We start from the raw sequence: 61,008 nt of genomic DNA on the forward strand, positions 1-61,008 counted from the left end.
AATGTTTTCCCGGGACGTTATCTATCACATGGGCACTGCAAATAATGTAAAAAATTACCCGTCTCGTTTAGATCTTTATAATTTTTATCCGTTTTTAATATATTTAGACTTATATCTCTAAACTTAAATCTTATTTAAATCTTTATTATTATTTTGAGTAAATATCGAAATTATTAGAATGGGATATTAAATCGTAAACTTATGTAAATTGCACATTGCGCATAGATAGGTGTGTGCTATCGGAATATGATACATTACTATTATTTTATTGCGTCAACTTTTCTCAACATTTCAGTTTACAGCACGACTTACAATCTGTAAATACATTTGTGTACGTATGTAAAAATACGCTAGAGTAGCACTACAGGAACGTACATTTTTCCTTCTATAAAATTATAAAAAATCGACGTCCCACGGAAGCCTTTTCTATTAAACTTTTCCTCCGTAAATAGTTTACAGACGTTTACTTATACGTGTGTGTGGATCTTTCATCACAAAATTACATGCCTTACTCGATCGACATTTGCGTTTTTCAGCGCTGAAGATACTATTTGTGAGGGAAACTAGAAAAAAGGAATAGGATACCTGGATATATCCTACTTAATAAATCTACGCTTCCCATATGCATAGGAAGTGTAATAGATTTATTAAATATCAGCTCTATGCAATCTTTCACAGGATAAAAGTCCTCGCATCGTTCTATAAGTATACAAAGTAATATGATAATGTGATACAGCAGTTGCAATTTACTTCATATTCGTATTTGGTCGCATAAATCGTAACAAACTGGACTGGCGTAAATATTTCGCTTGGCGGACGACAGTGTAATATAATTAGTTATTACAAAACGGTTTTACGTATATATATATATACATATATATAACTGTTAGCGAGTAAACCAGCGTGATATGTGAATTATACACGAAGTATGTGACTCGAAGTAACGGTGCTTTCACCTTTTTTGCTCGACATTCATTAAGGTAGAACGAGATATGCGAGAATTTACACACATATATATTGAAATATATATATTGATTACAAAATATCATACGTTATCACACACCAATTTTATTTCTACTAATTTATAAAATATATAAAAATCTTTAACAGTTTTCAAATGTCGGATACATGGACGTATAACGAATATTATAAATTAGAAAAAGTCAAAGAAAGTAATTAATCTGAGAAGTACAAGAAATCACACAATAACATTTTATTTCCATATTCTTCGCTAGTGAACGTCTTTCAGGCGTATTTCATGATATAAAATTCAACTGTTCAAGGTATAAAATGTTCAGTTGTAAAAAAACGTGAACGCGCATTGAGCTTTACATCTCATTTATTTAAATTTCACGTTTAACCGAGAATTTTTATTTGATTCAGAATCATTTAAAAGCTTTTTAATCAATTAATTAAAATTCTACAAATTATCGTTAATTGAAACCAATTAGCCCCTCTCTTCTCAACTCTCGTACCACGTATTTATAAATATCCCTAACTTATCCTCTTCAGCGACGGCAATCTTTTTTCCCAGAGAGACGCAAGTAAACGTCGTAAACTACCGTATCGAGAAGCGATAGGAAATAACAGAAACACAACTTTATATATATGTATTGTAGGTATATATTACAGTAATATTTTTATCTTAACGCGATGCACACTCGGTGTGGCACCGAAGTTACTCTACTACAGCCACGTAAATAAAGGTCGTTCCTCCTCTGTCCGAGATCCACCCAGATACCGTCGATCGTCGACGTGTCACGCGAGCGGATCAACCGCCTTTTAGGCGGTCAGCGTCTCCACGTTTTTCGATATCTCGTTGTTTAAGTCCTCGACCGTCTCGCGGCTCTCCGACGGCTCCGGCTTCACCGTTGACTCCGGTCCCGCGTTGCCTCCGTCGCGCGTCAGCTCGGTGTCGTTCTGCGGCTTCACGTCGATTATGCGAATGCGGAACGCAGTGCCGCTGAGAGCGTCGCCGGTCATGTAAGTCGTCTCGTTGACCGTCACCACGTGGCCGTTAATGATCTGCAATAAAACCATTTGCGGGAATCAGAGATTAGCTGCGTGTAATCAACGCGGTGCCGTCTTCGGTCTCTCTTATCGAGATACGAAGCCGCGCGTGAATTCAGTTTAAAAAAAAAGGCAATCCTCGCTACTGGAAATTGGTTTAACAATTTTCGAGCTCCCGTTCAATCTCCAAATGTTATCTGATTCGTTACAGCAATTTCTTCGGGAAGATATAGCGTAATGTGTACATACACGTGCCCCCCGAAGGAACCAGAACTGGTTCAGACAAGAGACGCAAGCGGGTTTATCGAACAGTTTGCAGCTCTACAATTGACAAACGCATCATCAAAATTAATTAAGCTTCATTATTGAAGAATCTGCAACGCCGCGTTTAGTACATGACAGTGCGATGTCTGCGATTTGCTCCGCTAACGAGAAGATACAGTGCTTCGGGATGAATTATTAGAAGCGGTCTATTTAATTAAACTTTCTACACCTTTCTACGCGTGAAAGCGCAATGAGGAAAGTCCCGTACAATACTTGTACAGTTTTTTTAACAAAATGCTAAGTCACGTCTCATTTTCACATGTCATCCTTTTTAATGCATCCTTCTTATATTTCACATTCACGTTTTAATTCCTCGACGTCTGAACGGCAGAGAAGTATTATTCGTAAACGAGCTTGATGCAAACCTCGATACTTTTTAATAAGAAGAACTGTCGATTTTAAATATCTCGATTTTGCAGATAATAATCGTTAATGAGAAAAGTGATCTAAAAAAGGGAAGAGATCTATCTCAGCTCCGTGGCGTCTCAGAAGAGACCTTTCCCCTTTTCTTCTTTTCTCTTTTTTTTCTGCCCGCGACTGTCGCGCGCGCGAATATCCGAGTTTCGGTGCCGGTGTCCGAGGAATGGAATTCGCGAGAGCGACGGGCGAACTTTTCGGCGGACGCAGTTATCCGCTTCCGGTAGTCGCGCTTTGTGCGGCAAGTCCGCATTACGCGTTAAGCGACTTACGTATCGGGGGGAGATCTGGCGGCGCGCAGATTCCGAGCGTGTAACAATACGCGACGGGAAATGCGGTAATCCGATCACCCCTCCCTCCCCCTCAACGCCGCACAGTCGGCACTCTCGTGCCATTGTTAAGGGGTTCCTCTCCCTTCTACCCGTCTTCCCGCCCGTGTAACTCCGTCGTCATCTCGTTGCTGCAGTTTACACGTGTACGTAAATTGCTGGCGATGCATTATCTCTCCGCGAAGCGTCCGGTCCGGGCCGGGCCGGGCCAGCGCGACGCGACGCGACGCGGAGCTTCCTCTCCGCGTGGGATTATTTTACTCCGCTCTCTTAGCGAACGCATCGGCACCGTTGTTGATTCGCCTCTCTCGACGATCGGTTTCCGAAGCCGAAATTTGATTTCCCGAGAACACGCGGCGCGCCGAACAGGATTTTAGAAAGAGCCCCGGCGATAATCATAGATCTTTGGCGAACGGCGACGAAATAATTAATTGTGGATTATTGATTTCTAATTTGTAAATTGGGTCCTGTCGAGTATTTACCTTAGTTGTGGAGGTCGTGTTCGCTCCTTCAGGAATCTTGACGTCCGTGATATCGGGCATGTTCCAGAAGTAGTTTAAGAGATTTTGCCTAAGTCTGTGGAGAGTATCTGAAAAAATAAGAAACATAAGCGAATATTGGAAAGAGAGTCCTTGTAAATATATACAGTAATCTATGTAAATCCGTGTGATGCTTTTTAAATTGTCAATTTTTAAATTGGCTGCTTGATTTCATTTGCAAATGTCAGTAACAACGACATCCGGTAAACTGTCCTCGATAATGGACGAAATTTAAACGAATTTAAAGCAGGCGTAAGCACCGGTGACTGTTTAAAAAATATTTGTCAAGCATCTGGGGATGACGCGCTTATTAGAATCGCGTGCAATCGTCGGACAACAAAATTGCGCTTCCGTGATTTTTGATTTAGGAAATGAAGCATGGAGTGACGGACCCATTGATCCGAACGATAATCAATTTACAAAAAAAGTAGGAGAAAATCCCTATAAATATTTAATTTATAGTAAAGCTCTCGTTAATCGACGCACACATAATTTTCATCTAATATTTACCATTTTTAATAAATATCTATCATATCATATATCTTTTTTACCGCTTTATTTTTAATCTGTAATATTATATTTTTAAATTATTGTCGAATGTTCGCCGCTTAATTTTTAAGTTTATCCGACAAGTACTGCCTACCTAATTAAAAATCGCGTTGTAGACAGCCACACTCAAGATCGGTACGCATTGGCGTAGCAATTTTTGTCGAGATTCTTGCAGAGCCATTTAACGACTGCGTTCCGCCGTTGTCTCCGCCTGGCTACCGTTCCGTTTCATTTTAACGATTCAATAGTGCTTTATTGCGATCGGGCGTGAATCAGGTCGCGGTTCGTGTGCACGCTAGCACGGCAAGTCAAGAGCCGAATGGCGCATCACAAACAATAAATGAGACACGTAACATGTCCGTGTCTCCTTTCGGATCTCGAAAAGAACCGTGTGCACATCCAAGAGTCAGGCGTCTCGAAAACGAACGTGATAATCGAGTCTATTTAACGGCGCGCGTTTACGTTCTCTCTTTCTCTCCGCTATAATGTAAAATTATTTCTCCAAACGATCAGTAATTACTACAGTAATTATTACCGTAATTTAAATAGCGATGCAGTCGAACGGAATTTAATTTAAGTTATTAGAGATTATTAACAAATTCTTCGTACTTTTTAAAATTTTTAATATCGACCCTGTCTATTCTTTTCTCCCTCTTGCTGTCTCTCTCTCTCTCTCTCTCTCGCCATCATCTCAGTTCTTCTACATAATTTGAATCTCCTTGAATAAATATTTATATGCGAGAATATTTACATGTCTACGGACTCGCATGTCATTATGCAATTCCCGCGCAAGTTACGCGATAAGACGTTGCCGTTACGTGTTATAAATAAAATGGTGGTTGAGATCCCGCGACCCAGTATTTTGTAAAATGTAATAATAATTTATGCCGTGATCGAATAGCATGTATACGCGAGAAAACGGAGAAGACGTCGACCGTGCTGATAAATTTTGCATACTTTATTGCGCTTACAATGCGATTGCCGGAATAAAATAGTCGACTGTATCGGCTGATTATTGCTGTGTGGAATCTCAATGAGGACGCGCGCCGGGCCAGCATATTATTCGACACTGGCTTCGTTTGCATACAGAAAAATTTGCAATATGAGGGTGAGAGGGGAAACGGCATCGGATATGCCGCTGAAATCGGCGCGTTACCGGCTCTTTGCACGCGATAATTTTAATTAGCTGGCAAAACGGCCTGTTATTGTTAAAAATGGCCCGTCCGTAATTTTCATTTATTTCGAAATTCGACGCGAGCCGAATACGAAGCGGCGCGATTTATCAAAAACGCTAAATCAGCGAAAGGAAATACCGCAATCGATTCGGCAAGTTTAGCGAGCAACAAGTAACAATTTTGTCATACGAGTCGCGCGGATCGTTAAGTAATTTGTAGTAAAAATATTTAAAAATGCAAATTTCGGCGATATTTTCATCGGGATGAAATTTAGTGTCGGTTTAACGTTACGCTTATCTAATAACGATGATATAAATGAGCGAATTTGAAATTAAATCTACGCTGGCGATTTTGCGTAAAATAAAATCAGCGCGATCGTTACTCGTTACCTTTTAATGGTGATTTAAATCTCATAGGAATGATTATTGTTCGGTCGTCGCCGTGACGTTCTGCAAACTTTATTTACAAACTAATTTTAATTTATCTTCTATGAAATTAGGCACGGTGACAATGTTATTGTACTTGTTGACAAGTACAAACAAGATTGATAAATTATCAGCTTTTGATGGCAACATAAATATCCTACAGAGCTCTGATTTATAAAATGACAAGTCGCCGAACTGGTTACGAAAGTTCAATAGAAGGTCAACTACTGGTCTGAGACATATTTAACATGAATATATTTCGGTTTCACGGTTACGTCGTAGCATGATCGTGCTCTAAATGTTTGTACATGAAAAACACCTCGAAATTATCGGCTACGAATTAATCCAAGGCTAAGAAAGAAATAGCGAATAGAGGCACACGTGTTGTATAAGATCTATATGAAAATTAATTAATTTCTAAGAGATCCTCGCAATTTAAATAATTTTTTTAGATGTATTTTCTAATTTGTTAAAATTATATTTTTAATTAGAGAAAATGTCATTTACGGTCCGGTCTTACACTATCAAATTCAGCGTTAAATTCAACTCAATTTGAGTCATTTTTATCCATTCCTATAGTCGTCGCTGCTCCTACTCAATATATCGTTAATTTAACTAAAACAATGTTAATTTAACTAAGCCAATGGAGTTAAAATAATACTGTGTTAAAATAATGAATTTCGACACACACATGATAGCTAAAAGTAACAAAGTGTTATTTACCTAACAAGGTATTGGTTTAAATTTCATATGTAACAATGTAGTAGCCTAATAATAATATTGTATTATAAAAATATAATAATATATTTTTTCCAAATTCAGTAAACTGCATACCGATTTTATTATATCTCTTTTCTCATTTCGTTTAGAATTGAGGTTTCGTGTGGACGACGATAGTTCGGTCATCGCCATTCGTATTAAATTCCAAAATTATTCGTAATGCTAAAATAATAAACAGCTCGTGAAATGATCGGGAAATTGGCATCCGTAGGCACCCGCTGGCGCTCCCGGTTCCCCAGGCCCATTTCCAATCCGCTGGCCTCCCACGGCGCGGCGCCGCGTCACGCGGATTTGAATAACGATTCATCGAGTCGCGCAATCAACGATTATACCGTAAATTGCCGTCCCATTCGATGTCGATGGTTGCTTTCAGTCCCCCGGATTACGAATTATACCGGCGCGGCGCGGCGCGGCATGGCGGATCGGGACCGATTATCGTCTTTCTCGTTGCTTTTGGCGGCGGCGCACCGTTAAAATCCTCTCAATGGTGAAAGTGATCTGATAAACTTTGCGGCTCTCTCTCTCGTGTGCCGACCTTGAGGCCGCGCGCGCTCGATCCCGCCGGCAACCTTTGCTTTGTGATCGATATTTCGTTGCCTTCCAATCCATTGCGAAAACCTTTTGCCTTTGTCGTGAGGCAAAAAGTGCTCCTTTTTTTCGCTTCTCCCTTCGAACGTCTCGTTCTTATCTCCGTCCTGATCGCGCGGGAAAGGAGCGCACGAATTTCTCGAAGCGTGTCAGCGAATTTCTGATTCCGTGCAGCGCGCACATTGCAGCGACGAGCGGTCTCGGCTCGCGCGCGCGGCGCGGAGCGGTCGAATCTCCGCTCTCACTTCGGTCGATCGGACGCACAGTATGTAATGTAATCAAAGCTTCGAGCTTGACGTCACACGGCGACTTGAGCGTGTCGCGACTTGCAAATAGGCATACTGCTGAAACTATTCGTAGCGGTCTGCATTCTGCACGAGTGCCCGGTGGGATTTGATATATGAGATAGACGTAAAGGATCGCATACGGCTACGCATATGCAACTCACGAATTTAACTCCGTCCTCGTGTCCGCGAGCCTTTGTCATTCGCCCAACAAGTCGATCAAAAGTTTAATTTTAGTAATAAAATCTAAACACTTCTTAATGCCCATGCACCTTTTATATATACATATCTTGTTTATATTTTTCCCCCTAGATATATCTTTAATATTTAAAGCGCTTTACATCGGGACTTATAGTATAGTTACGTAAAAATTAAAAATGCTTGACAAATCGTTACTCGGACGGATGATTGAATCTCGTAAAAATTCAACATTGGTATATGTTCGTAAAATGTCAAAAAATATCGTGAAATTCATTAAGCCTCTCCCTTTAATAAATTTTCCCGATAAATTACTCCGCGCCGAGTTCTCGCCGAATTTATCTATCAATTTATCAATTCATTAATTTATTAATTTGCCATATGCGCACGGTTGCGGTGTATACGGAGGCGCGTCCATCCTGCTATCTCGCAAAATATATATCCCGCACGAGAGAGCGACTCTTTGAAAATAGCGGAGGTCGCGAGTAGTCGCGCCAATTAATTTTCCTGCGTGCGACCTGTTAATTTTCTCTGAAAAATTTAATTTTCGGTTGCGCTTTAATCACGCCGCGCGCGATATCAAGTTAAATTTCAGGATAGGGAAAAGCTTTCTTTCCTGAAAGGGACTGGCGGCCTGAAAAAGGGATCAGCGCTCGAGAAAAACTCGTAATGACATTAAACTGTGAAACTATCAATACTCTGGTGCTTTATATCTATATATCTATAGTTTCCATACATAAATTTATATTACATATTTGTTAAAAGAACCCAACACAATTTATTTATTTCTCATGTTAGACGAATTGTTTGGTACGAATAAACTGCATATCTAAAATATATTTTCTAGTTGCAATCTTCTTCAGAAGCAATCTCCTTTTATCTTTAGCATTAACAATTTATTTAATGAAATAGGTGTTTTTAATTTAATGCAGTGTTTAATATCAGGCAGGTGCTTAATCTATTGTATGTTAAAATGTATTCATATTTAACCCTTAAATGCCACACCTTTCAAGAATCTCATAAATGACACATGGGAGGGGGGGGGTCTAAAAGACCCCAGCATGAAAAATGTCTCCTTACTCATTGATTTTTTGATATTTAGTTATGAAAATTATTTTCAATGTTGTTCAAGGCTTAGAAAAGAGAATAAAATGCTTATATTGTTAAAATTTCAATTTCAACATAGTATAAAAAATTAAGTAAACTGAGTACTGCTAAGTGTACAACCGGGTAGGTCAATCACTCAACTATCATCAATGGGAGCATGAGCTCCATTTTTGGGGGGAACATTTGAAAATACATCATTGTAAAGGGTCTGGGGTCCGCTGGACCCCGGGTGGCATTTAAGGGTTAATATAATTTTTAAATACGCGGTTTTTCCTCTAAATAATTTTTTGCACTAATGTTGATGCGGGAGTTACGGATTATTTATAGCGTTCGCATTATTTCATCGATAGCTCGTTCGCGAGCTTAGCGTTTAACGTCGCCGACCTTTACCCGCTGCGCTACTTCGAAAGGCCATGAAACGCGACGTTCATAGTCGCAACAGATTTTATTCTGTTGGGCGCGCTACACACGTGCCGCGTCTCGCCCACCTATACCTACCTGCACGCCGGATCTCGGGATCACCTTGTTACGAATTCCACGCGATAACACCGTTAATCACGCCGATCGATCGACCACCTTTCCTCGTCGCGCGTTTTCAGTGTTTTTACGGCCGCGCAAAAATATGCATGTATACGGAGGTATTTGTCACTGGCGACGCGCGCGCCAAATTCCACGGGTTGGTAATACACAGGGATAGCAATAGGATGACAGGGAAGAGGTCTGATGTAAAATTCCAAATCTCGTTTTTTTTTTTCAGACAAAGACTGTTATCTCAATTGTCAATAATTATTGTTTTGTCTGAATACGAATTTGCGATGTCACGTTATCGCCGACAATCAAATTTGGCGACCGTATAGGTATTTAACTAAATACGAATATAAACTTCCGAAGAAATAAATGTAAAAAAGGATGATCATATGCTCAAGTTAACACGATTATCGTGCAAAAAGTTAAAATTTACTTATATCTTTTTATAGACGAATTAATATCGTCGGTATTGGATTTCTGAGGTGCCAAGAAACGGCGTTCAATATTGCATTACGTTCTATAAAATCCGAATTTACGGAGTTTTATATCGATCGACTCTTTCTCTCGCTCTGAGGAAATCTGTAACTTTTCGTAACGCGTTTTTGTAATCGCAACTTGGGGCTAATTAGGACAATATTTTCTGGTAATTGCTTTCATTTCATTAGAATACCACGGCTACCTGTTATTCTTTCTCTCGCCGGGGTGTAACGCTGTAGTAGTTACCGTATATCGATTAACGGCGCGACGGACGTAACACCGTACAGCCACTCTATATAGCTATACATCTCGCGATAAGAACCGCAGATAGCGCTTATACGTGCATTAAGGAAATTGCGCCAAAGTCGCCTCCATTTCGGGGAATCGCGCGAATTTTTCAGGCCGCGATTCCCCGCTCGCTCGTTCCCCCATGTAAAAACTTTTGCTCATTCGGATGCATATTCGACGTTTGACGCATATTGTTTGGGCTCTATAAATATTTATAAAAACGCGCGTCGCGTGCGCGAAACGCATGAAAATATTTAACGAGAATTTTGTTAAATATTAGTTAGTAAAAAGGCACGAAAATATACATCCAACGCGAATGGCTTTTTCACGTTTTGTTTAACTCCGTTTGCACACGCCGAGTAGTTTCCGAGATCGATCGGCGGGGGGGGGGGAGGGGACAACGTTCGAGATAAACAGGTTTTTCAGATGTATTTCGTTGCGATTCCGACCGTAACGTGTACATTCATCTTCTGCAAATTTCTTCGGCGCATAACCGTAGGAATACGGAGACGTTACGTATCAGCGTCGGTTTGTATTTGTCTATTCTATATTTACTCTTCCGGAAGAGGAAGTAAGAGGAAGCGAGGCGTAACTTTACTGTTTTCTTTCTAGATTCCAATCAGAAAAATCTTTTTTTTTATTTCGCCACGTACTCATCCTATACAAGAATACTTACGACCCAAATTTTATTCTTAAATATTCCAGCAGGCTATTTTTGTTCTTTCCCGACGATTATTTCGCCTTTAATGACGTCTATTTAAATCTTTTGGAATTTTGATGGCGCTGACTCCGGTCGAGCGCGGCGTAAATTTTTTACGAAAATCTGGCATACGATGCGCGCACGAATCACATTAATGCGGATCCAGTTTCGCATGCGGATTCCCTTAAATGCGATCATCGATGGTAGCCAAATAGCGATACATTGTCGGAGTGAAGGCATGACCTACGGGCACGATATCGTTTCGCGATAGATCCAGAGCTCGAATTGTTGCGCAACGAGAGTGACGGGCGGCACGTACGCGCCCAAACACAAATAAGCGACTCATTACCCGCTAGACATTATTACCGTGGTCTCGCACACACGCATATACGCATATACATACACATACACACATATACACGCAAGTCGTATGACCGGCGTATCTCCCAGTCGAACTGGTTTACTGGGAGATTGTTGATCATCCTAGAACGCGGAAGAGCGGAAGTTGCCTTCCGTAAAGCAGCGATAATCTGCGGAATACGCGCATGGTGCAGTGCCGACTTAATGCACCGACAACGCGGATATTTGAAATTCTAATTATTATTATCTGTTTAGAAAGGAAGGAGATACATATTTATGTTTTACAGAAAACGTATCTTGCTCGTAAAAAAAGCCTTGTCTCTTTTAACTTTTATTCAAACTACCTGTTTCTCAAAATAAAGGTTCAAGCTTAGTTTTAAAAAGTAACATATTTCTTCATACGTCTAAATAAATTTCAATGTGTTCCACATGATGTGTAACAAACATATTTATGAAGGTAAATATTGGATTTGCAAGCTGATTTTAGCTTTAAAATTTGTTTGTAACCTCAATATATTTATACTCGGATAAATATGTGCCGAGATCTGCTTCAAAGCAACAAACTATTATTGTGAAAGATATTTGTGTATGCATAAAATAATAAAACATTGCACTAATAATTAATATTGAAATAAATGGCTGTTGATTAGTCGGCCGTACGTGGACACCGGCTAAGCAAGACTCGTCCGAAGCGAACGACGGAAATTGGTACGACGCGGTAATTGGTATACCATAAATAATACCAAATGTCCCTGTAGGCGTAGACTGACGGAAGTTACGCTCAGACAAACCGCATGTAAGCGGGATATGAGGCTGACGCGCGCGATGCAATCGTGGATGCACATTGCATTTCCGGCCGCCCGTACGATGCGTGCGCGATATTTGCGCACGCCTCTATGATCCACCTGTCACAGGCACACAAATTCGCACTCTCGCGTGTACCGCGCGTTCGCGAATCTCTGTGTCGGGGCGCGTAGAAGTGCGGAGGCGCTAATGAAAATAACGGGTTGCGTTCGCGCCTGTATTTAACGTCTGATTTGATGCGGCCATAAAGTTCCTATTTTCAGCGCGTATTCAACGTCAAAAATACCACACTCATTTCGTATTTTCATTAAATACAGGCATTTGCATCGGATGAATAAAATCGATAGTTTACCGCGGATGTATATCTAGCGATGAAACACGCGATGAAAATGTGAACGAATGTGCGCGTACTGATAAAAATTAGTTCATATTATTTTGGAAAAATACCATAGATGACATGAAATTTTATTCTCCTCAGCTAATTACTATGGTACTTTTTTCCATTTTGTTACAATTATTTCTTTCCTCGTTTTCTCTCTTTCTCTTTCATTCGAATATATACATATTTCCTTATTTTTAACTACATAGCAAATAAAGAGAGATAATTAAATTTGAAACAGAGCAATAAGAGGGACAAATCCATATTGGAAATCAAAACTGTATTATAGACATAGATCTTCTCTCGAGATAATTGTAAATATTACGTACCAGAAAATAAATTCGGCATAGCGAAGTCGAAGGCCACAGTGTCAAAGTCATCTCTGTCCTCGTCAGACGAATCATATCCTATACCTGTAATAAAAATAGTCATTTTTAGTACGCGATGCACTTTGTACGATAAAACGTGCTTGCAAAATCTTAACATAAATCTTAAAATTGAAATACATCAAGTCTAGACGAATTATTTATATTTTTCATCAGATTTTCCTTAAAGCAATGTATTTTAAATTCCTTTCTTTTCGTTCTCTTTTAAATATAATGATGCATATAAAGATTTCTATAGAAATATCGTGGCAGTAGCACCTGCTTAATGACAAAGTTTAAATGGTTTTGCAGGTTTTTTTTAGATACGTCAAAATTACATTTTCCCCAGCGTTTTCAACTACTTGATCGATAATTGGCTCTTACGAAGTCATGAGTAATTACGTTATTGATGTATATAATCGTCTATTCAATTATACTATTATTCAATTATTATTATTTAATCAATTTTACTTTATATCTTATACATCTTTTTCGATGCATGTAAAAGTTAAAATACGTCATATCGATGTGATCGGACTTATTCTGCAATTTATTTAGGACGGCGCTATTTAAAACTTCCTTCTCACGTTCACCGTGGCAGTGCAGCGCGTTGCGACGATATACACACGGAAAAGTCATAATCGCCCGGGCAATTAGCCGCGAAATAACCATTAATTACATCATACATCATCCAATCCAGATAGTGGTGTGCTCGTGAAGGATTTCTAACGAATATTACCGACCGGTGTGGCCACGACACCTCAAATCCATGTGAATTTTTCTGCAAAACTGTCCGATGTAGTAATATTTAACTTTCGGTGAATAAAACGAAAGAACATGTTAAAAATAATTTCACGAATTTTTGCAAATTTTTCCATTGCTGCTGTCGTAATGGAACGAAAAATTTTCCATAGAGAATACAAACTTTGATAAAAAAAAAAAAAATATATTAATTTTAGGTTTTGTCGAAAAGATGAAAAGTTCGTCACGTTGATATCAGATAATGTACGTTAAAAGATCCGATAAAAGATATATTGAAAAATTAGGGGTAAAGGAAACGAGGACGAAAGTGACAATGATGTGAGGATAAAGATGAGGATGTGCCAACGATATGTTCACATCGCCGGCGTGATCGTGGCGTTTCCACCGATTATCCAATTCGGTCGTCGTCAATTCGCATTGACGGGCGGGAGTGTAGGTGTCAATTTCAGTCAATCTATTCCCCTTCTGCATGCAAGAAGCGGAGTAACGCGGCGGACCCGAGAAAATCCCGCGAGCGTGCGCGAGCTCACAACTGAAAAACGGCGGCGGAGATTGATAGAGCACAGCCCCGAAACGCCCCTGAAACGGAATTGCGTTAAAGGGCCGATCTTATCGAATCGTATTCGCGGAAAAATCGATTCACCGGCGTGATATTAATTCCCAGTGAAAACGGGATACGTGTCACAAATTAAATTGTTAATTTCGCGGGATTGATAAAACACGGGCCCGCGCTCCGTTATCGATCGCTCGATAAAAGCACAAATTTTCATCGCGTAAGAGATTAATAATACGTTACGAATTTATGTGTCCACTATGCATTACCGCGTTGATAAATAGTGACAATTAATTATTTACATTGCGAAATACAACGTGTGAAATATATGAATGTCTATCGGGTCCGTTGTGCTTTAATACTTTACCGATATTGTTGATTATTGCGATGCTGCTATTTTTGCGCTTTAATTGAGAGAACGAAGGTACGCTTTTACCTCAAAAATATAATCTGTGACAATTTTTTGCTAGATTGGTTATATAACATTCGGTGCTTTCACGCGGCGCGCGCGCGCGCGCGCGCGTTAAGGAGCTACATTAGTATGAAGAGCAATATAAATATTCATACAAATATACACGCTACAACGGAATTAATTCTTTCTGTAAATAATTTTCAATTTATATACGCCTTATAAATTGCGTGGACTCCTTCGTGATTACCGGGCCGCCCTCTCCGCCGTGGTGGGTATTTCGCCAGTAAATCTAGTTGTCCGGCACCAATGTGCAAATTCTGCGTGATGGATGTAGGATAGCGCTTGAACGGCCTGCGGCACCGCGCGCCGCGCTCACGGGCGTTGTTCCCCTGAGAAATTTCCGCCGGATCGATCTATCGGGTCCGCTCGTTTTTTATACTTCCTACTTTTCTCTCCGCTCCCATGCACCCCGTCCGTCGTTTCTTCGAGTGACATTAGGCGGGCTTAATGCGGTACCGCGGTAAAAAGGGGGTAACGCGGATGTGAGGGGGGAGGGGGGGAGGGTACGTTGTGAGCGCGAGTCGCAGCGTCGCGGTGCGACTGCCATTGACTGCAGGATGAAATAGAAGTTTCACCAGGAACGGATGGTGAACGCGTTTCGCGAATCAAGGCTGACAAATTTCCGAGAAACTTTTGGGACGTACGGAATTAAGAGAATATCAAGGAGACATTAAAGAAAACGTGATGTATTATCAACGAATATTTCCAGACAAAATTATTTTTTTTAAAATCCTATCTAGCGTTAAAATTATTTTTTAAAAGATCCTTTTACGAACAGATTCGCCCCTGAAGTTCAGCGTTTTCACAGCGTCCTCGGAAGCGGCTGGCAAAATTCCACTTCTTATGGGTGGACCACCACCCCACGTGTGTAGCTGTCAAAAACAGATATCCTCCGGCGGCGAAAAGAGCGACGAGTATCGTCAGATATTACCGGTATTCTCCTCGAATTATCGCACATGTGGATTCTATTAGGATCGCAAACTATAATAACTTTACGAATGAATATCGAAGTATAGTTCGCAATTTGCGTGAATATATGAATTCTCATAGAACTGCGAGAAAAAACACAGCAAAAATTAAGAATACAAACGCACATAAATTCTTTCTTATCGTTGAAGACAATTTTCTAGTGTGCACAAATTTCATTTTTCTCTTTTTTTTATTTTGCTTTCCCTAAGCCCTGCTCGATAGCAGTTTCGCGACCAACACTCAGCAACTTGCCGATTAATGAAGATTACAAGATCAGGTATCAAGTTAGCGGCTCTTTTTGTTTCGTTTTTGAAAGTAATAAACTGTATTCCGAACAAGAATACACGATTAGAGATTTGGGATATGCAATCGTCGTGGGCCGGTCGGAATGCTTAATTAATTGGAATGCTTATCGATCGACCCAAACGTGCAGCGGTTCGATATAAGGCAATTACAGTAATTGCGGTGAAGTATTAGTAGTTTTATGGGGAGTATATATGTACGTGTTATATTATACGGCGAATGCAGCTGCATACGCGCAATGGTATTCTTTATATTTTAATTAGCACTTAAAGTACGTCGAAAGTTCGTCTCGAAACTTCAGCGTACTTGGTACAAAATTTGACAGCAGACACACTAATGGAAAGAGAACTTTCCCTTTTCCGTCTCTTTCCGTTCGCGATATTCAAAACGCGTCATCTTACTGCATCGTTAAGAGTAAGCGTGGGTTTGCTGAAGACGACCTGTATAGCGGCAGTTACCGCAGAAGATAATGAAGCCGTCAATCAAACGGAGTATTAATCCGATTCATCGAAATTGACGTGAATAGATGATGATTTCTATTGTTATTGCGAGCGTTCTCTCTCTCTCTCTCTCTCTCTCTCTCTCTCTCTCTCTCTCTCTCTCTCTCTCTCTCTACTATTACGGATATTATCCGTTTTTAAACGCGTATATAGGAAAGTTTCGTAATAGGAGCTTGCGCGATAAAACCGCCATGAAAAATGCTCGCTACCGACGACGACGATGCATCAAATTAACAGCTTAACAAGTTCGCATCGAACGATAGTTACAAATACCTGTGGATTATAAGCGATTACGGAGAACGAGGAGCAATAAAATTTCGAACCATTTCGCGCAGATTCCGGGGAAATTGCCTTTGTTTACAGCGTAATATCATATTAATGGAGCGCTTAATTAACTGGGAAGTTCGAGTATTATGCTCGCGTTATTTATAAAACGGAGATATCATGCACCTATTTGCGCGAAGCTCTCGGGCTCCTCGCCCTCGAACAGTGCAAATTTGTCCGGAGGGCAAAATATTTCACTTGGTTGTTCAAAGATATATATATTCTACATTTCCCTTCTGCTTCAAGATTATTTCGTCCAAACAAGTTAATTCGCAGTTAAAATCTGAAGAGAAAAATACCCGAAATTAGAATTCTGTCTCTCGTAATTGCACACGAGTATAGATAAATTATTTTCACCTTGCAGGATGATTAGGTCAATTTTTTACCGTGTTTTCGTTAATCCAAATTTGTTTCACCTCTATATGAATTTACACCATCTTCGTTTCGCCGGCGGTGAAACAGTATGTGATTCTCTCGTGTTTTACGTCTCTTCCACCGATACACATTTTTCGAACGAAACGGGACAGGTACAGGGACCGGCCGCTCGATTGTCGGCGGACGAGCCTCGTAATTTATTTAGTCTGTTTACCGGAAGAGATGTAACTGCATGAAAAAATGCATGCCCCGTTGGAACGAGAAATTACAGGTCCGACACCGCCGCTGCGCCGCGACGTCTCGTAAAATATGCTTCCCTTTTCACTCTATCGCGCGACGCGTGTATTTTACCGCGAACCACCACCCGCCATCACGTGAGGATGGATAAATATTTGTCAAAGATATTACGATCGCGCGACGTTACACTTTTTAGAGCGCTCCTTAAGTCGTACGGTAACTACGGCCGACGTTTTATTAAAATTCCTTAAACTTTGCGTCAGCGACGCGAGACGCCAGGCTTTTGCGTTTATTTAAATTTCCAAGAGGCTCTCAGGCTCGCGGGTCGTATGTTTTTACAGCAAAAATGCTGAGTGAGAAGAAAGAGGCGGAAGGAGAGAACTCGTCGACGGTGTAATGTGTACACGTGCATTATGTAAGGAACAAGATGTCACCGCCGAGTCGAAAAATTATTTCCCAAATTATTTCGATCATCTAAATTCGTTATCCCGCGCTCTTTATACTCGGTTCATATATATATTTTTTTATGCGGTAACAAAGCGCGCGGAATTTCAGTGATTTTCTTTAACGTGTTTTAATGTCTCGTCGAAGTTATTTCAAGCGACTTGATTGCGCTGAAAATGAGTCTGCCGACGCGAGAATATTTTCGATGCGAAGAGAAATGTGAAAAATCGATAGCAGACACGAACAGGTAAAAAACCGAGAAAAAAGGTAATATCTCGCAGCTCGTGCATATCGCGAGCTCGAGAAAAAACCGTTCACAATCTTCGAGGAAGCTGTCTCATTGCATCACCTATCGCTCGCTGTGACGTCTTCTAGTACGTATAACTGCAAGTGCATCCGGTCCCAGCCAGAGAGAGCTTTAGAAATTCTGTAGAGTCTTTTTGCTCTAACAGAATTTCATCCATGCCATAAAATATTTGTCACGTTGAGCATTTATATAGATTAGTTACAATTATTATGAAAGTTTATCTACAGCTAAATTAAATGTATACATTTTTAGACGTAGAAACAACGAACTTGCCAATCGTTGCGATAAATTCCTAGCTTGGAAAAAGAAATTAGATTTTTTGTAAAGTACAATTTTCCAAGTAGTTATGTAATTTTTCTAATTGTTAATTGTATACAAAAAATGAATTAGATGAAAGAGATATGGTAATACGAATAAATTGAGCATGATGCGAGAAAATCATGATAGAGGGAAATAATTTCAAAACAAAACTTTTGAGAGCTTAAAATTTAACTTTATTGTAGACAGGAGTGAAATGAAACACGTGGCGGGGTGCCCATATTATTTTCATGATCTTATTGTGAGAGCGACACGACGCGCCGGCTTTCGCTTATATCAAAGTTGCAGTTTCAACGGATGGGTTATGGCAAGGATAGACAGAGGCACCTACCAATCGAGGTGGATGAAACGGGAGGTGGTGTTGCTAGCGCAGAGCCTCGACATTATGAAACTTGGAATCGAAATAGCGCGTACCACACGAGTACGTACTCGATGTCAAAGGCGTAATAACTTGGAAGTACTTGCGCGCCGTGTGGTATGACTCGCTCGATGTATAGAACGCACACGGCACACGCAGGCACGTATACGTATATACACACAAGCGCAAGCGAATTCACGTGTGAATAACTCGCTCGTACATCATCCGCGCGTTCGAAGGAGTTATTGCACGCTGAGTGGAGGCAAATGCATCAGATTGACACGCGGCACCGTATTACGCACCCTGCGTACATGGGGCGGTTCGGTAGGTTCGATTTCACAGAAATTACGAATCGAGAATTTAAGGGTTTATCGCCTGTGCATTGAGCGCCGAGGATATACACGTGTGTGTGGAGTCTAAAGACGCCCAAGTCTCAACGTGACTTATTAGATGCCTTCAGTGCATTACACGTTAAGTAGCAATATTGCGTAACAGACTGTGCTCCCCAGGTGTGTTAAATGACGTAATAATGAAGTCTTAAAATTATGACCGTATTCCAAGTCACACACACACACGTCTTCAATTGGACACGAGTTGACGCTAGTTATAGTACTAGCATCTGTGAAATTGTTACATATAGATTCTTCAGACTTATGTTGTGAAGATAATTTTATGCGCGATAAAAATAAAATGTGTGTAAAGTGAAAAGTTATAATTCTGTGATAAATGCAGTTTTAAAATATAGATTCATACATTAGAGTAGCGCAGAAATTGATCGCAGGATAGTAGGAAGTATTACTTATGCACATCACGATAAATATAAGATCATGATAAAGCGAGTGATAAATAGACACTCTTGCACGATGATTGGAAGCCGTTAGGTACTTTATCCTGTTGTCTTGTATCTCGTAATTTGTCACGTATTATTTGACAAATGCATAGTTCAACAGCTAGAATGCGTTGCAAAAATATTACTCCTAATCTAACCTAATCTAATAAGTAACGATTTGATTGTCACAATAAATAAAAAAGAAATTCTATGATATCTAGATCACAAACCTAGTTAGACGCGTTGAAACATCAGATTTCGTTCGCGAAACAAAAATGGAAATTCTCTCGTGTTCGAACGAATTGCTATACAAGGATAAAAGGCATTCCACAGCACGGGATGCAGATGGTCCCGAATTTGCGCGCTATCCTGCATTATCGGAGACTACCGTGTTAATCCGATTCGCGTTAAGCCGGAAAGGCTCTTTTTTTTTTTTTGCGAACGAAAATACGAGCGCTCGTTGTGTTTCGCGCGCTTTTTCCGCACGATTTTATCGATCACACCACGTGGTGGTTTTCGGAAATGCGATGATCACGCAAAGCGAGGATTACCGACACACGCGCGTGTACGTCGCTTCGCTTAAGTAAAGATCAATACGATGTCTCGACGATAAATTCCTTCACGTTCTTCAACGGTATTAATACTTGAGACGCACGGATTATATACGCCTCGGCTCAGTGAATGTTGCGTGAGCGGTTAAAAGGAGAGAAGAGCTCTATGAGATGTGACGCGCTTAGGGATTTTGAGCGTGACATAACATGCTATCACGCATCTTTCAAGACAATTAAAAAATAGACCCGATAAAGATACTACTAACGACGGAATATACATATATATTCCTTTTTTTGTAAATCAGATGCAAAAGGCGGGTGTCTTTTTCCTGCAAGCATCGATAATAAATCCATTTGTAGATATCCTGATTTTAATAATTTCAAGTCAATAATTTTTAATACATCAAGTTAATATGCTTTAATAATTTTAAGTTAAAAATTAATTGAAAATAACATTTAAATTATTTAACATTATTTAGATATAATTAATGTTATGCACTTAAAATTCACAAGATAACATGTGGAATTTTTTTCTTATCGCTCAGCTTAGAATTTTACGCGAATAGATACGATGGGAAACAAACTGCAAACGATACGTATATATATTCTCCTATTTCAGTTGACACGCATATCTCTCTTCTCCCTGTCAGGGAACAAAGACTTGATTATGGCTACATACTTTTTTCTGAGAACCTTTAAACACACAATCAGCTTGTTGCTAATTAGTCACCGTTATACCTGCGCCGTTTCTATATGCAATATACTTATTATCACGAGACTGTCGAGGTCGCATGTACGGAAATATACAGAGAATCTTCATTTTTTCATGTCTACCAAATGCGTCATTTTTCGCGTAACTAATGTACGCGTAACATGATTCCAAGAGACATATATCAAAAAAAAAGAGAGAAAGGGAAAAAAAGTTTCGTACTATCCCCGTTATCTTGCGTATCCCTACATTGAACTGGCAACTCCATTAATCTTCTTTTCTAGATGATTTATTTAACACCTTGTTTTCTCCTTCACAAAATATTAGTATATTGCTCTACTCTGAGATACGTTTATTTCCCGACCGATAATTATATATATGCCAATAATTCCGCAATCGTGACTTATACGTATATCTTATTTTCAATCTTCACGCCACGAGTTGTCCCCTTTGCAATATTATTTCAAGGTACAGCCAAGACTGACGCGCAAAAACCTTTGCTTTTATAATTGTTGATTCCAAAAATCGACGAAAATCTATTTCTTGTGCCTATGGATCGAACCGTTTCATACCTCCTGAAATTATACGGTAAGTCCTCCCGGCGAGGTCACGCTTGCCACTGCGTTGAAAATCAATGGTGCATTGACTTTTGCTCCCGACAGATTCGGCGAAACGCGAGATTGGATTTCAATTTGTTTCGGAGGAATATTCGTTATCCTCGTTATTAGACTTTCGGAAAGGCGGCGATCACGGCGGCGCGATATACGCGACAAAAAGCGAGCGAGCGAGATGAGACGAGGGAAGCGCTAATGATTGGTTTCAAACGAATTTCCACCCGGCAGATCCGATTTCGATGTCCGTGCGCGATATGCACTCACCTATTCATAATTACTCTATCGTTCTCCCGCCACCACCATCGCCAAGGGTCGCGGCAGTTTATGGCTTCGCGACTCGCGGGTAATTGGATTGTCTGCCGCCGACTGACCGAACGGCCATCCCATAATTCTTTACGTCAACAAGAATGGGCTACGGCATGGCACTGCGCTGCACACGTTAGTGTTTGTCTTCTGTGATATTTCTCGATAAAGTATTTCTTTTATTTGTACTTGAAAGCGCATTTGTATTGTTTTAGTGTCGCTTCATCGTTTAGACGTGATAACAGTTAATCAAGCCAATTTTATAAACTAAGTTGATTACTATGTAACGTCAAAAAAAACTTTTGAGAATAAAATACTAAAAAAAATTTAACCTTTAATATTGACTCATTTATAAAAATTTTCGTGACCTGGAAAGCTTATATGATATAAACTATGCAAATGTATTCGTACATTATAATAATTATTATGACCAGCAGTCGCAAATATGATAAAATGGTAAAGCTAAAGCTCGTAAATACGTGGCCATATAGTAGTTGCTAAACACAAAACTCGATTTTATCGTTTCGTGAATATTGACGGCGAGCTCGTCCTTTTCGTAATCGCTTCCTAAAAAGCTGGCTGTATTTCCCTTTCTTGCTTCTCGCGAAAGCGTTAATACGGAAAATTTCGCATGCAAAGTTTTATTCGATTTTATTTAATTGAAGAGTTTTTACGTCTCGTTAGTTTCGTTTGTCGTTATTTGGGTAACTTAAAAAACGTTCTTGACATTTATTTCATAAAATATTAGATAATTAGATCGTAAGAGTAGTCTGGGTCGAAATAGTTTTCGAACAATCGAAAACTATTTTTAAGGTTGGAAAAAAGCAGCAAAAATGCACGTTAAAAATTTCCTGGAATAACAAATCAGGCGAATTTAAATTTAATGTGCAGATACTGTCAACGTAATGCGTTCCTCTCATGACTCTTGTCTCTTGTACATTTTAAATGCGTAGAATTATAAATTTACTACCTTAAAAAAATTTCGTGATATACTACTACTAAAATAAAAAAAATTATTTAAACCTATACGATAGCCAGGCTCTCTAAGATTAAAGGATTAAAAATACTTCTCCCGCATAAATTTTGTAGACAAAGCGCAGCGTCGCGTTGAAGAGTAAGTCTTTCTCTTTAAAAAAGCTTGCATTTTCCACGTGAATGCGCAATATGATTTGTTTGATTCGAGAACTACGCCCGAATAATGTTTTTATTATCTACCGCTTCATTGCTGCGCGTGTGCAGCAAATGGCGATAGGCAAATTACCTGCCAGTAAAGACTTTTATGCGTGATGTTTAACGGCGGCGTTTCTTTCACACATATGCACGATCGCGACGATACATGTTGCATTAAACGACGCCGTTAAATCACTATAACGGCCATGGCATCGCAAGTGTTCGTGCTTTTAAGCAAGGTCCAATGTCGATATTATACCTAGCACGATGTGAACGACCAATAAATATATGTAAATCAGCCTTGACACGCGAATAATTTATAAAATTATAAATTAATTCTTCTCTCACAATGCGTTTTATTATAAAATATTAATTATCTCTGTGACATCAGTGGCAGTACATTATTTACTTTCTGAAAATTTAAAAATTACTTTTAAACAATGTAGACATTTTCTCATTTTCGCTTTTGTTTCACAAATTACTTAATATAAATTGCAATTATGTATGTTCTAAAGATTCTTCTTCTTCTTATTCTTGTGCCACACGCTTAGCAGCGTGTAGGTGATTAGTTGTCCGAAACTTAGGGAACGAGCAAAGGCTTAGATTACACAAGGCAATGTATGGTACCCTTGTATAAATGTTATTATAACAGCATGTTACTTACGCAAATTACACGCTGCGCATGGTAAAATGCATTGTCGGGAACAAAAGTGCACGAGTTGAAGCTAAGGACGCGCTTTACTTTAATCCTGAAATGTATACTCGTTTCATCTTATGTCGTGTGCCTAGGAGACACCCTATCCCACGATATCCCATAACAAATTGCTCCGAAGAGGACTTTTGCACAAATAAAAAGATTGTACGTGTAAAGGCTGACAATTTACTTTATGAAAAAATACTCAACTAAAAATTTAAATGTGCGAGTAATATTTCTTTGAAACGATTGATAATGCATTTAATGTTACATATATATTTATATTTATTGACAATATAATTATATTAATATTTATAACACACGATACTCCTTTGATTTTATATGTCTTATTATTGATTGAATTTAGATATGTATATTTAGATTTTAGATTGAACTAACGGCGGAGCGAAGTAAAAATATTAATAGATACCGTTTTCACATTTAGAGTTTCATTGACCTATCGGAAATATATTCGCTTTAAAGATGAACAATATTGAAGCACAAATCTGATACGAAATTGTTAGATGAGAGTAATTCTATAGATTTAATGTATTATATAACTTCTTACGCTTTTATGTTTTGAATTTACGTGCATTTATTTTTATTGCCGAATACGTTACAGATTAATCATCGCTCGTAACTGTCGGATCACGTGTTTACAAGATAGGTTTTGCTCTATGCAGTTAATTGCGCAGAATCGCAGTCAAGATATTGACCTCAGGACTATAGTCGGAGAGACGGGAGAAACAAAATAAAAAAAAAGATGCGCCGACAAAAAGTTCGCGGCGTACTGCCTTTTTTCATTTAAATGGCTGTAAGGCGACGGCGGGGACGCAGGCTGCATACTTAATGGAGGCATATTCCGCGGTGCCACTGCCACTCAAGGCAAGCCCAACACTACGTCAACGGGGTCAGGCTGTTCGCGACAGGAAAATAATATGAGTTGGTCATAATCCGCGGCAGCACTTCGCCTCCAGATACGGAGGTGCACAACGAACTAAGCCGCAAGGACACTCCACGTACGGAGTCGCGCGAGGTGTACAGCGAGGCGAGAAAAATAATGATGACTGGTAGAAATGTCTTTCGTCGTTCTTTTTGAATTTTTCCAAGGGAAATATCACAGATAAATGTACATTCGGTCCATTTGACGCTACAAATGCTTTGAAGCGTTCTTCTTCTCCTTCTTTCTTCATTGAAAGAAACGAGAAGAGGAATGCTTAAATTATATAGATATATCGTTCTTATCATTATAAATTCATGAATACGATACAGCCGTAGGTGATGCGTGTTGGCGTTGTCGTCCACTGTAAAAATTATGTGAGATCGAGGTAAGAGAATTTCTTAATGGTAAAAAACGGAGGGGCATAAAAGTATCCGACCAGAGGTATACATTATTGCTCTTTGCCCATGCAATCGTGCTGCGCTATCGTGTACGTCACGCATCCGCATTGTACCGCGCGCGGGCAATATAATACGTACACGTGCACCGGTGCGATTGCACGTGTGAAGCGGGCGGGTGAAAGGGAAGGCCGGCGACAGGAGGCTCGTCGAACGCGATGCGGAACATAGGAAGAAGGAATGGCATTACCGGATTGTGCAATAGACAGGCGACGACGACTGAATCAACTACTCGGAGACCAAACGAGGCGAGGTGTAATTAGTCACGATTTTTTTCCCGCTGTAATTGGCGTCGAGCGAATTGAGTGATTTACGCGACACATAAGACACACATTTTTACGCGAATGTGAATTTACTCGCGTGCATGATACACGATGATGACTCGCGCTGGTGTATTGAATGAAACGAAAAATACTTATTAATACGACCGCGATTGGCGTAATGAGATAAATACATACTGCTGGTACACCAGTATCAGTGTTACGAAAGCTAATTTCGATAACGTTGAGTAAAATTGAACATTGACTGTCTGGTCGAAAAAGTAAACGCGTATGTAACTTTATATTCTGAAGTTTATGAAATCATATACGTGGCATCTGTAAATCGTGCCGATATATCTTATGTAATTTGAAATATAGAAATCGAGTAACAAACACAATTGATCGTTAACAAGCGTATCTCCCTTCATACGTCTGCACACATATGCCCGATGGAACGGTTCGCAAATCCGACTGTTATCGCTATAGAAAATTATTATATAGTATCGATTTTTGCATAAAGTACAATTACTCGCGCAGATAAACCGCAGAGCAGCGAGCGGAGCAGAGAGCACGCCGCTCTGCGGCACTAAACGTCATGTTTGTTGCACAAAAGAGATTTACGATTGCAGGTGATTACGCAGCCTCTCTCGTCTTGGAAGCGACGTGCGATTACCCAGCAGTGACGATTATGTGTTCTTAATAGGATTAAGCGCAATCTGCTTATACCCCGCCGTGACAGGACTCGCGCTGTTTGATGCTTACAAACCGCCACCTATCTGCCAATCCGGGCGCGAGGCGAACGAAGCGAAGCTCACCGCGATCGAAACTCGCCGAAACTCGATTTTCGTAACTTGTTGGCAAGTCGCCGCCGTCGCCGCCGTCCCGGGGAAGTCTCAAAAATTACATTATTATCCGGCTGTCACCCGGCTGTCAGCGAGCGTAATGAGAGTAGACGTTCTCTCTCCTGCGGAGACCGCGTTGTAACGGCGAAATTTCGCGGCATGGAAACTGGCAGGTGCATCACGTTAGGAGAAACACATCGCCGGAGGCGTCGTACTCCTCACCGAAGTAACAACGGACGCGTAACGCGCTCACCCATGGCGAAAGAAATTTAATCGTATGGTTGTACGCGCCTGCCACTGCCGAACGGGCCACTAATGATTCAATAATTACGAAACTTCTCCCCTGAGGCTCGACTATCGTCCCGCCGCGTATTTCTCCCGGTATCTTTTGCAATAACAATTAACAATCTGAAAGCTTTGATCGTTGTTTCACCGCTCGAAGTTATTCAGAACGTATACCGTAATACACGTGGCGCGTCACGATGGCACTGCAGGTTAAAATATTCGTATCATTTGGTGCTTCAACGAATATGCACAAAGTTCCGAGACTGTTTTACAAATGTTGCTCTCCGCAATAATGCGGCATGCATTTATGCATGTACAATTATTCGACTGCAAACTCGTTAATCTGTTTTAGACGCAGGGCTGCTTGCGTCGTAAAAATCATAAACGATATTTTTAAACAGATGAGGAAACGAACGTATTCACATTCCAAAATGCACTGCACAAAGCCGAAATGAAAGTTCAACGTTACATTATTAATATTATACAAAAATTATATAAAAAATTATAAAAAAATAATGTCATAAATAATAAATAATATTCGTTTAAATAATTAAAATGTGTCTCATTTATTTTAAAGGAATTTAAAGGAACATTATATTCGATACTCGAACAGTTATTACATTCAAAATTATTATATTTACTAATCAAACCGTTTTACAAGTAAAAACGTTTTACGAGTTGTATGTTAAACTGTTTTATGAATATAACGCAAAGTATAATTGAACTTTCAATTCCGATATAGAAAAGAGTCTTGATAAATTAGCGACGAAATTGTAATTCGCAATTTGCCGGAAAAGCCAAGTCGACTTATTTTTGTAAAGATTTCCGCACGGTTGAAAACGGTCGAGACACACAAATGTCGGCCTGAGAGATAAAGTTACATTAAAATCAAGAGGAATAAATTGGAGTTCGACGGGAACTCGCTCGGACAATTATCTTGGGGACGTAGCAGCTCCAATTAAACGAGCTTTCTGCCGTTCCCGTCTCGCAAAATCGGGTCCGATGCTAATTAGCAAAGTCTATGGCTGGAAGTGAATTTCATATCGAGTTGTAATCGAGTAAACAACGGCCTTAAGTAGTTCGAGCGTGCTATCTGCTTCCACGATTTCTTCGTGACCTGACATTCAATCGCGATATTCGCCGGTCGGGAGCACTCGTCTTGCCTTATAACGACGCATAAATGTCGCGAACCGAAAATAATATCGAAGAATCGTTTAACGCGACAAACGGAGCCGCGGTAAATGTCGGTGCTTCGACGAGTGCATAGAATATAGGCGTGAAAATGTAGATTGCGTTTTATTACAATTACGATCGTAATTAAGACCTAGGATGGTGAAGATTCGAGCTTTCTTTATCTATCTATCCCTCTGTTTCACCGGAAGATTCAATAATTTGTTCGTCAAATGTTTAAACTACGAGCAAATTATTTAGCTTTGAGTTTGCTCGACATATACAGGGTGAATTTTAATGGATGTCCCATCCTTTTACCATCAATACTTCATCGAGCATCCTTTTTTTGATAAAGAGCACTTCACTTATATAGAATAATTGTTAAACTTTACGTCTTCGTTACAAAATGGAAAATTTTTATATATATATAGAAAGAAAATTGAGACAAATTGGCAGATGACAATTGTGAATGGGACATCCATTATATAGTACATATATCATAGTGCACTTATATTTGGTTATTTAAAAAGGACAAGAAGTTAAATATAATTTTGGTTATTTAAAACAAGAAGTTAAATATAATAAATATTTTTTTTGCGATCTGAATCTGTAAGCTAACTGAAATATTTACTTATTCGATCCACCAACAAAGAGCTTGTAGATGCACTATTAATACGCTATCCGACATTAATTTGAATGTGGTTTTACCACATCGACTTTTATTGATTTAACATACCATTTTGTCGCATATCTGCACATTTTGAAATTGAAAGAACCGATTATAGCACAATGGAATATTCCATTAACCGACTTCAACAATCCGGTTCTATAGTTATAAATGAACTATCTTAAGAAGCTTATATGAACGACAATTTTAAATAATAGTTAAACGGCAATTCCAAATTAAGAGAGAGATCGGAATATAATTATATTATTCCATAAAATATTATATACGTTGACGAAAATAACGGATAATTATGTCAAACGCTACTTACTTAAAAAATCGCAATTACGAAATTAAATTGCAATCATGAACAGTTGTCTTAATTTAGATTCAATTGACGAGTGATTATTAAACGAGAAAATACTTGGCGCTAAGAAGAATAATACAGAACGATTTTCTTGCAAGAACTCTTGAAACCAGAATTTAATTAAGGAATATAATCACGTTCACTACAATCGACACCAGGATAAAAACTGATTTAGACATCGGAAAGTTAATAGGAATTTTATAACGTATTTTGAATACAATAAACGCTGACGTCGCGACGTAGCGCGTAAGCTTGAAAATCTCCACGACAGCTCGTCGCGGAAATTCGATCTTTATATCCGTGATACAGTTATTCGAGACGTGCGCGCAAGTAAAAAAAAAAAAAAAAAAAGAAAATTCAAAATCTAATTTGAAAAAAGAATGTCGCACTCACTTGGGAATCCGCGTGCGCACGCGACGAAGCACGCCGCAACGAGAAGAACGTAGACGAACGTTTTCATCCTGTCGCACACAGGGAACGTCGGCAACTCGAGAAACTGACCAGGGACCGCCTGCTACCTCGACGATGCCTCGATCGACACTAAAACGGTCCACCCGAACGGACGGCTGTCACGTACGACGACTCGCGAAAGGATCAAGGTTACTTGCCAGACCGGCTCGTGGAAAACACCGACGCTTTGCCCCGCGGCTTTTGCCCGCGCCACGGCTATATGCGATCCCCCGATCGCTGACGCGCCAATGAGCGCCGAATCGGTCGTCACGTGGCGCGGGGTCACGTGATCGCGAGCGAAGCGCGGCGCGCGATTTTGAGTCACGTCGCGGCTTTTCCTGGTATCAGCAATCTCTATAATTCTACGTAGTTATCGGATCAAGTATAATGTGCGCCGACAATCGTGTCTACGGTTTTTACAGCGATTCTACAAGTCGACGAACAATCGCGCGTGTATTGATAATTATTCGAGTGCCAGACTAAGTCCATAACACGTCGTGAGTAATATTCTTGTTCCGAGTAAACACCGCGAACGTTATCGCGCCTGTCGTCGACTTGCAATTAGTTCGAAAACCATTACTCACGAGACCTTCCGAGAAAAAAACGCGAAGACAAATGGCGCGAATAACAGTTTCAGTTTTAGGCTGAGAGAGACGTTGAGAAATTTTGCAATCTTGATGAAAACGGGTCACAGAGGAGACGGTGGCTCGCCTCGCAAGGAGGATCCTTATCGTACGCACGTGGCGTAAGCGAGGGTGATATGCGTACGCGAGTGTGTACGTAAGCGATCGTGCGTGTATATGCTCTCGTGTGTGTGTGTGTGTGTGCATTGTAATGCGGGTTATTATTATTATTATTGCAGAAACCGCAGCGGTGCAGCGGTGTAGCGGGCGAACTAACGCAGCGGAACACGATAATTATCGTGCGTCTCACAACAAGCTTGTGTGTACATGCGGGCCGCCTTACGCACGCATCGGTGTACCGGTTGCCATGCTTGCGCGCTTTCGCGTAAGAAGTCTGTTACACGAACCGCCGAGAAACTTCGGAACCAGACGAGACTTGCCTGACAAGATGCTTAACCCTGAGACACGAGCTACTTTTACAACCGCGAAGACGTAACAGATTACTTCCAATAAATTGTTACCGCACAAAATTCTAGCGTCTAGACTAAATTGACGCATTCGCGAAGAGACTATAATCTGTTTATAATCTTTTAAAATTACTTGGAGACATGAAAATGCAAAGATGTCAAGCTTCTACAAAGACCTGTATTAAAAGGGTACTCGAGAGAATATTTGCGTTTAGTATAAAGTTAACAGAGTAAATTAAGGTGAAATATGTTCGGAATAAAAATTATGTCTTTGCAGTGCGGCGTTTCAGTATTATTCGTAAAAGCTATACCTATAAATTTCGCCGTTACATGTTGATAAAAGCAGTAATTGCGCGGTGAAACACCCTGTTATTAAATACGCGATCGGACCTTGTGATCGGTTACGTCAGGACTGTATATTTATGTAACCATGCCGTTTTCTAAGAATAGTTGGAATCGTGTAATTCATATATTTTTTTTCATCATCTCGAATAAGGTATAAGCTACGAACACGCACTCCTCGCTTCGTTACTTTCATAGATTTTCCATCGCACGCGACTCATACTGTGAGCTCTGCGCAAAATCGTAGCAAAAATAGACACGGGCGATTCATTGTAATAGATAAATGTGGCATTATGCGACGTCCGTTTCGTCGTCTCTCTACCGCGTATGAATTTAACCTTGCACCTATTATCGCTCTAGGTATTTCCGGCTACCGTAACATATCATTGTGATAGCTGCTACCTGAAAGATATCGTCTAACGCTGAGTTAACAGCTGAAACTGAAGCTAAAGCTGCAATAAACATATCAAATAGATTCATCGAAATCGCTGTCTCGGATAAATTAAATTATATAAAATTATAATTATAATTTCAATTACATTAATTCAATTAAAAATTCAGCTGACAATGAGTTCGAAATTTCATTTCACCATACGTCGAATAATTTCCATTCCTTCGAGGAAAAGAGTATTCGAGTAACTGAGTCTTAAGCATATTATCTAAATGTGAATTAACATCAAGCAATAATAAACCTTTGATCAGTCGAGCAATCTGAAACAATTGCTTTGTTTTCTTTTGATTCAGATTTCTTGGGAAGCGACTCTTAAAGCAGTCTTTATCTCATGATGCGCCTCATCTTACCTATCGTAAGAAACAATTTTTTAACCGCAGCCTTTTTGCACGCGTCATCAGAATAAAATGAGTCCTTGCTCATGGCATAACTGCGTCAGCTATTGTTCGTCGATGCGATTAGTCACAAACGGACAAATGCGCGGGTTAATAACAAGAGAGAAAAAGAGAGAGATATGTATATATATAAAGAGAAAGAGAGAGAGCTTGGGCCCGGGTCGAATGCCGTTAAGTCGTGCGTTCAGTGACCGCAGCGACACACGGCGGCCTGCAAACAACAGACAGTTTGATTAAAAGTAATTGCGTATGTCCGATGTAGCCGGGATTTTGGACGAATTTTCGAATCGGTCGCGTCGCGCGCCGCACCGCGCCGTGTTCATTCACAGGCCGCTGGTAATTTCGCGAAAATGCATTTCACGGGTCGATTGCAATGTGGATCACGCTGTTGTTTTCGGCTTCGTGCTCGCTTCCTGCGATCCTTCCGGCCCGAGCGTACCAGCCGCTATAATTTATGATGCGGAAGAGCCGGTATAATGGCCACGAGCAAGCCGAAGGCGACTGCTCTCGTCGTCGTGGACTCTTGCCACTGTAAAGTGCGCGAGCAATCGGCTAAATGTATTTAACGGCGCGTCGGGAGACGCAGCGTGCATAATTTAAATTCCGCATTCCATTTCCTATATCGAGCGCCGAACTCCATAAAGACTTGCCCGCATCGCGTTAACGACGTTTGTCGGGTGTTTTAATTATAAAGAAGACATCGCGTGGATTGGACACAAAAAACTGATCTATAATTCCTGATTATCCGAAAAATACCATGTAGGGACATATTGCATTGTAATTAACTGACTGTTGTATAATTATCGTATTTTCCTCAATAATTTAATGTAACGACAAATATCGTTAACGATACGGAGATATCGTTATTGTACGTTTATTCGCTGCTCGTATGCCCTCATTAAAATACAGCCTTGGGCAATTTTCATGAAGAAGACAATTATACATAAATTAGAATGTCATAATAAAGTTTTATGATATCTTTTTATTTACTTTTTTCTTCTTTTTGACTTATTGTTAGTTTCTAATTGTAATCCGTATCTTTATATGCTGATATAAACATTTTCATTAATTATTCATGCTTCCCCATGTTGTCTTTTTATAAATGCGACAAGAATCCCCGCAGGCAGCTAAAAAAAATAGTTATGCTCGCTATTTGCAATGTATCATATGGATATCTCAATCGTACTGCCGGGGATATATCAACGTGCTTTTATTTTACTTTCGAGGCTGCACCTTGATTTTGAAATTTAAATGGGAATGTTCGCTAGTCTTATTGCGTCGTCGATCCGTTTATATAATGTAAATGATTATTTAGCTAAAAATAGCTAGAAGACTCCCTTGCAAAAACTCCAATAAATAGCGACACGTAATTTACTGCGATAAATACAGTTATGTCTTGTCTATCGGCCTTAAGAGATAAGAACATTGTATTTGTAAGAATTACAATTCGCAGCACGAAAATAAGGTGAGCAAAATCCTTCATTGCATAGTATATAAAATATCTGTAAAATACACTAATGCGACCACCTCATAATTTGAAATTATTTTGTTTCTCTGCGCATAAAACAGTGCTATACAAGTGCTATGCACAAGCTGTCGCCGTCACATTCTTGCAAAATGATAACTGTTTTGACAAGGTAAGGTAATAATGGGAATTTTTCTGTCTCAATCTGCTATATGTCTGCAATTTGACAAACGCATTAGCTCGTTAAGCGCAAGCAGTTTGCGATTAAACTTTAGTAATTCCCCTTTGAAAAGCTCGAGACCGAGTCGATTAAGGGTAACTACTGTAACTAGCATCGTATACAAAAGTTCTTGTTCAAAGTACAGAAAGTAATGCGACAATAGATCATCGTTAAGAAATATAAGAAAAATGTGAAAAATATATACATATATAAATATACTCCGAGACTCACAATAATGTAAAAGTAATTTTTGTAACAAAATTAAGAATAAAATTATTAATTATATTATCAATCGAATGAAATATATTCTCGACGAGATATATTATCTCGATGACACGTTCGCAAGTCATATTTAAACGGTGTAAAACCTCATAATATTATCTCTGATCATATTTTGATCTTAAAACCATATTAGCTTTCCGGGAGGAGGGAGGAAGCTCTGGCATGAATGAATCAGTGACAAATAAGCGTCCCCGTCAAGACTGGTACCGGTGAGATCGACGTGCGACGCAGATGTTGAGTCATTCGTGCTAGAAATATCGTAATTGCCTCGTCCGTACACATATATAGGTGCATTTCCCTCCGTCGTGTATGTACAGATAACGAGGATGACGCGTCCAGTAAGATTATAGTTCTCGTCGGCCATGGTTTATGCGTTCTTCTTTTTTTTTTAAGCTAGCGATATAAAGTGTTTTGTCGAATTTGCATACGATATTTACGTCGTGGAAAAATTAATTATTTTCTTAATTCATAAAAGAACTATAATCCGATTCGAATATGTGCGTGGCTCGCGAATAAATTACGCGGCGGTAACTTCGCGTCAATTCAAACCGACATTTGACGATAATCCTCTCATTTATATTTGTATATATATAGATATTGAATATATTACGGAGTCTCTCGCGTTTGTCAAACGCGTGACAGTTTGCGGGAATACATTTTATTGTATATATTACGGCGTCAGATACCAGCAAACGTTATCTCTTTCCCTAGATTCTACCGCGCCTGTGTAAATTTGGAAGTTTATCACGTTGGGCAAACTCACGGTATTGTTGCGGTCGCTCCGCAACGAACGGAAAAAAAGTGAGTTTGCATATCGAATTGCATAAACAATGTATTAATTGAAAGGGCTGGTGAATGAAAGCGCATGGTTTAACAATATTTTCAAAAATATTTTAATCCGAAAACCAGTTACGCACATTTCGTCGGTATAATGGGGGAAAAAAAATGTTTTTTAGGTTAACAAATGTTTGGAATAAAAGCGACAGCGAAGAATAAACGATAGCGTTTATCTAAAGATAAAATAATAATAAAAAGCACCGAAAATATCAGAAAAACGGTTATTTGCAACGTTCTACAAAATATTTCCATTGTCGTAGCGTTAAAGTTTCCGATTTGTAAACTAGTTTGACAATTCCGATTAATTGGATGTAATTATTGAATAATTAAAAAACCAAGCGCCATCTTCGTGTTTTTTTGCCATTTTTAGTTTTGTATTGCAAAGTGATCATGAACAGGAAAGCTTTCTAAAAACGCATATAACATGGAATTGTATTTGAGAAGGATTATAAGTCGGTCATTTGAGATAACGTTGGCGCAGAATTTTATATATCTAATGTTTCGCGAAATTTGCTTTAGCGGAAAAGCTTAGGTTTTGGAGTCAGTCCCGCATTGCAGAAACTGCGTCCAATTGTACTGTTTCGGCTAAATATCATACCCTGATACATTAGGGAAGTGTGTATGTGTGTGTGCGCGCGAAATTTAATAATTTATTCTCAAGATTAACTAAACTTTCGCAAGAGTTTTGCAACCGCATTCAGGTACTTGCCCGGGTTCTCCAATTGCGAGAACGTTAAATGTCTGCGCTGGCAAAGTGTCCACTTAAGCACTTACTTCTTCTGCATATGAATGAGATATTCGTGTGACAGATTATAATACATACCATCTGCAGTTCCGCATCCGTTCGCTGTTACACCACACACGTCGATACGATCCATCCGGCGGCGCTTGTCAGTGAAACGTCGAATTGAAAATATGTGTTTTTTTTTTCGCAGTTATCCGGAGGATGACGAGGCATCAATTTACAATAGCGTGACCGTGCTGTATAATACATTGACTATACCATTCACCAAACGAGGACAACGGCGATTTGTCCGCGCGACGATGAAATACATGCCGTATAGAAAGTCGTGCCTCGTTATCCGTTATGGGAGATCGCTTGATTTCTCGCGAACGAATAAAAGAGATAATTTGTCCTTAAAAATAACGAATCTTCTCGCCTAAGTCAATAGCGCGCGCGTTCGTATCCGTTTAAGCTTGAGATCCCGCAATCTCTCGATGGCTTAGTATTTTGTGCGACATCGACGTGACACTAATTCTAGACGCCAGTACACACAACGCAACAATATACGTATTATTGCAGTGTTCCAATTCGATGGCGATGGAATGTTCGCTGCGTTTCAGTTAAATACGAATGCACTTCAAACAGAGATATACGTCGCGCGTAACTGTTTTATTCGGACTTGGGGGATGGGAAATTGATTTCAACATTCCCGTCGTAAATATGGACGTAATGAAGCGCGAAACCAGGTCCCGGCGCGAGCGGCTGCATACGAAACGATGAAAAAAATGCAATTAATATTTTTACGCTGATTAAATTAATAAAAACAGAATATAACACGTTCAGTTCAAGTTGCTAATATCATCCATTTATCTAGTTATACTCCATTTCACCGTGGTAAATCTAATTTTTGTCGTAGCGGATAATCGTAATGGTATTTTTCGAATATATTTATCTCAGTACTTTTTCTTTCATATCCTAATTTTCACGCGATGGTGCACTCGTCCTTGCAGCCGGTCTTGAGAAACATTTGCGCATGTATGCAGCTGCTGGAAAGTGTGCTAAGGTCGAGCGATCGACGTGCGGGTTACCAGTAAGTCAGGGTCTTCGCCACTCTGCCGAATATTGTGCGATCAAGAAATCGGATCGGCTGACATTATGCCTTAAAAATAGTTCGTTAAACGACGCGCTCTAAATCATCGACGTTTCACGCGTTCACCTTCCAGCAACGCGCCTTTGATAAATTTATTTCCGTAAAAACGCTCCCAATTTTCGCGGCAGCGTGGCAGTGGTGACCCTGTCGTGCCCGTCCGCACCAGGTACCGCTTATGGATCTGTTTGGTTGCTATAGCGCGAATACCAGCACTCTCTCTGTCTCTCTTTACCCGTGCCACCCTCTCGTCGGGGGTATGAGAATCTCGAGTGTTACATCAATGGAGTCGGCCGCGAATAGCCGTACAGCGAAGTGGTTTTTCGTTTTATCGCGACGGAAATGGCGCGCTGCTCGACCTTGAGAACGTCTGGAGACACTCGAGAGGGATTCCGTTCGAGCGACGTCGGCTGATAAGAGCTGACGAATAACCGGGAAAGATCGAGCTTGGTGAATAGTGGGTGCGATAGTGCGAAGCTTTCGGTGCTTTTCCCGACCGACAGCGAAGGGATATGTCTGAATGGGTGGTGTTTGCTCGTGCCGCGTTGGTCGCGGTAGCCAGGTCAACGCCGGTTCGATCCTCGACCGCGTGATCAGCCAGGCGAGCAACGAGGATCAATGCTTATTGTATCGACTGGCCAACTACAAGAAGGGCGGCGAGCTGATCGAGGCGTACAATCAGGGCGGTCAGCCGGAGGTGGAGAAGCTGATGCGCGAGCAATTCGGTATCCTGATGTACACGGACGGTAAAGGTCAGACAATCAATCGCGCCGAGTATCTACGTTGGAAGTTTCGCGACCTCGAGCAGGTCGTGCTGCCGATCGAGGCTTCCCTATCGCGCTTCGACCCGCTGGCGCAGTGGAATGATCACGAGGCCTGCTGGCAGATGCAGTACAGGGGCTCGCTGGGCGAGACCTTGTTGCACGTTCTCATCATATGTGACACGCGGATGCACACTAGAATAGCGCGCATCCTGCTCAAGTGTTTCCCGCGACTGGCCATTGACGTCGTTGAGGGAGAAGAGTACCTCGGCGCGAGCGCCCTTCATCTAGCGATCGCCTACAACAACAATGAGCTCGTGCAAGAGCTGGTCGAGGCGGGTGCAATTATCTCGCAGCGAGCCATTGGCAGCTTCTTTCTACCGCGCGATCAACAAAGGATGAATCCCGCTAGAAATACCGATTACGAAGGTCTCGCGTATCTGGGAGAGTACCCGCTCGCCTGGGCCGCCTGCTGCGCTAACGAGAGCGTCTACAACCTGCTACTTGATTCCGGCGCGGATCCCGACGAGCAAGATTCTTTTGGAAATATGATTTTACACATGGTCGTGGTTTGCGATAAATTGGTGCGTATTGACGTAAACGTATAGACGTAAAAACTAGACTTCAGAAATCTGACGATTTATCGATGTTATCTTTCGCGTTTTTGTTTTTAAATTTTGTTCTCTCTATAATTTCAATTAAGCAAATGCTATATATTGTAAAAGTATTTTTAAATATATATATATATATATATATATTTTATTACTGCGTTATCTTCAATTATTTTCAAGCTCTTTTAATAAATGTGATGATTTATATTTTTTCTAATTTCGTTTATACTCTCCCAACGATTTTTATTTCGAAGTAAAACACGGATATTGACATTTCTGCCAACATAGTTCACTGTTCCAAAACAGCTCGCATAGAGAGAACTGTTATTTGACGTAGGACATGTTCGGCTACGCATTGCGACATCCGAAGCTTCCTGCTCGCAACGGAATCGCGAATGCCGCAGGCCTGACCCCGTTGACACTCGCCTGCCAGCTGGGGCGTGCCGAGGTCTTCCGTGAGATGCTGGAGCTGTCCGCGCGGGAGTTCTGGCGTTACAGTAATATCACTTGCTCGGCGTACCCTCTCAATGCCCTCGACACGCTGCTACCCGACGGCAGAACAAGTACGTCGTAAAGCTAATCGAATTACGCCGATCCGGTTCTACGAGAATCGTTATTCACGGTCCACTGAATCGTGCATCTTCAAGTGGGCCCTCACTTTGTCGCATGTTCCCGAGTTAATTGCGACAAGTCAAGGCCGAGATGTTCCTAAATAGTAGCACCGTAGCGACACTGCAGCGCGGGAGAGAGAGTCTCGTTGTTCTTTTTTGCCCCCCCCCCCCCTATAGCTACCTCTCCCTTTCTCTCTCTCTCACTCTATCTTTTTACCATTCAAAAGTTACGATTTGCTCTAATTAAAGAGGAGTGGTAATCAAATCTTTCTTCTGCACACGACATAGCATTGTTTATTGAAAGAAATATCCGCGCGAAATATTTTTAGATTTATGCAATTTTCCTTTGGTTACTAGTTTCAACGTACTTTCAGCGGTGTGTTGTTTAGCAATTTATTTTACTTTTGCTATTATTTCTGTTATTTATGATTCATGCGTTTTTCGATTTGTTTGCGCATATTGTACTTTGTAAAGGCGACTTTGCTCTCAGATATAAGTTAGTACTTTAATTTTACTCTACACTATCTTATTCTTGCTTTTTTTAAATCTCAAATGTTATAACACACCTCAAAAATAAGGTGTGTTTTGGGGAACGTCTTTGAAATATTCTTAAATTATTCTGCGTTGAATTTTTTCGTGCATCATATGCGCAGTTTATGTAAAATTGTTCTCACGGCTTCTAACCCCGTGTAAAGCGTCCCGACAAAAAGAAGGTGGCAATAAAGCAAAAATTGCGACAGTGTTGCAAGTGTTGATGACAAGAGAAGAGAAAGGAGACAGAGAGAGACAGAGAGAAAGAGAGAACCAATATAGCGAGAACAAGAAGGGACTATCTTCTCTCGTAAAATTGGATACAAGGACAAAATCGAGGACAAAATCGGGTTGAAAAGTTTCCGGAGAGAAAAAAAGAAATTTCACAAAGTTTTCCTACGTCGAACATAGGACGCAGGCGGATAGTAAACCATACTGCCAACAACTTCGCCCGACATGCGAATAACACGTTCCGGTAAAAACTAGCTGATATTGGCTCGTTATCGCCGCCGCTCTTACCATCGTTATCGCGTCGATATTTTCCTGCTTTGACGGTAATTTAGAATCGAAGTCGATTTCTCATTTAATTAATTCAGCGAGATAAATGAAATCGTTCTAGGAAGCGCGATGCAAACTGCAGCGATGTAATTTGAAGTCGATGGTTTATACACGGTGCATTTAATTTTATGTATGCAGCGAGTTTTACAGATAGATTTCCGCGTTATTAATATGTTTCCGATTTGATTGCCGCGGATATAAATTTATTTTATTCAATTAATTGGTATATCAACGACAATACCGACAATCTAAAAGCAATTTGAGAGAGGAAGATCTCGCACGAAACTTGAAATATTATACCGAATTTTACTACACGAGTACGATCCTAAAGTTTACGACGCAGATCTCAAATTGATTCGATTTGACGAAGTAACTGATCTTTTTGGAATACTATAAAAGATTGTCAGCGAATGCTTGTCCGCATTCGAATGTGAGCCATAGTGATATCCCCATAGGAGCATCCCGTCCAGGGAGGTGATGCAATTCGATTTTACCTTCGCGTTTGTCACGTCACCAAAATTTCCCAACAAAGAACCGCAGGGAACAGGGGAGGATAGGAGAAAGTTTCGCGTGCTGCCGTTCGCATTTTAAGAGGGCCGTCAGTCGAACTTGCGTGAAATTGTATCGAAGTTCGCGATCGAGCACGGAAAGCGCCGCCGAGAAATGGATGCGTCTCGCGTCGTCGTTACCTGCCCTCAGGTTTTCCCTGAGTTGTTCGCGAGTAGAAGTATACCGCGAAGCGCGACGCGCTGGATGCCTGGAAGCGTGGTGGGTCGTAGCAGGATGCAATTACGGGCATTTAACGAAGTTTCGAGATTAGCCGCGGACCCGACGCGACGCGACGCGGCGCGGCGCGATGCGGCGTCGGGAGCTTGCGTTTCATTTAGTTTCGGAATCCATTATCCCTTCGATCCTTCCTGGCCGCCGCCCTAACCCACCTATCTACCCCCCTCGTAGCATGGGCGTCTCCACCGGGGCACGAGCGTCGCCCGATTTTGCAAAGGGTGGCGACGACGTCGCATCGACGGGGGCGCCCGGATGGAGAAAAGTAACCACAGTGGCGAGAGGACAGTGCTATAGCGAGGTGAGCCGAACTTTCGGTACGTCTCTCCTATACGGGCACGCTTAATTACTCCAAACCAAGGCTTAGAGTGAAAGAGCGAAAGAGAGGGAGAGAGAGAGAAAGCGGAATCGAAAAGTGAGGGTGGTGGCGGTTGGCCAAAAGAGCCTCGGTGACGGCGGTCAAAGGTCGAGCTTTCAGCAGAAAAGCCATTCCTCCCCTCGTCTCGGTCCTGCCGACGTTTTTTCCCGTTTTAATCCGAGGGCCGCGCCGTGAACGCGTGATGCTCGCGTAAAATATTATTTTCGCAACTTCCGGTATCGTATCCGCGCTAGAAACTGACTACGCTGCAACTCCGCGACAACCCGCGCGCAATCAACGCTGTCATTTTTCGCGACGCTACTATCCGCGGGTTAATTAAAAATTAATTCTGTTAACAACACAGATATGTAAAAGTATAAGCGCGGCGTGTGAATGCCAGGTCAGAAAAAGTTTTGAAATAAAAATTATGGAATGTTTATATTACAGGCAGTTTATGCTTCGTTCAGATAGAGAAAGAGAGAAAGAGAAAGAGAGCGGGGAAGGGGGAAGAAAGTGAGGCATTTTTGTGTTGTACTTATATACTTTTAAACGTGAAAATATTAGCCTGCGAGAAATCGTATCGCGACGATGAAAGTATCCGACACGTGTAATCACCACGGTGCTACACTGAACCGCTTACGGTATTCTTGACCGGGAACAGATTTCTGACGACGCGCGATCGTTAAGACGCTTGCCATCTTTCACGTTGCACAAGCTCTTATTTCAGACTTTCCTTCGCACGTAAGCGGCATTACGTAACAGGACTACGGTATAGCTTTCGAGTTTGAAACAACCCGAGATATAAAATTTGCCTCATGCGTACATACGGAAAGAAAAATATATATCATTTAAGTTTATATATCAAAATTTTCTGCATTATATATTACTTGAAAATTGTTTAAAAAATTTAAAGTATATTGATATAAAATTCATATTCTGTGAGAATATTGGGAAAATATCTAGAAGTAAAGAAAATCTTCTAACTATGTATAAGAAAATATAAATAAATTATTTTCCGCAGTTCAAGAGAAGTATGGTTACACGAGTGTAGTTTCACGATTGCTAAGTTATTAATAAAGCTCAATATTAAGTAAAGTTAATTTAAAGTTTTAGTTGAAATAGTTCATATTTAATGGTTAGGTAAATTTACATCAACCGCGTTGTGTTACATTATAGCAAAAATCTCGAATAAAAAACATCTCAGTTTCATATTTGTATGTAATATCGGTTTGTAATAATTTTCTTCAAATAAAAAATCATAACATTATTTGTGATAATGTCATGCTTTAAAAAAGAGCAGAAAATTATGTTAACAAAACAATTTTCTTCTCTTACGTTTAATGGGTATGTTAAAATTTATATTTCTGAGCAATGTGATACAACAGACCTCACATATGTGCACCAAGAAGTCCGGAATTGTATAACAGTAGCATACAGGGTGTTCCATTAAAATACGTTACAATTAAAAAAAAAAAACTTTTTATAACTTTAGAATTTAGCATTAAAAAATTTCATTATTTATCTCGCAATTGATTAATTTTTAATTTATTTTTATTAAAATATTCACTTAAAATCTGGTAAATGCAAAGATTTTGACATCGGTTTGCACTTTTGAAATTTAATTCGTAATATATTTAGTACTCAGTATTATCAAACATGAAATATAAATAAAATCCTCGCTAAAAAAAATTACCTTCGCAAACTTAACACCCAGTAGACGCTCACGCGATTTTAATTATCTGTTGAGTTCTCACTGAGTCACTAAGCTTCCTTCTCTTCTATTATTTAATTTCGATATTGCAGAATCTATCGACTTTTCGACCCGAGAAAAATATAGAGGCGTGCCGATGTCTATTTCGAGAGTATCCAGCACAGAATCACACATCGCAGGCTTTATCGCGACGACAATAACAGAGATCCTTAGAAAATAAGATACCATAGATGGTAAATCCCATAAAGACGAGCCAAACAAAGGATTATTTTATACAGATAAAGTCAATACTGATAGTAAATTTATTCTTAAGGTTATTTTCAGTAATCAAATACTTTTCTTTTACCTTGAGCCAAAGGCGGATTTATATATATACACAAGTTAAACAAGCTTAAGACTTTGCGTTATTAAAGACTTAGCTCCCTTAAGCGCGACTTATAAATTATTTCCAATTTAAATATTTTACATTTATTATTTGGAAAAGAGGTCTCGTTTGTGTTATAGCCTACGTAAATTTAAATTATACTGTCACAGTTCTAATTGTAAGTTTATCTACCTCAAAAGTATTTTCTCTGATTAACTTCACGACCGGTCCTCCGAAATAATTACTGCCGATCGTGATACACACAAAGCCCCCAAAGTGGTACTTTGTTATTTGAACTCGGTTCAATGTCCGGTCGAGGTTAGTAGATAGTGGCCGAGGATTGTACTAGGAGGAAGCTCGGGGAAAACTATCGCGGCTCTGTATGCTCCAAAGTCAGATATAATTACGTGCTGCGGTAACGGACACGCGTTAGTAACTTCGCCGCGGATACCAACCGGTTTGGAGCCGGGAGATCAGCGGTCGTCATGCAAAATTGAGAACCGGATGATCGAGAGGCATCGACATTAGCGTCGGATCCGCGCACAGCGTTTTATCGCTTGATTGACTTGTCTGAAATCCGAATTACCTCCTTGAATTATAAATGTACAATCTCAATGAGAAAGATTTCAATTTGAGAATCTCAATCAGTGTAACGTCTGCTATATAGTAGCGAGCGAGTCACGAAACTCGTTATCGGAACTTGGACTTCTATCTTAAGATCTGTTCAAATCTTTCTCCTTCCATCGTTCTATAAGGTTTTATTTAAGAATAAAGTCAATATTCGTGAATATCAAGCTGTTGAAATAATAGCTAAAATAATGGCGCTCACTTTTAGACACTTCCCATCCGGGAAATGATGTTTTTGACGGGTCAAGCTACCGTAGTACACCTTCGCCCGTGTCGAGCGGTAATTAAGGACTCCCGAGGATACAATCCTCCAAGTTCCAATTACTTTAGCAATCGCGCCAAAGCCGGGCGAAGTGTGCGACGACAGATGCATACGATCGATACACAAACCGAGTCTCTCTCCGTAACGCTGCACATGAACGTTGCACTTAATATTGCACGACGCGATTCGGCAGGGCGAAAAGGCGTACCATATCGATCGTGCTAAAATGTTTAAAAGTCAGTAATCGTGATTCCAATATTTAAACATCGACCTCCGGCGACGGAACTGTCCGGTTCCTGTTGCCGTGGATCGCACCGAGAGAGATGTACCAGCGGATATATATATAAACGTCCGGCGTTTTTCGGGGAATGCCGTACCCATTTTCCGGCGATTGTGAACATTTTCGAATGAAACTTTAATGGCGCCACGGATTTATCCTTCGACTGGTACGGTGCCGGCGGCAACACATGGCGGCGACGGAAAATTTCCGTCTCTTATACAGCGGAAATCTTTCGTGCCGGATGTTTCTCTGCCGGCGGAAAAGAGAATGCCGAAAAGACGGCCGCTCTCGCACCTGCACCTGGTATGTATACATCGCACTATATGCACGCTCACTAATGCAAAACCCATAATTATCGCGGCGCAAACCCTAAAGCGATGTTCCATTAACCGCAAATGGCTCTCTCCGAATTTCTATTTCAGACTGGAACTCTGCGCTATTTATCATTCTGAATGGTACGAAGGAGGAGCACTTGGACATGCTGGACGGTGGTATTATTCAGCGATTACTTGAGGAAAAATGGAAGACCTTCGCGCGAGTAAGTGCGTCCACGTGATGGCGTTCCCGCTCGTTTCTCGCTGAATTATAAGACGTTACTATATTTTGACGTTTTTCACCGTCCCTTCGTCTTTATGCTTGACTTTGCTACGAAGACGCGAGATCCTCTTCGTAACAATAGAATCGCACGGCACGCACATTGACCTCATCTTTTATTAAAGCATCTTTTACTGTTATTTTGAATACACAATTTTTTCGCATACTGCTTCGGAATACTAAATAATCGCCTCTCGCAAAAATAGCTTGAATAATATCTAATATATTTGACAATAAAAATATTTCAATGAATATCAAAGTATTAATAACGTAGTATTGCAGAATTATACTTAATATTATAATATTCAGAATTTGCTTTGTTTTTTAATAAAACAATGGCTGCGTCATTCAGAGTTTATGACTTTGTATTGTGTGTCCGTATAGCCGATCCTTACATCGAACAAAGAAAGATCTTTTTTCTTTTTTTCCCCATAACTTAAAGCATCAAAAAGAAAGCTGTTTCTTTTAGTTCCTCAATTTTATATTTTTAACGCTTTTTGTATTTCGTTTGTATAACAATGTGTTTTATATAGTTTATATTAGGAAGTATATTAAAAATTAGGTGATTAATGAGATGGTATATTTCTCGGATGTTTTCCCCAAGCAACTTTCAAACGATGTCTTTTCATTAGATAATATTTAAACAATACATTTAAATAATGTAGAATATATTGAGACAATATAAAAAAGTCATTTACATCGAGTTTATTTAAAATGATTCGAATTTTTTTTTCTGTTAAAAGCTCATCACTTTCCTTAAGTAATTTCTTAATCGGATCTGTAAAATAAAAACGAATCAATCCTAAACTTGTTAACGAATCTATCTTTCATATATGATACAATCGGTATGTAGTCAAAGATATCTCTGTCTGGTAGGAGGCAATTTTAGGTTTCTGTCGTCGGATCATATTTTTGGGAAATCTTTACGCGAGCACTTTGAGAAAGATCGGCTTACATCGCAGGAGCAGCTCACGTTGCGATGCTTTTTCGCTTATATATTTTATGTAGTTGACAACACATAAGCCACCTGGACAATTGCCGATAAATAACATGTTACTTCGCAAAGCTACTTAGGTCACTTACAAGAAAGATCGGGTAATATCATCAAACATAGTTTTTATCGAGTACGAGAGTTTCTGAAACTTCTAAATTTTCATGTATTTTTAAAACCGCTATTTGAGATAAACGACTTGAGAAAGAGTTAAACGATTAAAGCAATTTAAATGATTGGCAAACGTGAATTTTTGAAGAAGAAGAATGACGCGCGGACATTCGTTCAAAATTGATAAAATGGAGAATCAAATTTTTTACGCGGTTTCGCATGCAGATGCGCGTCTGTATTGTTGCGTTGTTTGCCAGCGCGACGTCGAATGCGATTTCTCTCTCCCTCTCTCTCTCTCTCTTTCTCTCTCTCTAGAGTGACTTGAAACGATTAACACTCGGGTCGATCGTCGAGTGACGTCGATGAGGCTTCCGGCGATGGCGGTATAATTGCGCCGGTTATTTCAAGTCAGTCTGTCGCGGGTCCATGGTGGCTCAGTGATTTCGAAACGATGGCTATCGAAGTTATACGGGCGGGTTGATTGCAATTACGATCGCATCACAAACGAGCTTTCGTACGTACGCCGAAGGCTTCAGCAGACAGGCGCGTATCGCGCATATTATAACTGCACCGCGTCCATAACGTGTCCCATTTATGGCACTAATCACGGCCACACTCGGACCGCACGTGGACGCAATATGTAGTATTACTGTGTCCGTTTGGCTATGATTTTCCTATTATCGGATCGTACCGGAGTCAATCTCGGAGCGGTTCGTTAGAATGTTTTATCCGTTAAAACGCAACGCCTGCTATATTACTGCACTTCACAAACAAGTGGCGCGATAACGTAAGCTGGAGATAAAACGAAAGACGTTAAACGTTGCGTCTGGATTATCGCGCGATAATACGAGCGTGGCGCGATAACGCGAGTAATAATCCCGTGGCGCGAGCTGCTGTTCGCGAACTGCAAAATTTTGCTATATTTGGAACTGATGTCATTTGTGAATAAACAAGCGCGCGATATTAGATATGCAATGAAAATGAAGAATTATATTTCCGTTGTATTTGACGTAATGAGATAAGGAGGCTATCGACCATAAGTTACGTTTTTGATACTGAGAAACTGAGAACAGATGATACAACGCTTAACCGATCTGAAATATGCGAGAGAGAAATCGATCTTCTCAAGGGGCTCGACTGGTATCCAAGCCCCCTTGAGCTTAGCCCTGGGATCGGCGATATTTTCGCGAGTCCGCCCCTATATTACCGCTCGTAAAACTTTGCTCTTATGTTCCGGCCAATCGATGCGGAAAGTTCCGTAGGTGCATACGCCGACATCTATTCTCCACTGAAAAGTTGCAGTTCCTGAAGCGATTGATTATCTTGGTGTTTCACCTGGCCTCGCTGTCCTTAGCCGTGTACTTCAGGCCCGCGGACATGGAGGCCGTGCTGCTGCAGTGGCCCGAGGAAATAACGGACGCCGTCCGCACCGCGGCGGAGTGCATCACCGTGCTGGGCGTGCTGAATTACATCCTGGTGCAGCTGGGCGGCGAGATGATCAACGTCGGTCCGCTGTCGTTCCTGAAGCAACTGGTAGGCTCGGACATTTTTTTCCGCCGCGGTGACCTCGCCGTCAGAAGCGTTTTACCGTTTGAGCCCGCGAGATCGCGATCTGGATTTTGTAGCTTACTTACAATTCGAAAAACCGATTAAATCGCAAAGATATGGATAGATACTGAACCAACAAATTTAATTTTCGCGTTATTAAGTAAAGAATATAAGATAAAGATATGTAAGAGTTATAATTTAAGATTTTAAAGTGTGATTTGTCAAACTAGGATTTTGTCGAGAAAAATGGAATAACTTTGAAAAAGTTAATTAAATACAGAAATATAATTTTCTTTCAGATTATTATGCACAAAGTTGCAGAAAATTTGAGGCGCAATTATAATGAAGTATAAACATAACTCTAAAAAAAAGTTTAATTTCAATGGATTATTGCTTTGCCAAATAATTAATTTTTTATATAACGAGTAAGATCTAGGATCCTTTAGTAAGCTACAAAAACACTCCTGTTTCCCATCTCCGCTGCATCATCTTCGTCATTTCTCTCAATCGCGAAATATTCCGTTGTTTCGTGATGGTTCGCGAATGCCGATACTCAACGGTGCAATTTCGGTACGGCGATACCGGTTAAGTGTAGCCATGCAGTTACGCAAATCCTGAGGCTGGTGAACTGTAACGGATCACGGATTTATGGATGCACCTAGGTATATCCTATGGCTGCCGAAGGAAGCTGTACATACATTCGTGGTACTAATTTTTCACGCATTAATGAGCCCGAAGAATAAAAGAAGGATAGGTCGGTGATTACCGAAGCATTACGTGTAGCGGTATAACGACAAGAGTAGCGGTCTAACGATTGGCTCTTTCTGTCTTTTCTTTTCTGCTAATTTCTGCTAGTAATCCATGTATAATCAGAAACGATATATCGTAGCTAAAGATAATTACATAAATAAAAAGATAATTATTGTTTATTGTATTCATAATGAATCAGCGTCACATAATTAATGTCACATAATAATTTAATATGTTTTTATTTAATTATTTAATTGTTTCTCGCGATATCATATTATAGCCAGATAGAAAATTGAAATCTCAAGAAAAGCACTGCTGGCAATGATTGATCGCGTTGAAAGCATTTTTGGTAGATGTGATATTTCGGTAAAAAGATGGAGTCTTTCCTGCCAGCAAATTATGAGCTATGTATAACTTCCAATTAAAATTCCTTTTCTATCAATTTTAATCTATTTTCTATTTCAGAAGAAATTAGGTATAGCTGTATGCCAAATCCATTTTGTAATATATATATCGTGTACGATATAATTTATATCATGTGCTTCTCGGCTCAAGAATTCTCGCAAAAATGTACAAAATATCCGTGCATTAGCGTGCCTATTGGTTATCTATCCATATCTATCAATTAAGAGCGAATATACATGTACATATCGTGTTGGTTATTGCTTGTGCTGGATCAATAGTACACATACGTCGCTCTGATCCAATACAATCGGACGTAAGCTGTATCGTTGCATTATTAAATGCGAGTCCGTGTATCCGCTTCGATTTGTGGGTAATTAATACTGCGACGATTCAAAAACGTTAACACGCGCTATAGCCCACACAAGTCGCGTCGCACAATGTGTAATTTGCCCAATCTATGTGTACATAAATATTTTATTTGTGTAAATGTAAGCCTAAATTTAGTTCCCTATATGTTAATATCACAACTATTACGTAACATCAATTTCTCTTCAAAAAAGCACACGTGATACAATATTTTTTGTCTTATATTTTTTACAAGAGGTTCATTTATTTTATATAAAATAAATAAACCTTTCAATTTTTTGAAAATCTTTATATTAATATAAAACTGAAATCTAATAATCTTAAAGGCGATAGAGCAACAATCGTATTATCGAAGTACTTTGTTCCTGCGTGTTTCCGTATACGCATCGAGCAAATTTACACTCTGTGCGTCGTCGCTGTCGTCGTAACGACGCAGTCGTTATACGGAGGTATCGAAATTGCACGAAAATATCGATTCCCTTGCGGACGTTCCTGAAACGTTGTTGCAAGAGTGCATGCGGCCGCGCTAACGTTCCGCCTGCGCGCATTTGCATTTCAGAGCCACGAACCGGCCAAGTTGATATTCGTGATCAGCAATCTGCTCATTCTCGCGTGCATTCCATGTCGTATCGCTGGCGATCGGCACGCGGAGGATGCGATACTGGTGTACGCCGTGCCGGGCTCATGGTTTCTTCTTATGTTTTTCGCCGGGTAAGTAATATAACAAGAGGCGCGCGGGACGCAGGGCGCAAGGAAGGGAGCTGCGAAATTAAAGTGGTTGCAATTTACTGGCGCGACGCGACCCAGGTCGCACTCGTTACATTGCTGCCACCCATTTGTTTCACGCATCATTTTAGCGCGACCGCCACAGACAATCGCCGCGTGTAAACTGGCGACGTGTTTACAGCCACCTGTATGTACAGCACACGCTATTTGTCGGAACACACTGGCCATATCGAATGGATCTCTTCTATAGCAAATCCTTCCTTTGGGTATAATTTAACGTATTTTTCGCTGCATCTCTCAGAATTACACGTACGTGTAGGAAATAATGGTGATTGGTTATTTTTACGTAATTGTAAAAAAAGGTGCGATCTAAATATGGTAGATTGACGAGGGAGAAAAAGATATCGCAGTATCGAGGGCAAAGCTGAAAAAAGCGTATAACTTCTATTTTTGAAAGGATGCATTCCCCATTATTAGTTTTTAATAAAATTGCAACGCAAACAATGTTTAATATTAGGTGACAGGATAATTCGATTTATGGAAGTTATACGTGAGTTTAAAAAAGAAGCTTACAATGTATTACCTGACACTTATTTAATTATTTTCTTTTATGTAGTACTATTATAATTTCAGTTTTATAAGAATGTACGTTTTTTAGGCATCGTAATAAATCATCATAATAGAAAATCATCATTTGCATTCTGCTGGCAGGGTTTCCCGCTTTTGCATAGAACTTCCACAAATCGTGAATCTGCTTCCTACATCGGTTACTTACTCGAACGACACGCTTCTAACAAACGTTTTCTTGCTTAACGACACTTTGACGAATGTCGACGCCTCTTGTCGGATGTACTTCCGCGAAGAATGGGACAAATGGTTTATCGAGAAGCGAGGACGTGCATTCGCATTGTGCTTATATGTTCCTAATACGTGATATCAAACCTACGTGACCGACATCGGGAATAGAACAGTCGGATTGCAGCTGTTCCTTTCGGAAAACTCGGTTTGTTCTGCCGCGGTCCGACTGCACACGTAAACATCACTAAAACGCTATATTTCGGTGGGTACGTGAAGTGTCAGGTAGCTATTAATTCGCTTCTGTTTTTTTTTTACAAATCAGATACTGATCGTTGGAGCAATATTACTTTTTGATACTATTAAATTTTCTTAGGAAACCAATCAGAAGTTTCGCGTTTCATTTCTTTTCTTTAAGTGCATAGTCGTACTTGCAAATATTATTATTGTTATTTTATCCATTATAATTCACGATTTTTACGATCTTTATGCAGAAATATAGAAATATAATACAATAGACTTGATCAAATTCGTCTTTGATTCTCAGAGATAAAATGCGCAAAGTATCAACGATTTGGAAGAGAGCATTATGCTGGCTCTTGTTACCCTCTTCCTATGCCCTCCAGCTGTGCCTAAGGTATAAGGTGCCTGGGAGCTAGCTATAAGGTATACAGAGGCGTTCCTGGAACTTGGTGCAGGCGCAAAGAGTGTATATTGAATTTAAACAGACGTAAAACGGCGGCTCGTAAATGGTACATCGTAAAGCACTTAGGCCGTAACTTTAGAGGCGGGTTGTAGCGGGCTCCCGTTAAATTTTGTGCGAAATTAATCTCAGGCGTGACTGTGGCTTATTGCCAAGGCGAACGACAGGCCGTGATGGAAGACAAGAAACACCCGAGTGGCATCGAGGGCCTTTGAGGAATTACTGCACGTATACGTACTTGAACGAAGTGATGCCGGGAGTCTAAAGAGGATCCTGATGGACAGTAATTATGCGCAGGGAATATCGCGGCTCCCTACGTCGCGTCGTGCCGCTCTAAATAAATAAAATATATTGTAGTCCACTTTATATGGAGAGACCTGGTAACATAGTTAGCCCTTCATTACAGTCCTGGACTTCAAAGGATATATTAAATTACAGCGTCGATAATGACATTCTGATTTTTTTTTTCTCGCGATATTACTCATCATGCAATTTATCCCCTTTTTTGGCTTAATACGTTTTGACGCTTTGTCAGCGTCAAAAGCAATATTAAGCCTGTGTCAATACATTAAACCTGCATTTCCTTGGAAATCATGATATTCATACAGATACCGTTAAAGATTTTATATCTTGCTCAATTCATATTAGTCATGTACGAGTGATGAATACGAATTAAACGGAAATAAAATTATCATTCATGTAGCTCCTCCAAAAATACAGACGTTATTTTTTAACATAGTCCTAGAGTTAAAATGTATAATTTTTCTTGAACACTGTATACGCAAGGTTAATAGCAAGTTAAAATTAATTATATATTTGAAGTCTCTTTCTCTCTCAGAATTAAGTATTGATTACAGTGACAAGAAATAAAGTGCTTTATTTATAATTCATCGTTGTAAAATCGATATAGTAACTCAGTTGGCATTAATCTGGTATAATTACCAAAAGACCTGCATGAGGAGAGAGAAAAAAAAAGATAGAATGCGACGTCTTCCTCTTGAACTTTACTGAAAGTAGCGATGAGGAAGACTCGCGTAGCGGAAACTTGTTTGCCGAGCGGAAGTTGGCATTCCTATTGATTTTCCCGGGACAACGTATACGCGATACCCGGGACAACGATGTTATATCCCTCATCCAAGTTGCATCGCTTATACCGCGCTCGCTATACCGTGCGAGTTACACCGGAGTATATCCGTAGTGTCTTTTCTATCGCGGCTGTACCCTCCCTTGAACTTACTCCGAGAAAAAGGCCGAAGATTTATGGGCGTCGGTAACCCTTGACAAGATAAGGTCACCCATCGATTAGCGGAAGAGGGTAGGACCGACCGGCGACGACGTCGGCGTCGTCGGAGTTAATGGAGGCTCGATCGATGTTCTCTCCTCCGCCGTTATTCGTCGATCATTCGCCATTCGTTCATCCGTCCGTCCGTCCGTTCGTTCGTTCGCTCGTTCGTTCATTCGCAGAGCCACGCGAGTCTCTTCAATCTTAATCCCAGCCGAATGACGAATCTGAAAAATTTGTCTGTCTGTTGACGGGCGCGGATGCAGCGTCGGGATTAAAAAGCTTTTGTTTTCCGTTGCCGTCCGACGGCGGCAGCGACGGCATCGATTTTAATCGCTCGTCCTTCGATTCCCCGATCCTAGTTCCGGGTTCCGGCTCGTGCCTCTATTGTGCTCGCGTATGATACGCCGGATGCCGCGAGTCTCGAATTACGAATCATTTTGATTTTAGCGATGCGTATACCGTTGGTTGTAATCGTATAACCATACGCAAATGCTGCACAGCGCACGGTTCTCAAAGCGTAAAAAATCGACGGGTGAAAAAGAATGAAAAAAATCCAGTATAACGTAAAACAAAATAATTTATATATAATAATTCCATTTATGTTTTTATTTAACTAGCTAAAATCAAAATTAAATTTTGTTAATTATTTATTAACATTACGTTTCTTATATTAAATTATATAAGAATATGTGTGATTGTGAAATAGAAAAAATTCGGTTTATGTTAGGCAATGTAGATAATATGTATTGAAGTAAATCTTTCTCAGGGAATTGTTTTAATGGCGACGAAGTATAATACGTTAATACTTTATTCGAAGTCTGCTTTATATTAGTCGCGATTCTAACTTTGCGATAACGAAAGAGTCGTAACTTACTTACACTGGAATATTACAAAGTTAATGCAATCAGTAATACGCTAACTTAAAATGAAATTTTCTCTCGCTGTGAGTATAGGGATATCAATAAAAAAGCCTTTAAACATTTTAAGCGTTCTACATACTGCACGTAATAAATTTCCTCTTTTTCAATTTAATCTTGTCATTTTCACAATTTATTATTGAAATTCATTTATGTACAACATGCAAAATAATTTTAATTATTTGATATATAATATTTTTTAATAGCTTTTGATAGCTTTTAACTTTTAATAGCCAAAAATCAAAAATTAATATTACGGTTTTCTCTAACCACTTATAACCATTTTTTAATATTATTTTTATAGAAATAACATTAAAGAAATGTCTAGTTAACTCGTATTATCGATCATTTTAGATTAATCAATAATGTATTTAAATTTCTCTGCTAGGTAGAGTTATTAGCATTTAATTGTTTTCCTCGTTATAAATTTGTGAGCTGCGTGTAAGAAGAGTAGTTTACATATGCACACCGGATTGCTGCACAAGCACTTTTCGTGCCTGACCTATTCGTGTTATCGCGGCTACTGGAAACGCGATAACTGAACTCCGATATCAAGTGTTCAGAGCCATGCACTTTTTAACTTGTTAACTGAACATTTCGTTATCCAAAGCTTTCTTTGTACGTGCGAATTAATACCGGTAAATGCAAATGATATCTGGACCATTTCACGAAAACAAAATATAAAACCGGTTTTCAAATCAACCATTATTTCTACACATTCAACGGTCACGATAAAGCGGCGCAACGGTAACCGTGAACAACACTTTTATATTAATCGATGTTAAGCTTAATTACGTATACCACAAAGAAGACACATGTGTATGAATTTGTTTGCGGTATAGGATGATATTTCAATCTAGCTTCGCCGATTGCCGCGCGCGAGCAAAAAGACACATCATTTTGGCGGATTAGAGGGACGCAATTATCATGCGTCCCACATATATCACGCCGGCAAATGTTTTACGATGGATTTTGTGTGCATAACATTAAGCGTATTTGAATCATACGAGTAAAATCGATGTCGCGATGACGTTAATATACTGATTTACCTCGGACTTTGATGCGCGAACCACTGAATGAAACACGACGATAGTTTATTCGCGTAACAGCGATAATGATAATTTTGTTGATACCGCTAATATATATGTGGAACACTGTGTAATTAAATTCAAAATAAACTACACGGCGCGGGATAAAGGCCTATATTTTTTTTCTTCGACACTATCATCCACGCTACTTTTATACTTCTCATAAAATTTTGTTGTAAATTTTGAACAAGATGTTTTATATTCTTCAAGATATATATACATATACTCTCTTATAACATTATATGTAATTTCTCTTTTGCAGAGCGATTCGATTGACTGGTCCGTTTGTCACAATGGTGTACAGCATGATAACGGGCGACATGCTGACCTTTGGTATCATCTACACGGTCATGCTCTTCGGATTCTCGCAATCGTTTTACTTTCTTTACAAGGGATTCCCCGGGGTGAAATCATCTCTCTATCATTCCTATCCTTCGACCTGGATGGCGCTGTTTCAGATAACCCTCGGCGATTATAACGTAAGCTCACCATAGATTACCGCTTTATTGGCACATGTCGTGGCAATTTCTATTGCAGACCCTTATCTTACACACGCATGCACATAAATGCGTAATAATCCTCTCACGCGTATCTCTTTTCTTACTCTGAATCTTATCCTATAACTTGTTTTATCTACATTTGCAAAAATAACGTTTCTGCCCGTCTCTGCATTGAATGGATTCATTTATTTATCTTATCCGTTACTCTTTGTGTTCCAAAATAAATTTTAAATGTTTTATTAGAGCAATGCGAGACATTAGTTTAATTGCAATATGTCAAAGACAAAGATTAAACGTCGCACGCACGTTTATATCATTCCGTTATTCCGATGGTGCATCAGGACACATGGCTATGAATCTTGAATTTCAATCACGGACAATTCCGCGTCGCACAGAATACACTACAATATGGTTTCCTGACGAAATTAAAGATTTAGCACGACGCCGACACCGACGGTCGCGCGCGCGCGTCTGCATGAACGCGCGGGCGGGTGCATAAAATACTGCCTGTCCCGTAAAAATCATTGCTCGGTTTCGCAGTTCGTATAACGATTAACTCGTTGCACCGAATTAAAAGGAGGGCGACCGTAGTACGATGGAAAATACGAGTTTCCGTTTGAAAATTCTACGTGCTTCCGTCGTCGCGCGGCGGGCACGCAACATCGGGCATTGGCCGCTTATTTATTAGCGCCCGCGCATAATTGTCGCGACGATTTACCGGCACTGCGTTTATCCAATTGCGTTTATTGCGTGTCTATTGCAGTACGCGGATTTGAGTAACACGACCTACCCTAACTTGAGCAAGGCGGTCTTCGCGATTTTCATGGTAATGGTGCCCATACTGCTGCTCAACATGTTAATCGCCATGATGGGTAATACATATGCACACGTTATCGAGCAAAGCGAAAAAGAATTCGTCAAGCAGGTTTGTATTAAAATAATTCACGATCTTTCTTAATTTAGCGTTCACTTTCACAATCCATTGTTCACGGATTATTTTTCCGGGTGTTAGAAAGTGCTAAAATAAATTTCCAATATTTTCACAAAGTTTTAACTATTAAATTAGAAATTAATTGTTGTGAACTTAACTTGATAAAAACTGTCGACAAGTTTTGGTAAAAACGGAAATAAAAGTATTCGAGCTATATTGTTAATTGCCCCATACAAAGATTCAATGATGAGTGAAATTATTTATTTATAGCTACAGTGACATAGATCACGTAAATAAATTCCTGCACAAATAGTTCTTGATCTAATTTGCTTTAAATACTTTTTTTTTATTGATTTCCTATTAAGTGGGCAAAAATCGTGGTGTCCTTGGAACGCGCCGTATCCCAGAAAGACGCCCATAATTACCTGCAGGAATACAGCATCAAGTTGGGACCCGGCGACGATCCGAACAATCCCGCGTCGGAACAGAGGGGTGTACTGGTTATTAAAAGCAAATCGAAAACCAAAGCGAAGCAGCGTAAAGGCGCCGTGGCTAATTGGAAGGTGATTTATTTACTTATATTTATTCTTTTTCCATACGTATGCGCGCGCGCGCCGGCGGCAATGTATATTCAAAGATTTATTCCATACCAGTGCATCAAGCGTCAGAATTTATTTATCGGCGTCCCACTGATACGAGTTCTGGTATCGACTCTCGTAAAATGCACGCAGCAAATTTTGCTACGGTGTAGTAAATTTCGTCAGAATGGCGCACAACTACGCGAAATATTTACTCTAAAAATTGATTAAAAATTAATGGCATTAATAATTTATTAAATCTCACTATTTCCTAGATAAACACATTTTCACTAACGCCAATTGAATGCTATTAATTAATGCTATAATTAAGAACTAGACGAACATTGCTTGTATATAATTACTGGTAAACAGTTTTTTACATTTTCAATTGCACCTATAAAAGTATCGTAATATACGGGTGACGTCATTATAATTTTACCACTTCGTTCCGTGTACTTTTGCAGCGAGTTGGAAAAGTCACGATACACGAATTGAGAAAACGAGGTATGACTGGCGAAGAACTCCGTCGTATAATGTGGGGTCGCGCGTCCTTCTCTACTCCTGTGCGAGTAGTCAGGTAATGATACTTTCATCGCATCTCATCATACCGTATTTCTCCAGAGCTACTTATTGTTTTATTATCCTTTCCGTATAATTTCAAAATACTCATGTTGTCTTACAATTTTTCGCCTTTATGTTCAGTTCACTGTTATATTATTGTTATAAATTATAACATACATATTTATTAAATATCACACGTTATTATAAGACAAAAATTTATAATAATATATATTTTATGTTTTATTCTAATTTTACTGCAATATATATTTCTATTTTGATCATAGTTATGTTATATCATTGTTTGTTTAGTTTTATTACTCTGTTGATGTGATAAAAAATTTTAAATAGCTATATCTCTTTATTACATTGTATTTAATTATTTTACATGCACATATACAATGAGGAACAAAAAAAAAAACAGATAAATCTGTTTCAAATACTCGCTAACGTTGTATCTCGACCGTTCCACACGTTTGCGACTTGCAACGCATAAATTTACAATCGCCCTTGCGGGAAGTGACTCACCGTCAGAGAGACAGTCGCGGACGATACTTTTTATCACCTCGTAATTCCGTCGAGCCTGCCACCTGCAATCCGGACATAGCTAACGTCGCAAGCGTCTAGAAACATCGGAGTCCTTCACAGATTTGCTATATGCTTCCACGTAACGAACGCGTAACAGCGGCGCGAACGTGACCGTATCTCGAGTCTATTAAATATTTATGAGGCTCGACGCGATGCGTTACATAATACTTACGTAGCGGAGGATGTAAGATGAATAGGTCATACGTTTAACATAAAGAATCAGATATTTCGCAGAAGCATCAATAACTTAACATCTTGTAAACTAGCTGATGATTTAAGTGCACACAATTTCAAATATTCTTTTCCTCATTAATTTAATTTATTGATTCAATTTATTAATTTAATTTATTAGTCACATATATCTTTTTATCATCATGATGGATGGAAGGATGGATGGACGATATATTTACATTGTAACATCAATTTGTCATTTTAATTGTAGCAAGTCTATTTATTAATTACTTGAGAAAATTAAGTATTATTTATATAATTATTCTGATAATAATTCGTTTAAATATAACATTTTATATGATACATCAATCTGTCCGTATGGAACATTGTGGCCACGCGTTAATTTCGCGTACATTACAGTCCCAATGCCGGTCAACCGCAAGTGTCGGCAGTTACTGCAGGTTTTGGTGATGCGTTAACCGCAGCTTTGGACGTAATGGCCTTTGCACATGACTTTGACTTATCCACCGCGACGGAGGGCATACCTACCAATATCGACGCGAAACAGATAAAGACGGGGCAGTCGAAAGCCGCCCTCAACGAGCAGCAGGCGAAAACAATCCAAAATAACCCAGAAACGGTGGCAAGTGTGCAACCGCATAAACAACCAATTGAGGAGCAAACTAAATTATCAGGTCTCACGGATTTAATCGACAAGTCTATTGATCCCGTGAAAGATGTGGAGGCAATGAACTTAAAAAATACGAATCGTAAGTACTGATATGCAAATTCTTGATAATTGATAATCGATAATTAATAACTTGTTTCCATTAATAATATTCCGATACTAAAAGCAAAAATATGCTTCGAGTATTTTTTTTATGGAATATAAAATTGTGCGATTTTATACAAAGAGATTAAATTGAATATAGAATTGAATATAAAAAAAAGTATCGAATACAGAAACGAAAGCACTCGAAGAAGCTGTCAAGGATCCATTTCTGGCGCTCGCTATCGCTTCCGAGACTACAACAGATTACAAAACTCTACTGCAAATGGCAAAGTCCGCTGTAGCCACAAGCGAAGCTTCAATGAAAACCACGATCGACCCGCAAATTCTAGCACACTTCGCCATGGTCGCCCCACCGACCACTGAGAAATCTACTATCGTTAAGAAGCAATATTTCATAGAGTCCAGCGACAATGACCTCGGCGGTAAGTACAAAACTATTGAAGTTCGAGAATGTCATAAATTTTGTATTATTATAAATTGAGAAATTTATATGCCCATTGTTTTTACAGGCGATAATTTACTCGGCACTGAAGCTCGCCTTCGAAGGATAAAATCCGCGAATAACAGATTCATTACCACATCAAGACGGACACGTCGCGACGACAATGACGACAGTTCCTCATCTACGACGTCTGTCGAGCGAAGTCAGCGATATCGACCGCTACTGAATGATCCGGAAGAGAGACCGACGAATCATATCGAGACCGAAGGACAAAAGACCTCTGTCGAAACAATTAAACCGGAGGTCAAGCAGAACGGCAGCATTCCCACTAAACCGCCCGATAAAATCCAAAAACGTCGGCCGAAAACGGCCAAGAATAGGTAATAAAGTCAATGATAAATTGCAAAATTTTCCGATGATTTCGCGATAAATTATATACTTGGAAAACAGTAAAGTTAAACATCGAAATGTTCTTTAATATATAAAAATTGTCAAGGAGAAAGTTATCCAAGTTGTATATTTCACCTCAGAGTTTGTTAAATTTAAAATAAACCGTAACTTTATTTTTTGGCGAAAGGTAGCTTTATAAAAATACAATATGAATTCAAAAACATCTCTGAAAATAATCTTATATCTCTTAAATAATTTTAACAGTCATCGATCTCATTTTGTCTAATCAGGCAAATATATCTGACATAAACCAGGAAGTCGATACACGTTGAACAAGATATAACTAACCGTGACGACAGACAGTTTCCAAGTGTATAACGGCAAAATGACGCGTTAATTGACACGACTTAAATGACACATTAATTAAATCTCATCTAATAATTATCCCACATCGTTAGTTACCCAGTGTTCCACACCGTTTGTACTACAGATTCTTTGCCGATCAATTTTTCTTTGACAAAGATATTATATTTATAACATAATAAAAATACACGACAAAATCATTGTTAAAGTAAATTTCACTCGAAACTAATTGGAAGTTTGAAGCTTGGCTACAAATATGGGCATATTAATAATTGCAAATATGCAACAATTAATAACAATTTACTTGACATTCTTGTTGAAGAAGAATCGTGTCTCGAGAGTCGTTTTAAACTAAAAAATCCATAGCGTTAAAAAGAGCCAGTGGCATCCTGTATAGAACGGTATAGAACGGTATCGGTAGTCGATTGACTGCTTCCCTAATCGGTCGGTGCATTTTTACGATGCATGCGCAGGGTATCGCCTAAGGAAATTGAGGAGCCGGCGAGGAGAAGGGAATCGATTGAGCGGAATAAGGCGGCCTCACCGCCAACGTCGTCCTCAGATCCGCTCGAGCCATGGAGCACGCGTGGCATTACCGACATGAACACAATATTGGCCTGGCGGGAGAACGCACCGGACAGTCCTTAATATGACTTTATGACATTTTGCGCTGCACCGATCACGACGTCGATGACGACGTCAATGTCAACGCCGTGGGGTCGCGCACGTGGATGATCCCGCATAAAAGAGCTCTTACACCCGAACGAAGCCATTTATTTTAAATATCGCGTATAGAGTCAAGTTTCAAAAAGTCTAGACACGCGCGACAGGTATTATACGCGCTTTATTTAATTCTACAATACGCAAAGTTGATCTCTATAACGTATCTAAAAGTTGTGCATAGATATGTCTATGATTTAGGAATAACCAGAAGCAGAATGCGCACTATCGTTATAAATATAATTACAAGAGCACAATAACTGAGGGATAAAATTAATCGACAATATCTTTTTACATATGTAAATGGTTGGCTTATCGTTTTTCCCGGGGTGAACTTTGAAACATAGATTAGTGTTGCATAAATTAGTTTTTGATGGTACCACGTGGCGCTTAACGTAAAAAAGAGCTTGGGCTTTTACGGGAAGTATATAAGCTCGAGCTAAACAGTTTGTAAAGATATAACGATCGATTCAAAGCGATTTGCATATATAGCGGTATTGTGTGTATGGGGTACTATTAATATAGGTATTACTCAATCTTACTCGCGAGGCGCATATCTCATTATGGAAAACATGCCGCCAAGTAACAGGCTTCCGTATATGATAATTATTAAAGTAAACACATATGCCGGGGACCAAATGATGTTAACTTACCGTTACGTAATTTCCAGAGGGGTTGCATGATGAGAAATTTTCTCATACATGTACATATCTATTAAAATAAGCCACTGAGGAATTTCTCAAAGGTACGGAACAGTTATGTAGCGTAGGCAACATATACCTACGTGCTTTAGAAGATATTTTCCAACTTTGAAGGAGATTTCGGATTTTTACTTTTACAAGATTTGCCAATTATGCAATTTAAATGTAAAATAAGATAGCAAGTTTAGCAGCTTGGCAAATTGCAATATTGTGCGAGAATAATAACTTCTTCTCTGGCAATATTGTTTTCTTATTTTTATTTAATTTCCACGTAGTTCACGTTAAAGATTAGAATAGTATTCAAGATATATTCCACACGTTGGAGACAAACATATCTCCAGATGTTAAAATGTCTGTGTGAACGCATGGATGTTAATTGTATATAATATATGTATAAAATAAATTATTTTTAAGTCGGTATATATCATTACCTATAAATTCCTTAAATTAATTTTATTCTTTTGCGTTTCATTGTTCATGCACCACTTTCAGTTTTAATCAAAATGTTTGACAGACCATTACTCGGAAAATGTAAATTGCGTTACTGACAAAACAATCAACCCTTGCAAAATTGAGTTGTCGCATATGCATATTATTTTACGTTAAAACGTTAAGCAAATTTACAATGTCGTTAAACACGTCATGCAGTCCAAACTCGTGAAATTTGTACCTTTTTGCTCCATGCGTGGACATATGCAAGAATATTAAATTTTATATATTTATTTCTTCT

At 39.7% G+C, this 61,008-nt stretch overlaps 2 protein-coding genes and 1 long non-coding RNA gene across 4 annotated transcripts; 2 read left to right on the plus strand and 1 right to left on the minus strand.

Annotated features, from left to right (window-relative positions):
- Window positions 1-245: 245 nt before the first annotated feature.
- On the minus strand, window positions 246-29,020 carry LOC139814985 (icarapin-like). The gene is made up of 4 exons (XM_071781543.1): window positions 28,798-29,020; window positions 12,591-12,674; window positions 3,563-3,669; window positions 246-2,025 (listed from the first exon to the last, which is right to left on the minus strand). The coding sequence occupies exons 1-4, from the start codon at window positions 28,862-28,864 to the stop codon at window positions 1,783-1,785; spliced, it is 501 nt and encodes a 166-aa protein (XP_071637644.1). The 5' UTR covers window positions 28,865-29,020; the 3' UTR covers window positions 246-1,782.
- Window positions 29,021-29,193: 173 nt separating this feature from the next.
- On the plus strand, window positions 29,194-33,109 carry LOC139814986 (uncharacterized). Its single transcript, XR_011732638.1, has 2 exons — window positions 29,194-29,630; window positions 29,717-33,109. It is a non-coding gene; the product is annotated as an uncharacterized lncRNA (long non-coding RNA).
- Window positions 33,110-34,910: 1,801 nt separating this feature from the next.
- On the plus strand, window positions 34,911-60,698 carry Iav (transient receptor potential cation channel subfamily V iav). Of its 2 annotated transcripts, XM_071781534.1 has the most exons (14): window positions 34,911-35,554; window positions 35,671-37,152; window positions 37,517-37,742; window positions 43,687-43,802; window positions 46,257-46,493; window positions 48,589-48,740; window positions 53,806-54,022; window positions 54,807-54,968; window positions 55,340-55,537; window positions 56,017-56,129; window positions 57,290-57,639; window positions 57,833-58,084; window positions 58,172-58,484; window positions 59,331-60,698. In XM_071781534.1, the coding sequence occupies exons 2-14, from the start codon at window positions 36,328-36,330 to the stop codon at window positions 59,503-59,505; spliced, it is 3,336 nt and encodes a 1,111-aa protein (XP_071637635.1). In that variant the 5' UTR covers window positions 34,911-35,554; window positions 35,671-36,327; the 3' UTR covers window positions 59,506-60,698. The 2 variants fall into 2 exon arrangements, with proteins under 2 accessions (XP_071637635.1, XP_071637636.1); XM_071781535.1 differs by lacking the exon at window positions 34,911-35,554 and having other exon boundaries at window positions 35,600-37,152.
- Window positions 60,699-61,008: the final 310 nt, after the last annotated feature.

This window comes from Temnothorax longispinosus, chromosome 6 (assembly GCF_030848805.1).
Source record: "Temnothorax longispinosus isolate EJ_2023e chromosome 6, Tlon_JGU_v1, whole genome shotgun sequence".
In the NCBI taxonomy this organism is placed as follows: domain Eukaryota; kingdom Metazoa; phylum Arthropoda; class Insecta; order Hymenoptera; family Formicidae; genus Temnothorax; species Temnothorax longispinosus.

Excerpts from the sequence above, each read along its gene's own strand:
- LOC139814985 (XM_071781543.1), bottom strand. The coding sequence starts at position 28,864 with ATGAAAACGTTCGTCTACGTTCTTCTCGTTGCGGCGTGCTTCGTCGCG. Across the intron at positions 12,675-28,797 it reads GTGCGCACGCGGATTCCCAA|GTATAGGATATGATTCGTCT; the intron begins GTGAGTGCGACA and ends TTTTTATTACAG. Across the intron at positions 3,670-12,590 it reads TATGCCGAATTTATTTTCTG|ATACTCTCCACAGACTTAGG; the intron begins GTACGTAATATT and ends TTATTTTTTCAG.
- Iav (XM_071781534.1), top strand. The coding sequence starts at position 36,328 with ATGGGTGGTGTTTGCTCGTGCCGCGTTGGTCGCGGTAGCCAGGTCAAC. Across the intron at positions 46,494-48,588 it reads TGTCGTTCCTGAAGCAACTG|AGCCACGAACCGGCCAAGTT; the intron begins GTAGGCTCGGAC and ends TTTGCATTTCAG. Across the intron at positions 58,485-59,330 it reads CCGAAAACGGCCAAGAATAG|GGTATCGCCTAAGGAAATTG; the intron begins GTAATAAAGTCA and ends ATGCATGCGCAG.